This window comes from Hyperolius riggenbachi, chromosome 6 (assembly GCF_040937935.1).
Source record: "Hyperolius riggenbachi isolate aHypRig1 chromosome 6, aHypRig1.pri, whole genome shotgun sequence".
Lineage (NCBI taxonomy): Eukaryota > Metazoa > Chordata > Amphibia > Anura > Hyperoliidae > Hyperolius > Hyperolius riggenbachi.
Genome location: NC_090651.1, coordinates 34997906 through 35069994, shown reverse-complemented (window position 1 = coordinate 35069994; position 72089 = coordinate 34997906). Strand labels below are relative to the sequence as shown.

At 47.5% G+C, this 72089-nt stretch overlaps 1 protein-coding gene across 1 annotated transcript; it reads right to left on the bottom strand.

Moving 5' to 3' along the window:
- Positions 1-26443: 26443 nt before the first annotated feature.
- On the bottom strand, positions 26444-69894 carry LPAR3 (lysophosphatidic acid receptor 3). Its single transcript, XM_068242451.1, has 3 exons — positions 69689-69894; positions 42441-43195; positions 26444-26898 (listed from the first exon to the last, which is right to left on the bottom strand). The coding sequence occupies exons 2-3, from the start codon at positions 43192-43194 to the stop codon at positions 26552-26554; spliced, it is 1101 nt and encodes a 366-aa protein (XP_068098552.1). The 5' UTR covers position 43195; positions 69689-69894; the 3' UTR covers positions 26444-26551.
- Positions 69895-72089: the final 2195 nt, after the last annotated feature.

Genomic DNA, 72089 nt, shown 5'->3' with positions numbered 1-72089 from the left:
AAATTCCAGAATCAGTCACCACAAGACTGGACCCATCAGAACCAGAACCTACAAAACCATTCCCGTCAGTACTACAAGCCTCAGTGTGATACCCATCAGAACCGCGATTTCCAGAAAAAAGCCCCCCCCCCCCTTCCCCGAAACTCTCTGGGCGATACCCACCGCCTTCCAGGGACTGTCCAAAAATGCCAAAGCCTTTGCAATGCCCACCAGAACTGTCTTTACCGACACAAAACCCACTGTTGAGCCAGTCCAAGGTACCAGGACAAGTTTCCTCAGAGCTCTCCCAGAACACTTTGAATTTCCATAGAGATCCCAAAAGCTTAGAACGCCCTTTAGGCTCACATGGAGAACTATCAAGAACCCCTATGGAACCCAGGGCAATTCCAGTGTCAGGGTTACAAGGACAAATATCAAGATCAGGGCTTTCAGGGACCAGAACCATCTCTGGGCATGCAGGCAGACTGGCAACATCAGAACATGTCTCCACTAAGGAAGCATCTGAGCACGCCAACACCTTAGACACACTTGGGCATTCTGGCACACGGAGCACATCTGGGCACACCAGCACAAGAGAAACTTCTGGGCATGTCAAGGAACTGCGGACCTCAGAGTCAGTCAAGATAGGATCGAAACCAGGACTGGGCAAAAAAAATCCATCATGACTAGACTTCGCAACTACAGGACTCTCACAAAAGAATGCAGGATCAGACTTAGATGTCACTGATTCTAGCAAGATTATTAACAAATCATGTTCAGGGGCATTTACAAGACAGGACACATCTTCTGATGTATGCACTGAACTAGACAGGGTTTCCATAGCCTCTTCTGGACTGGACAGAGACTCATCTAACACACTGGTTTGGAGCTCATGAAGGGCTGCAAAACAAGTCAGTATTGCAGCAACCCCCACTGAACTAGGCAAAACTGAGGTGGACAGGAAGGGGACTCTGGAACTTCTGCCACACCGGCCAGAGAACCAGAATTTTCCAGGATACAGGGCTGGGTTTCAGGAACACTCATTAATTCGGACTGAAATTCTGAGATTTCTATTATCTTTTCCAGAGAGTCAGAATTATCCATGCTACAGGGCAATACTTCTAAACAGTGGTGCTCAGCAGAGCTCGAATATTCGAGTAGCTCGAATATTCGAGCTCTTTTTCAGCTATTCGAGCTCGGTATTCGAGCTCCGAATAGCTGTAGCTATTCGAATGGGCTATTCGCGTACACTCGAATAGCCCATTCACTATTCGAGCTATTCGAGCAAACGGCGCTATTCGAGCTCGGTACCGAGCTCGAATAGCGTCATAGCCCAGATTGATGTCCTTAGAGCCAATCAGAGGGCTCCCAGGCCCTCTGACGGCAGCCAATCACAGAGGGGGACCCTGGCCAGCCCCTACCCTATAAATAGCGGCCGCCATGTTACGTTTCTCCGTCCTTGCCTGAGACTTGCATAGAGAGAGAGTTGCTCCTTTGTGCTTTGGCTTAGCAAGAGCTTTATTGTGGTCATTTACCTAGCGTTTTTGCTCACATACACCTCCTATACACACCTATATTGTTGTTAGTTAGTTAGACATTGTATTTTAGTTAGTAGGCTTTTGTGTTACATAGAGACAGGCCAGCTGCTGCAGGCTTACAGCTTTAGGCCTCAGGGCCTGCCTGTGTGGGCAGCTGTCCTCCTGTCCTCTGTTTATTTCTCTCTATTCTATACCAGTATTTCTGCTGTCCTTTACTACTGATTGTATTAGTATTGTAGTTATATACTGTAACTGTACTAGGACACTCACTGTCACTCTTCATAGGCTACTAGCTGCTCCTGCGTGTGTGCACTCACTGTCTGTGTACACACTACACACACTCTATTTCCAAGTTCTGATAACTGATTGATTATTGTAATTGAATATTGTAATTAGTTAGTTGTACTCACTGTTACTACTTACTGTACTAGGAGTCTAGGACACTCAGTCACTGTTCATAGGCTACTAGCTCCTGCGTGTGTGCACTCACTGTCTGTGTACACACTACACACACTCTATTTCCTTCTGATAACTGATTGATTATTGTAATTAGTTAGTTGTACTTACTGTTACTACTTACTGTACTAGGAGTCTAGGACACTCAGTCACTGTTCATAGGCTACTAGCTCCTGCGTGTGTGCACTCACTGTCTGTGTACACACTACACACACTCTATTTCCTTCTGATAACTGATTGATTATTGTAATTAGTTAGTTGTACTTACTGACTGTTACTACTTACTTACTTACTGTACTAGGGACACTCACTCAGTCACTGTTCATAGGCTAGCTCCTGCGCGTGTTTGCGCGTGCGTGCACTTACTGTCTGTAGTGTACACACACTAAATTTACTTGTGATTACTGATTATTGTAACTGCTAGTTGTACTTCCTGACTGTTACTACTTACTTACTGTACTAGGGACACTCACTCAGTCACCTCACCCACCAACCCACTCCATTAAAGTACCCCACTTTTCACCCGCCCTTTTAAAAAACTTTTGTCTATACGCCCAAAACATCGAAGATGTCTGGAAGTGGCAGCCAGCGTGGTTTGGGCAAGGGGAAGGGCAGCAAGGGAATCAGGAGGAGAGGGAGCAGCATTGTGGCAAGCCGCGGGCGCGGGCGCGCCACCATGCACAGTTCCGCAGCAGCAGCAGCAGCGTCAGTGGCTAACATTCCTCCCATAGCCACTGGCCGTGGACGCCTTGGGCGCCGCCCAGCAGGAGCATCTGCAACTCACGCTGCAGAGACACAGCAGCAGCAGCGTGTAGAACCTGCTCCGATTTTCCTCCAGCCGGGTCGGAAACGTCCCATTGAGGAAAAGCATGCAGACACTGTGGTGCAACTCATGACGGAGGATGAGCAGCCCGCCATCAGCTCTGCATCTGAGGCCTCCACCCTCACCACCACCACCACCACCCCTGTTCGCAGCAGCCGCCCAGCAGGGTCTGGGGAGGAGGCCAGTTCACCGTCACTCGCCGACCTGTCATTCAGCAGTCAAGCCCCCCAAGCCCCACCCCCAACCACCACAGGGAGACAGGCAGCAGCGCTTCCATGCCGTAGGGGGATGTTTCTGTCACCAATCTGGCGCTTTTTCACCATGCCCACAGTGTACAGCAAGTACGCCACTTGCAACCACTGTCAGCGGAAGTTGAGCAGAGGTGCAGACCCCTTAAAGTTCTGCACCAGCTCGCTCATCAACCACCTTGCTGCGAAACATTTCCACCAGCATCAGGAGTTCCAGAGGCTGAAGGCATCTGGTGCTGGCAGTGGCACCACACCCATCACTGCACAGCCTTCAGCAGCAGCAGCAACAGCAGCCACCCGCCCTCCTGCTCCTCCAGCAGCACCAGCAGGAGTGCGGAAACGCACTGCTCCTCCCCCCTCTGCAACTCCTGCCGCCGACACTGAGGCCTGTTCTGGCAGCCAGTCCTCAGTGGCCTCCTCCGCTGTGTCTGCTGATTCCCGTGCCAGCAAAAGGCCACGCCAGAGCCTTTTGAGCGAGTCCTTCCAGGGGGTGGTTAGGGCTCTGCCTCCCAGCAGCCGTCGCGTGCGGCAGCTGAACGGCTTGCTGGCACGGGCCATGTGCTCCCAACTCCTGCCGTACACGCTCGTGCAGGAGGGGAGCGACATTCGTGCGCTGCTTGCTTGCGCAGCCCCAGACTGGCAGCTCCCCAGCAGACACTTTTTCTCCCGCAAGGCCATTCCTGCACTGCACCGCTTTGTGATGGCCAATGTGGAGCGAGGGCTGGAGCACGCGGTTGGTGAAAGGGTCCACGTCACCATGGACTCCTGGAGCAGCCGCTTCGGGACAGGCCGCTACCTGTCCTTCACTGTCCACTGGGTCAGCTTGGTGGAAGGGGTGAGGATGGGAGAGCAGCAGCGGGCACAGCAGCAGCAGCAACACAGTGGGTGGTGCCACCCCGCAGGGTCAGGGGAACTGCAGCAGGTTCCTCCGATCCTCTGCCATCCTCCGGCACACCTGGCCAAACCCCCTGCCTCAGCAGCAGCGTGAAGGCCCGCCACTGCCAAGCGCTGCTGCACTTGGTCAGCCTTGGGAAGACCAAGCTGACGGCAACCCATGTGTTGGCCAAACTCCAGGAGCAGGAGAGGATTTGGCTGACCCCCAGAGGCCTCAGAGTCGGAGAGGTGGTGGCCGACAATGGGGCCAATCTGGTTGCCGCAATAGACAGGGGAAACCTGACCCACATCCCTTGTCTTGCCCACGCGCTGAACCTGGTAGTGCAGAAGTTCTTGCGCACCTACCAGGGGATGGGCGAACTGCTGGAAACGGCAAGGAACGTTGTGCGTCACTTCCGGCGCTCGGCTGCAGCCTGTGCGAGCCTGGAAGACGTGCAAAAGGAGCTGGATCTGCCACGCCATCGGCTGATCCTTGACGTTCCGACTCGCTGGAACTCCACCCTGGCGATGTTGGAGCGTCTGGTTGAACAGAAGCGCGCTGTCAAACAGTACCTTGCCCTGGCCACTGTTTCCGCCGCTCAGAGAAGGGACAAGACCAGCAACATCCCGTCCATCGTCCCCGATGATGACTGGAGGCACATGCAGCAGGTGTGCTTAGTGCTGGCTCCCTTTCTGCAGGCCACTAACATGGTGAGCAGGGACCATGCTATGGTCTGCGAGTGGGTGCCCCTGGTTTGTCTGCTGAACAGGGCCCTCGATGCTTTGCTGGAACAGGGAGCGGCAGCCTTGGACCAGCAGGAGCGGCAAGCAGCTGCACAGTCCACCTCTGAGGGGGAGGAGGAGGAGGACTTGGTGGAGGTCCCTGACCTTGCTGCTGATGAGGGGGAGCAGCACAGTGCAGCTGAGTTGGTGCGGGGGTGGAGAGAGGATGAGGCTGACGAGGCAGAGGAGGAGGATGAGGACAGCAGCACTGCCGTCGATGTGCCAGCAGACGTGGCCCGCCTCTTCCCAATGGCAGCGCACATGCTGACGTGCCTGCGCAGAGACCCCAGGGTGATCCAGATGAAGCAGAGGGAGGACATCTGGATCAGATTGATGTTGGACCCACGCCTCAAGGGGAAGTTGTGCCAGTTCCTGCCGCCTGCAGGAGGAGACCCAGCGCAACAAATAAGGAGCTTGCAGCAGGCCCTTGTTGAGCGCTTGGAGGAAGCCTTCCCCCAGCCTTCCACCCCCACTGTCCAGCAGCCAGCACAGAGGCAGCAGCAGGTGCCTGCATCCAGCAGCAAGCGCCCCACAGACCTGCTGTCTCTCAGCCACGAGCTCTACAGGACTGTAGAGGCTCCGGCAGCAGTGACTAGAGAGGAGGTGCATGCAGCAGCATCCTCCACCGGTCACAGCCAGCGCCTGACCCGCATGGTGGCTGACTACATGGGGTCCTACAGCGGGCTTGACAGCGATGCCCCTGTTGATCCCATGGAGTATTGGGTCAAGCGCCTGGAGATCTGGAGCGAGCTGGCGCAGTACGCCCTGGAAGTGCTGTCCTGCCCCCCTTCCAGCGTGCTGTCCGAGCGCTGCTTCAGTGCAGCTGGTGGCGTGGTCACCGAGAAACGCTCACGTCTGTCTCACAAGTCTGTGGACAGACTGACGTTTCTCAAGATGAACCAGGCGTGGGTGGAAGGCGAGTTCCTGGCCCCTGTTGTCGGCGAGAGGGGGACATGAACTGGCTAAGAACCATCGTTAATGTGCCTTACCACCCTTTACCACCTCCTGGCTCCTGCTCACTAAGCCAGCCTGGTTCACTTTGACTATTACGTCGCCTGCAGCCACACATTTTACACCTACAGTGGGCTGCTGTGTGCTGCTGCTGCTGTCTGTCTGTGTTTCCCACCGCCAGGGTACACAGATTTACCTTCTGCTGCCACTCTGCCACCAGCTATTACGTCAAAAAATAGCTATATATCTGTGTAATTTCTTTTACAAACAAAACCAAAAAACCATTAAAAAAAAAAGGTTTAATTTTTCTGAGGTGCCCGGGTTGAAAACTGTGTTGTCCCAGTTGTGTATTGGACACAATGTGGGCTGCACGACCGCTGTCTGGGACCTCCTGTTGTGTTTATTTACGGCCTGGTATCACCGCTAGGTACCAGGGCTATTATGTCACGCTGTCTACCTGCTGCCACACTCACACTACTCCTCCATTACTCCTGCTGCTGCTGTCTGTCTGTGTTTCCCACCGCCAGGGTACACAGATTTACCTTCTGCTGCCACTCTGCCACCAGCTATTACGTCAAAAAATAGCTATATATCTGTGTAATTGGTTGTAAAACCAAAACTACAAAACCATTACAAAAAAAGGTTTAATTTTTCTGAGGTGCCCGGGTTGAAAACTGTGTTGTCCCAGTTGTGTATTGGACACAATGTGGGCTGCACGACCGCTGTCTGGGACCTCCTGTTGTGTTTATTTACGGCCTGGTATCACCGCTAGGTACCAGGGCTATTATGTCACGCTGTCTACCTGCTGCCACACTCACACTACTCCTCCATTACTCCTGCTGCTGCTGTCTGTCTGTGTTTCCCACTGCCAGGGTACACAGAATTACCTTCTGCTGCCACACTGCCACCAGCTATTACGTCAAACAATAGCTGCTCACATAATTACTCCTCCATTCCTCCTCCTGCTGCTGCTGCTGTCTGTCTGTGTTTCCCACCGCCAGGGTACACAGATTTACCTTCTGCTGCCACTCTGCCACCAGCTATTACGTCAAAAAATAGCTATATATCTGTGTAATTGGTTGTAAAACCAAAACTACAAAACCATTACAAAAAAAGGTTTAATTTTTCTGAGGTGCCCGGGTTGAAAACTGTGTTGTCCCAGTTGTGTATTGGACACAATGTGGGCTGCACGACCGCTGTCTGGGACCTCCTGTTGTGTTTATTTACGGCCTGGTATCACCGCTAGGTACCAGGGCTATTATGTCACGCTGTCTACCTGCTGCCACACTCACACTACTCCTCCATTACTCCTGCTGCTGCTGTCTGTCTGTGTTTCCCACCGCCAGGGTACACAGATTTACCTTCTGCTGCCACTCTGCCACCAGCTATTACGTCAAAAAATAGCTATATATCTGTGTAATTGGTTGTAAAACCAAAACTACAAAACCATTACAAAAAAAGGTTTAATTTTTCTGAGGTGCCCGGGTTGAAAACTGTGTTGTCCCAGTTCTGTATTGGACACAATGTGGGCTGCACGACCGCTGTCTGGGACCTCCTGTTGTGTTTATTTACAGCCCTGGTATCACCGCTAGGTACCAGGGCTATTATGTCACGCTGCCTGCCTCATTGACTGCATGCTGCCACACACTCATCCTCCTCCTCCTGCTGCTGAATTTACCTCCTGCTGTCTGTGTGTTTCCACTGCCAGGGAGCACATACAATGGCGCTTCCAACATGCGTGCGCCACCAGCTATTTGTTGTTACGCTCAAAAATAGCTGCATTTCTTTAAAAAAAAAAAATGAAAAGAGAAATAAGTGAAGAAGAAGAAGACGATATAGGAGAAGATGAAGAAGAAGAAGATGAAGAAGAAGAAGATGAAGAAGATGAAGAAGATGAAGATGAAGAAGATGAAGAAGATGAAGAAGAAGATGAAGAAGATGAAGAAGATGAAGAAGAAGAAGATGAAGAAGATGAAGAAGAAGAAGATGAAGAAGATGAAGAAGATGAAGATGAAGAAGATGAAGAAGAAGAAGATGAAGAAGAAGAAGAAGAAGAAGATGCAGAAGAAGAAGAAGAAGATGAAGATGAAGAAGAAGAAGAAGAAGAAGAAGAAGAAGAAGAAGAAGAAGAAGAAGAAGAAGAAGAAGATGAAGAAGATGAAGAAGAAGATGAAGAAGAAGAAGATGAAGAAGATGAAGATGAAGAAGATGAAGAAGAAGATGAAGAAGATGAAGATGAAGAAGATGAAGAAGATGAAGAAGATGAAGATGAAGAAGATGAAGAAGAAGAAGATGAAGAAGAAGAAGAAGACAATATAGAAGAAGAAGAAGAAGATATAGAAGAAGAAGAAGAAGATATAGAAGATAAAGAAGAAGAAGAAGAAGAAGAAGAAGTATATACAGTACTGAACAAAATTCTGGACACAACTTCTCTTTTCACCTTTTTTTTTTTAAAGGAACATCCCCACATAATCACTTGCTGTTGTTACTTGGAAAAAAATATGTTTCTTGCATCATTCACCCTCAAAACAAGTGTTGGGAAGCTATTTAAGGCCAATTCGAATAGTCAGCTCAAATAATGAGCTCGAATACCGACTCGAATAGTGAGCTCGAAGTCCGAGGTCGAATCGAATAGTAAAATTTATTCGACTCGAATATTCGACTGACCTCGAATAATTTACTATTCGAATTCGACCAAACTCTAATTTTAAAAAGGGGTATTTGAGCACCACTACTTCTAAAACATTCAGAGGACAGGGCTGAAGTTCCCTGGCTACTGTGATATCAGAGATGGACTCAACATCATTAGCAAAATCAGACGGTGTACAGGGCAAGGTATCTAAAACGCTTGCTGACAAGGACAATGCTTCAATGGCTTCTGCTTCACTAAGCAGGGATTCATCAAGTTTTACTAGAGCAGACTGTAATTCCAAAACAGCTGCTAAACAAGTGAATTTTACTGTAACACCCACTGAAGTAAGCAGAGCCTCTGAGTCTTCTGCTCGAGATCTTAAAGCATCTACAATACTGAGTGAAGCATAAGACTCTGTAATTTCAGCTTCACTGGACAGAATCACTGAACAGTCCATATTGCAGGGCAGAACCATGGAAGCCAAGGGCGTAGGGCCCGTGGTCGCAGCGGTCGCCTTGGCGACCGGGCCCGGCTCCTGAGGAGGCGGGGGAGGGGCCCGGGGGGCCCATCTCCGTTTGGAGGGCCATGCACCCGTGCGCGCTGGTAGGAGGGAGCCGCAGCCGCGGGGAGGGCAGCCCGACCTCTCCCTCCCTCCTCTCCCCGGGCCCCCCCCCCCTCAGATGCAGAGTGAGCGGCTCACGGAAGCGCTATAGGCAGAACTCACCTCCCTGTCTTCCACTCGCCGCTGATCTCCTCTCTGGCTGGCTCTGCATAGATGTTGTTACACACGCAGCTTCCGGCTAAACAGGAAGCTGCGTGTGTAACAGCATCTATGCAGAGCCAGCCAGAGAGGAGATCAGCGGCGATTGGAACCAGGGATGGAGGTGAGTTCTGCCTACAGCGCTTCCGTGAGCCGCTCACTTTGCATCTGAGGGGGGGGGGGGGGGGGCCCGGGGAGAGGAGGGAGGGAGAGGTCGGGCTGCCCTCCCCGCGGCTGCGGCCCCCCCCCTCCATTATGGGGACGGGGCAGCTACCTAATCTATCCTGGGGGGCAGCTACCTAACCTATCCTGGGGGGCACCTACCTAATCTAACCTATACTGGGGGGCACCTACCTAATCTATCCTGGGGGCAGCTACCTAATCTATCCTGGGGGGCACCTACCTAATCTAACCTAACCCGGGGGGGGGGGGGCAGCTACCTAATCTAACCTATACTGGGGGGCCCCTACCTAATCTATCCTGGGGGGCAGCTACCTAATCTATTCTGGGGGGCAGCTACCTAATCTAACCTATACTGGGGGGCACCTACCTAATCTATCCTGGGGGCAGCTACCTAATCTATCCTGGGGGGCAGCTACCTAATCTAACCTAATCCTGGGGGGCAGCTACCTAATCTATCCTGAGGGGCAGATACCTAATCTATCCTGGGGGGCACCTACCTATTCTAACCTAATCCTGGGGGGCAGCTATCTAATCTATCCTGGGGGGCAGCTACCTAATCTAACCTATACTGGGGGGCACCTACCTAATCTAACCTATACTGGGGGGCACCTACCTAATCTATCCTGGGGGGCAGCTACCTAATCTATCCTGGGGGGCAGCTACCTAATCTATCCTGGGGGGCAGCTACCTAATCTATCCTGGGGGGCAGCTACCTAATCTAACCTATACTGGGGGGCACCTACCTAATCTATCCTGGGGGGCAGCTACCTAATCTATCCTGGGGGGCAGCTACCTAATCTATCCTGGGGGGCAGCTACCTAATCTAACCTATACTGGGGGGCAGCTACCTAATCTATCCTGGGGGCAGCTACCTAATCTATCCTGGGGGGCAGCTACCTAATATATCCTGGGGGGCAGCTACCTAATCTATCCGGGGGGAAGCTACCTAATCTATCCTGGGGGGCAGCTACCTCATCTAACCTATACTGGGGGGCACCTACCTAATCTATCCTGGGGGCAGCTACCTAATCTATCCTGGGGGGCAGCTACCTAATCTAACCTATACTGGGGGGCAGCTACCTAATCTAACCTATACTAGGGGGCACCGACCTAATCTAATTTATACTGGGGGCACCTACCTATCTAACCTATACTGGGGGCACTTACTTATCTAACCTGTATTGGGGGCACCTAGCTAGCCTATACAGGTGGCAACTAAACTGGCTACCTATATTGGAGGCACCTACCTAACTAACCTATACTGGGGGCACCTACCTATCTAACCTACGCTGGGGGCAACTATTCTGGCTACCTATATTAGAGGCACCCACCTAGCTAACCTGTACTGGGGGCACTTATCTATCTAACTTATACCGGCGGCGCCTGCCTATCTCACCTATACCGGGGGCAACTATACTGGCTTACCTATGCCTGACTACCTATACTGGGGGTACCTATAGCTGGCTATAGGGATTTTGATATGTGTGTGCATTCGTCGGGTGTTGCCGGGGGAGGGGGGGCTGTTGTTGCCGGGGGGGGCCCACATCCAGATTCCGCATCGGGGCCCAGAGGTTTGTAGCTACGCCACTGATGGAAGCACCTGCTGGATAGCAAAATGATTCTGTGAGTTGAGTTTCATTGGAAAGAATTGAACAATTCATGGTACAGGGTGAATTCACAGGAATATTTTCTGAACAAGGCAATGATTCTGCGATTTTAGGTTCACATGATAGATGCTCAGAAAAATTTGTGGAACTAGAGCCAGGGCCGGCGCTACCATAGAGGCAAAGGAGGCAGCTGCCCCAGGGCCCCAGAGCTTGTAGGGGCCCCCAGTGGCTACAAGAGGAAAAAAATTCAAATTGACCTTATAGTTTTTGAGAAAATCGATTTTAAAGTTTCAAAGGAGAAAAAATACACATTTAAAAACCAGCCAACTTTAATGGTTAATAGCAAATCCACCTTAAATGCTAGAAACCCTAAATTTGCAGGATATGTTAAGGAGATCATTGGGAATAAGAGGACAAATTTTTTTTTCAAAAAGACCTTATAGTTTTTGAGAAAATCGATTTTTAATGTTTAGAAGGAAAAAAGTATACTTTTAAATGCAGTAAATGTCACTTTTAGTAGCAAACCTAACGGTAGTGTAATTTTACATGCATCAAACGAAAGCGCAATACATTTCCTGACAGGGTTTCCAGGGGTCCATACGCAGCCGCAGCGCTTTGGCCAGGGATCACTATACAGCCGCAATATGGCTGTATGAAGATCCCTGGCATTTTTTTCCTATTTTCCCATTTTTTTTTATGTTTAGAGTGTGGGAATTTTTTTTTTAATTATGTGGGGTCCCCCCTCCTGAAACTTTTTAACCCCTTGTCCCCCATGCAGGCTGGGGTAGCCAGAATGTGGAGCTCCGACCGATTGGGGCTTCAAACCCTGACTATACCAGCTGCAAAAAAGGTCCCTTAATGCCAATTTTTGCTCCGGGGTATCTGTTGGGGGGCCCCCAGGTTTATTTTGCCCTGGGGCCCCATTGTTGCTTAAACCGGCCCTGACTAGAGCAAGGTACAGAAACAAGAGGATCAGTACACAGGGCTTGTGAACCTGAACCATAGCTTTTCAACTGTGAGATTGGAAAATTCAGATGCCGGGGTTCTAAGGCTACCAAACATGATTGCTGAGACTCAGGAACTGATGTAGTGCATCTATTGGTGTCTGCTGGATCAGACAGGAATTGATCTTTATCAACACAGGTAAATTCTACAGAAGTGTTTGTTGAGGCAGGCCATAATTCTTTGATTTCTGTTTCACTGAACAAAGACTCATGAGTACTGGCTAGACTGGACTCAGAAGTCAGCAGGACCTCTGGATCCTCTGCTGAGAAATTTGTGCAGGGCAAGGTTAAGGAAGTATCAGTAGCTTCTGTCTTACTGGGAAGTAACACTGAGTTATCCATGGTACAGGGTGGAATTACAGGAACATTTACTGGACAAGGCAGGGATTCAGGAACTTCAACTTCACACAAAAGGAGCTCTGAATCACTCGCTGAATCAGCCAGAGGTGCTGAAGCAGGCGGGTCAGAAAGCCAAATTTGCGAATCTGGAGTCAAGTTCAATTGTGAAACTGGAAAACTCAGAGACAGAGGTTCTGAGGTCACCTGACTGGATTGCGGAGCCTGACAGTGTGCTTTCCCTGGTATCAACTGATTGAATCGCATACAAATCATCCAAAATCATTTCCCACACATCGATCAATGGAGCCACAAAGTCATACCCACACACACCAGTTTTTATTAGTTATAGGCAGACTTAATGCATGCATTCAATACTGCTTCACTTTTAGCACTGAAGAAATGACAGAATGAACTTGAATCACTGTTTAATTCACAGACCAGAGCTTCAATCTCCCATTTCTCAAATGGAGGATCCCATGCACACTTAACGACAGCTGAACATTCAGGCTGAACACAGTTCACAGGTGTGGTTGTGGCAGGAACATGTATTGGGTTATTTAGCAGGCGAATGGCAGATTTCTTATTCCTAAGAATCTCCAAAACCTGTAAAAAGTAATGAACTGTAGTATATGCAAATTTTCCTTGCTGCACAAACAAGTTGATTTGCTCAATACTCTGTAATATGTCTTCATAATCATATTCAGACAATTCATTTAAACAAGAATTTTTATTCTCCCTGGCTAGCAACGAAAGTTCATTAGTAGTTTCATAGGTCCATTTGACTCCCCTGAATGGTAACTGAATTTCATCATCTGCTAATGGCGGAGTCTCATTACAGATCTGCTGCGCAGTCGCTAAGGGCAACGCCTCTGCTGGTTGTGAACGTTTCCTGGAACGTTTGCACTTATTTTTATGTGAGACTTTAGACTTTGCTGCCTTAGGCGATTTATTCACAGATGAAGGAAAGTTATCAGTACAACTATTTGCTTGCTGATCATTTTTGCAAGCAGTTAAAGGAACAGCTGATTGACAAGCTGCCAGGAGCTCATTAAAAGAGTAAGGCAAATTAGTTTTGCGCAGCCAGTTATGGATCACAAACACTAAAAATTCCAGCGGTCTCTCTTTCAAATTGGTATGATCCAGGACATCATAAGCCCACTGAAACAATTTCCCCTTAAACAAGATATAAACTAGCTGGGGTGCCCACGTTGAAACAGGAGTAGCTTGAAGCTTGGAATTGGCCAGAAACCTGGTACATTCAGAAAAAAACTCATTTTCTGTTTCAGACTTAAGTTTCTCAAATTTCTTAAAGAAACAGGAACCATAATAAACAGTGACATATTTTCTGGAAGTCTCCTCCACAATGGGGATTTGTAATGGGGCTATCATAATGTTACGCTTGGTGGTATATTCTCCACAGTCAGCACGACATGCATAACCTGACGTGAAGGAGGTACACACGCTAGCACAAGGAACCAGGATATCCCCAGTTTAGTGGAGGAGAGGACTGATTCCAACAGGAGATGTGGTGCACAGAGCTGGCATAGATCCGAACAGCCACAAACAATCCTTTCACTATAGTGGCTCAGCGCAAGGTAGCGCTGAGCGCATAAACCAGAACTCAGAAGATCAGGACAGGTAACAGAATGAACGCTTGCTTAACTAGTCACTGCTTAAGTGACACAGCAAGCGTCCAAAACAAGACAGCTTGGAATGAGGCAGCCAATGCAATTGCAGCGGTGGCGTGCCTCACAAGGACAGGACAGAATAGTCGGGAAATAGAGTCAAAGGAGGCAGACTTAATACACACAAATATACAATAGGTATGACTTCCTAGCGTATTATGATTACAGCTATCAATGAACTACAAACGACTAACTGACATATGTATATATCGGCGATAAACTGATATATGACATAAGCAAGGAACACTAACTAAGAACTGGAGCAGGGCAAGGAACAAGACTAGGAAGGAATCGCTACTTCTACGCAGAAGTGAACGCAATCCACGCAAGGTAACAGGAACAGGACTGAACTAGATAAGCACGGGTGATCACGATACGCGCAACCTACCAAAACGTGCTGGAAACTGACTGACTGAACACAGGATATAAACAGTTCGAGTACGTATATATCAGCGACACTGATGTATTAACGTAACACGAACACAAGGAAAATAACAAACACGCTAGTATGCGTATATATTGGCGATGAACCGATATAGGATGCAAGACTAGCAAAGTAACAATTACTGATAAACAGAACAGAACTAAAAGGACTCACTGACCCCTGCGCAGGAGTCAGTGCAGTCCACACGGACTAGGAACGGGGGGCCGAGACAGAGTAACAGACTGATCTGAAACTATGATGGCCCGAGGAGCCCTGCAGAAAGCAGATCTTTATACTGAGGTCATCCAATGGGAGCAGACATGCAGATTCCCACACAGGTGAATGGTAATCATTCAATCCTGAGCTGGCCAGAACTGCAGAGCCACTGCAGATGGAATCAGCAACTAGTTTGAGTGCAACCCAAACTATGCAAGCAAATGCATGTAATGACATCAAAAACTGCTTGTCTTCAATAAAACTGCAGCCAGCAGTACATGCTGCAGATGTGATCATAACACATGTTCGGAAATGAAGAAAAATCTTTCAGAATTGCTAAAAAAAGAGGAAAATACCGCATGAGGTATTTTACCTACAAAAGAATATTTAGCTACCAGAATTGAGGTCAATGTAAGCAACTATTTGGTTTGAAACTGCCTCGTTTGTATTTTTGCATAACAAGATACATTTACTAATGGATTACGCAAAATCAATTCTATTGTGAAATCGTGATTAGATGTAATCTTATATGCTAATTTTTTTGGGGGGAAATTTTGCATAAGTGAAATTAGCACATGACGATCATTACATTTATCCAACAATCTCCTGCTTAACTGATTCGTTATTTTGAAGCTGAGTTTACAGTGGTCAGTTGCATAACGCATGCATTATAATGAGTGTGAACTGCAGTGGAGACTGGCCATAGACTTTAAAGAAAATCTGTAACTAAAAAAAGTTCCCCTGGGGGGTACTCACCTGTCCTCCTCCATCCCATGGCGGCAGCGATAAAGCTCCCCGAACAGCAGGGATGTAAATATTTACCTTCCCGGCGTAGGTGCAGTATCGGCTCTCCACTCGGAGATAGGCGGAAATAGCCGATCGCTGTTGGTCTGCTCTACTGCGCAGGCGCAAGACTCCTGCGCCTGCGTAGTAGAGCGGACCCGACATAGATCAGCTATTTCCGCCTATTTCCGAGCGGAGAGCCGCAACGGCGCCCCCGCTGGAGCCAGAAAAGGTAAATATTGCACAACCTAACAAATTGTTGGCTGTGCGTTCCGGGGGCTGCAGCGAGACCGCCATGGGACACAAGAGGATAGGGGAAGCCTCAATATACTCCAGAGGCTTCCCCCTACCTAGGTGAGTACCCCCCAGAGGAACTTTTTTCATTACAGAGTCTCTTTAATGCAAAACCTGCATGCAGTGAGTTAGAATAACCCAATCCGTTACTGCGAACAGACCCATTGAATTATATAGTCAGTGAGTTGACCACTGACCACTGTGAACAGGGCCTACATTTTGTAACAGACTGCCACAAGGTTTAACTGGACTAGGCACGGAATAAAATTAACATTAAGTGACTGTTCTAAAGTTAGAAATCTTTTTCATGTTCCTCCATGGGTCTCTGTAATCCTCCTCAGACTGCCTTGTGATTGACGCCGTGAAATGGGCAGGTACGTGCCTGATTGGGAGCTTTGGCCAATGGAATGGGCGGGTTTTGGCTGGCAGAGATTGTCTTTTGTTGCTGACACAGCTGCAAGGAGTGGAAAAGCCCTGCCTAGCCCAGGATTTCAGGAGATTTATCTCCTCTTCAAGCAAAACAAATGGAAACTATAGAGAAGAGACGTCCGAGAACTCTTAAAGGAAACCTAAACTGAAAAAAACAAGTTTAACTCACCTGGGGCTTCTACTAGCCCGCTCCAGTCCCCCGCAGCGACCCTCTTCTGGCCACTGACTGGAGAGTCGACGGGCCACTGCGCATGCGCGTCCGCACGCACCCTTGATCATTCTCCCGTCGCCCTTCTGTGCATACACAGTAATATCAGGAGGCACGCGGACCAGGGCCATACATCGAAAGGAAAGCAGGTCGCTGTGGGGAACTGGAGGATCATTCAGTGGCGTCGCTGGCACAGGGTGGCTGCCGAGGTCTGGTACAAGCCCCAGGCAAGTTAAATGGACTCCGAGGAGTAACAAATAATAAAATCGGACCTTACCTGGGGCTTTCTCCAGCCCACCGTAGGTCGGGAGGTCCCTCGGCGTCCTTCTGGCTCCTCTCCCGGTCCCTCTGCAGAAATCACAGCAGGCGACACCGGGGCCAAGTGCCGGGCTGACACTTCCTGAACGATGCGTCATCATGGTGGCCGGCGCGATAGTACTGCGTATGCGTGGTTTAGAGTTATAAAATCGTGCATGCGCAGTACTGTCACGCCAGCCGCCGTGATGACGCGTAGCGGCCGGTGTGATGACGACGAGCGTCATTGTCCAGGAAGTGTCAGCCCGACACTCGGCCCCCGTGCCGCTGGTCGTGATTTCTGCGGAGGGACCGGGAGAGGAGCCAGAAGGACGCCGGGGGACCTCCCGACCTACGTGGGCTGGAGAAAGCCCCAGGTAAGTTCCAATTTTGTTATTTGTTACTCCCCAGACTCCCTTTAAAGTTTTTTTTTGTTTGTTTTTAGTTTAGGTTCACCTTAAAGCGGACCTGCGAAATTCTTCTCTGCTTTAATAGATACACAACCTTTAAAGAAACACATTTCTGAGCTGATACAAATACTGAGAACTCTGAAAACCAGCAGGATTAGGACGAACAGTGGTATTTGCTTGTGGCCCAGTCATACACAAGTATGAAATGTGTGCTACATAAACACAGTGCCTACAGAATGTAACCTAGATTCATGTGCTTTTATGTTCTCGACACAATTTGGAGCCACCAATAGAGTTGGGCCGAACGGTTCGCCTGCGAACGGTTCCATGCGAAATTCCGTAGTTCGCGTTCGCGTCCCGCAGGCGAACGTTTGCGGAAGTTCGGTTCGCCCCATAATGCACCATGGAGGGTCAACTTTGACCCTCTACATCACAGTCAGCAGGCCCAGTGTAACCAATTAGGCTACACTAGCCCCTGGAGCCCCACCCCCTTATATAAGGCAGGCAGCAGCGGCCATTACGGTCACTCGTGTGCCTGCATTAGTGAGAGTAGGGCGAGCTGCTGCAGACTGTCTCTCATAGGAAAAGATTAGTTAGGCTTAGCTTGTTCCTGGCTGCATACCTGTTCTGTGAACCCACCACTGCATACCTGTTCATTGAACCCACCACTGCATACCTGTTCTGTGAACCCACCACTGCATACCTGTTCAGTGAACCTGCCAGGCTGCCACTGCATACCTGTTCTGTGAACCCACCACTGCATACCTGTTCAGTGAACCTGCCAGGCTGCCACTGCATACCTGTTCTGTGAACCCACCACTGCATACCTGTTCTGTGAACCCACCACTGCATACCTGTTCAGTGAACCCACCACTGCATACCTGTTGTGTTCAGTGAACCCGCCACTGCATACCTGTTCTGTTCAGTGGACCCGCCACTGTATACCTGTTCAGTGAACCCGCCACTGCATACCTGTTGTGTTCAGTAAACCTGCCACTGCATACCTGTTCTGTGAACCCACCACTGCATACCTGTTCTGTGAACCCACCACTGCATACCTGTTCAGTGAACCCACCACTGCATACCTGTTGTGTTCAGTGAACCCGCCACTGCATACCTGTTCTGTTCAGTGGACCCGCCACTGCATACCTGTTGTGTTCAGTGAACCTGCCACTGCATACCTGTTCTGTGAACCCGCCACTGCATACCTGTTCTGTGAACCCACCACTGCATACCTGTACTGTGAACCCACCACTGCATACCTGTTCAGTGAACCCACCACTGCATACCTGTTCAGTGAACCCACCACTGCATACCTGTTCAGTGAACCTGCCACTGCATACCTGTTCTGTGAACCCACCACTGCATACCTGTTCTGTGAACCCACCACTGCATACCTGTTCAGTGAACCCACCACTGCATACCTGTTGTGTTCAGTGAACCCGCCACTGCATACCTGTTCTGTTCAGTGGACCCGCCACTTTATACCTGTTCAGTGAACCCGCCACTGCATACCTGTTGTGTTCAGTGAACCTGCCACTGCATACCTGTTCTGTTCAGTGGACCCGCCACTGTATACCTGTTCAGTGAACCCGCCACTGCATACCTGTTGTGTTCAGTGAACCTGCCACTGCATACCTGTTCTGTGAACCCGCCACTGCATACCTGTTGTGTTCAGTGAACCCGCCACTGTATACCTGTTCTGTTCAGTGAACCCGCCACTGTATACCTGTTCAGTGAAGCCGCCACTGCATACCTGTTGTGTTCAGTGAACCCGCCACTGTATACCTGTTCTTTTCAGTGAACCTGCCACTGCATACCTGTTGTGTTCAGTGAACCCGCCACTGTATACCTGTACTGTTCAGTGAACCCGCCACTGTATACCTGTTCTGTTCAGTGAACCCGCCACTGCATACCTGTTGTGTTCAGTGAACCCGCCACTGTATATCTGTTCTGTTCAGTGAACCCGCCACTGTATACCTGTTCAGTGAACCCGCCACTGCATACCTGTTCTGTGAACCCGCCACTGCATACCTGTTGTGTTCAGTGAACCCGCCACTGTATACCTGTTCTGTTCAGTGAACCCGCCACTGTATACCTGTTCAGTGAACCCGCCACTGCCTACCTGTTGTGTTCAGTGAACCCGCCACTGTATACCTGTTCTGTTCAGTGAACCCGCCACTGCATACCTGTTGTGTTCAGTGAACCCGCCACTGTATACCTGTACTGTTCAGTGAACCCGCCACTGTATACCTGTTCTGTTCAGTGAACCCGCCACTGCATACCTGTTGTGTTCAGTGGACCCGCCACTGTATACCTGTTTAGTGAACCCGCCACTGCATACCTGTTGTGTTCAGTGAACCTGCCACTGCATACCTGTTCTGTGAACCCGCCACTGCATACCTGTTCTGTTCAGTGAACCCGCCACTGTATACCTGTTCTGTTCAGTGAACCCGCCACTGCATACCTGTTGTGTTCAGTGAACCCGCCACTGTATACCTGTACTGTTCAGTGAACCCGCCACTGTATACCTGTTCTGTTCAGTGAACCCACCGCATCAGTGCGCATACCTGTGCAGTTAAGTAAACCCACCTACCTACGTGAGTGCACGCAGTGTGATATACCACTCCGTGCATACCCGATATGGACAAAACAGGTAGAGGAAGAGGTAGTGCCAGAGCCAGAGGAAGGCCACCCGGCAGGTCTGCGTGAGGGCGTGTAAATGTAATTTCGTGTGGACCTGGCCCACAGTACAGTGCTCGGAAGAAGGCACGTCCCATCACCTCCCAAGATTGTCAGGACGTGGTTGAGTATTTAGCGACACAGAACACCTCATATTGCTCAGCTACTAGCTAGAAGATGCCAGGCCGCACTTATTTTTCGAGAAAGGCCATACCCCAACTGCACCATGAAGTTGAGAGGCAAGTGGTGTCATCTCTTGCGAAGACCGTTGGGTCAAGGGTCCACCTGACCACGGATGCCTGGTCTGCCAAGCACGGGCAGTGCCGCTACATTACGTACACAGCCCATTGGGTCAACCTGGTGGTGAACGATGGCAAGCAGGGCGCAGCGGACCAAATTGTGACACCTCCACGGCTTGCAGGCAGGCCTCCTGCCACCTCCTCTCCTCCTGCTACATGCTCTTTGCTGTCCTCCTTGGCTGAGTGGCAGTTCTCCTCTCCAGCTACACAGCCCCAGCTCCGCAGGGCCTATGCTACATGCCAGATACGACGGTGTCACACCATCTTAGACATGTCTTGTCTCAAAGCGGAGAGTCACACTGGAGCAGCTCTCCTGGCTGCTCTTAAGAAACAGGTGGGTGAGTGGCTGACCCCGCACCACCTGGAGATAGGCAACGTGGTGTGCGACAACGGCAGCAATCTGCTTGCCGCTTTGCATTTGGGGAAGCTGACACACATACCCTGCATGGCACATGTCATGAATCTAGTTGTTCAAAGATTTGTGGCAAAGTACCCTGGCTTAGCGGATGTCCTGAAGCAGGCCAGGAAGTTCTGTGGGCATTTGAGGCGGTCTTACACAGCCATGGCACGCTTTGCAGAAATTCAGCGGAAAAACAACATGCCGGTGAGACGCCTGATTTGCGATAGCCCGACTCGCTGGAATTCGACCCTGCTCATGTTCTCCCGCCTGCTAGAACAGAAGAAAGTCGTCACCCAGTACCTCTACAACTACAGTAGAATGAAACAGTCTGGGAAGATGGGGATGTTCTGGCCCGACAACTGGACACTGATGAAAAATGCATGCAGGCTCATGCGGCCGTTTGAGGAGGTGACCAACCTGGTGAGCCGCAGTGAGGGCACCATCAGCGACTTAATTCCCTACGCTTACTTCTTGGAGCGTGCTGTGCGTAGAGTGGCGGATAAAGCTGCGAATGAGCGTGACGAGGAACCGTTACAGCAGGAACAGGCATGGGACCAATTTTCATCAGACCCAGCTGTTTCCTCAACACCTGCGGCAGCACAGAGGGAGGAGGAGGAGGAAGAAGAGAAGTCGTGTGCAGAAGACGAGTCAGACTCATAGGATGATGAGCAAGGTGTTTCTTTGGGGGAGGAGGAGGAGGAGGGGACGGCGGCAGGAGAACAACCGCAGCAGGCGTCGCAGGGGGCTTGTGCTGCTCAACCTTCCCGTGGTATTGTTCGCGGCTGGGGGGAGGAGGTTGACTTACGTGACGTCACTGAGGAAGAGCAAGAGGAGATGGAGGGTACTGGATCCGACTTTGTGCAGATGTCGTCTTTTATGCTGTCCTGCCTGTTGAGGGACCCCCGTATAAAAAACCTCAAGGGGAATGAGCTGTACTGGGTGGCCACACTACTAGACCCTCGGTACAGGCACAAAGTGGCGGACCTGTTACCAACTCACCTGAAGGTGGAAAGGATGCAGCACATGCAGAACAAGCTGTCAACTATGCTTTACAATGCCTTTAAGGGTGATGTGACAGCACAACGCCAGCAAGGTACCACTGCCACTAATCCTCCTCCCGTGTCCACGCAGTCAGAGACAGGACGCTCCAGCGATCTCATGGTGATGTCGGACATGCGGACGTTCTTTAGTCCAACGCCTCGCCGTAGCCCTTCCGGATCCACCCTCCACCAACGCCTGGAACGGCAGGTAGCCGACTACCTGGCCTTAAGTGTGAATGTAGACACTGCTGTGAACAGCGATGAGGAACCCTTGAACTACTGGGTGCGCAGGCTTGACCTGTGGCCAGAGCTGTCCCAATTTGCCATCCAACTTCTCTCCTGCCCTGCCGCAAGCGTCCTGTCAGAAAGAACCTTCAGCGCAGCTGGAGGCATTGTCACTGAGAAGAGAAGTCGCCTAAGTCACAAAAGTGTTAAGTACCTTACCTTTATCAAAATGAATGAGGCATTGATCCCGGAGGGCTGCTGCCCGCCCCAAGACTAAGTCAGTCCCCGCACACACAGCATCTCTGCCTGCACGCCGTGTGACTGGCTACCTGGCCTGCCCCAAGAAGACTAAGTCGCTCCCAGTCCCTCCACACAGCATGTCTGCCTGCAGGCCGCTTGACTACCTTGTAAGCACTATTTTCCGCGCAAAGAGTTATAAGAGTTCCATGAGCTGCCCAGAAGTAAAAAGTCCTCAGAGAGACTCCACACAAGCATAAATTCCAAACTTCAGCGCTGCATAGTCTCTTAATTTAGGAGTCCATCACCAACACCACTCACAGTGCAAGCTTACCAGCTTCTAATAAGACCCAGATTATAAGGTCTGCACGTTCAATATTCCCCACGATCAAAGGCTTCCTTGTTGCCACTTTTCAGATATCATTCCTCGGATGGTATTCCCAGTATAAGAAAATATAATATAGACAAGATCTAAGTGCACTAAGTGCACTAAGTGCGAAACGGTTGGCAGATGGGAGAGTGGCATCCTGCTGACATTATTTTATATGCTTTATCAACTGAGGGTCCCTGTAATAAGGGCCCTTATGTGAGTATTTGTATACTTTGTATTTTATTATTAAAGTGCCGGCTTTTAAATTAAAACAGAGTGCACTTAGATCTTGTCTATATTATATTTTCTTATACTGGGAATACCATCCGAGGAATGATATCTGAAAAGTGGCAACAAGGAAGCCTTTGATCGTGGGGAATATTGAACGTGCAGACCTTATAATCTGGGTCTTATTAGAAGCTGGTAAGCTTGCACTGTGAGTGGTGTTGGTGATGGACTCCTAAATTAAGAGACTATGCAGCGCTGAAGTTTGGAATTTACGCTTGACTACCTTCTCCGCCACCACCAACAGGGTCTGGGACTCCAGGCGGATTGCTGAATTTTTTAGGCCGCTGCTATCAGCGGCCGCTGTAATAATTTTTCTGGTGCGTGTACATGACTGCCTAATTTTTCTGGCTGCACTGCGGGCAGCTGCAACAACAAAAGAAAAGCCATGTACATGCGCCCCATTCCCCTTCGTGATCATTACCTTGCCGTGGTGAAGGGGCTTGCGTATCACAATGAAGCAATGACCGGCGCCTAGATGAGTGTCTCGGGGGGCACACAAAAGATAATAAGGTCGTTGCTTCATTGTGGTCAGACCAAATTTGATCAGCTGGACAGTCACTGTTCTGTCATTCAGCTACATCAGCCAGGCGACCATATGGGCTGTAAAGCCACCAAAACCTGCACTCTCGCCATGGTGCGCACCAGTACAGCACGGCTGTCACTACACAAACAGCTGTTTGCGATGCGTTACACGGTGAGTTTGGTGTGTCAGTGTGAAGCAGTACCTTAATTACACTACCTGATTGATGTATACACATGCAAGATGTTTTAAAGCACTTTAGGCCTGTCATTTAGCATTCAATGTGATTTCTGCCCTTAAAACGCTGCTTTGCGTCAAATCCAGATTTTTCCCGGGGACTTTTGGCGTGTATCCCACTCCGCCATGCCCCCCTCCAGGTGTTAGACCCCTTGAAACATCTTTTCCATCACTTTTGTGGCCAGCATAAATTTTTTTTTTCAAAGTTCGCATCCCCATTGAAGTCTATTGCGGTTCGCGAACTTTAACGCGAACCGAACCTTCCGCGGAAGTTCGCGAACCCGGTTCGCGAACCTAAAATCGGAGGTTCGGCCCAACTCTAGCCACCAACCATAAACTGTCATGATTATGGCCACTCACATGAGGCCCCTTCATTTATTCTTCACAGGGGCCCACTGTTGGCTTTGTCCGCCACTAGTGCTACCATTCGGGCAACCTGGACAACTGCCCCTGGGCCCTGAGCCAGCTGCAGCCCCCCTCTCACCCCCACCCCCAGGTCTGTCAGGTTAATTTTTCCTTAGGGGCCCCATTGTAGCTAGAACTGGCCCTGCATTCAGTTATATTAAATGGGACGGCACTGTGTTGTGCACAGAATTGCTTGCATGGTAGAGATAAGATAACAAGTGTGGACATCATGATCCATCCACTCATTACACATGTGGACATCATATTTCATGAACCCATAAAAAGTGCGGTCGTGACCCGTCCACTCAAAGCTAGTCTGGACATCATGAACCATCCATCTGAAACAAGTGTGGCCATCAAGGTCCATCTACCCCATAACAAGTGTGGCCACAACACCTGATCTAGAGTCTGGACCTCTGTTTGGAGGGAAGTTGTGTAAGTAGTTTGGGGCCACCTAAAGTTCTCGAGTGGTTGCAGAGGCTGATCTGCTTATATCTATGCCTCTGCCACTTAACAGCATTCTTTTTTAATGTATCCAATCCGGGTTTACAAGATCCCTAAAGCTGGCTATAAACTACTCGATGTGGCCAAAAAATAGATCCTTCTCAGATCAGAATCTGAAGACAGAGGGATCTTCCTGATTGAATCCCTCCACACACTGCACATAGATTTCTAATAGATTTCAGCAATAAATTCATTAAATATCTATCAAACTGCAGTCTTGTACTATTCAATGCAGTGCAGCACTATGGGCTATCAATCTGCCGACACTCCAGACCCACCCCCAATCGAGAGATATCTTCAGTACGGGGCGATTGACCTATTTGACCGATTTCAGCATAAAATCGGTTAAATGATAAGTCGGGCAAGCAGGTTGGCCCATTGGTTTCTAGTAGGTTCAATCAAATCATCGAATCAGCCGGAAATCAACGGGAAAAATTGATGTGTATGGCCACCTTAACACCCTCTGAGGCTCTCAAACCCAGGAGGACTTTACAAAATTATAAATGTGGGAAAGAGGTGCCGTGGTGTAGATAAAACTATTAAAAGCAGATTATACGCTAAGAGGATAAAAAAGGAGGACGGGAAGACAACGGGAGCCCAATCTCGTGTATTAGTCGATGTAAAAGATAATTGTATATACTCACAAAGCCGGGTTGAGCCTGAGGCAACTAATCCAAACCGCATGTGGGGAAGTACCGTCCCTACTCAGCCTTGTGATGTTGCTTTGGTGGTCGCAGCTCCTTGAAAGAGTCCACCACCTGCCAAGGTGGTGGAATCCCCTGATCCCAGGGGAGAATAGCACGAAACAAGACGATAGGAGGCGCCCTAGAGGGTACTTGTAAGATTGTTTGTATACCAATGGATCAGAATATATACAGTATGTATACTGGTAGTCAAAAACGAGCAGCTTATACCAATTATTTGTAGGATAATAAGGAATGATCCTACCTTAATAAGTAGTCACTCTCAGTAAGTAGGACAAGATTCTTTAATAGGGCACTTTAAAGGGCGCCTCCTATCGTCTTGTTTCATTAAAAACAGATTAAACTAAGAAAACGGGGTGGCTTACCTCAGTAACGAGATCTTTGTGTAAACAAAGAAATTTTATTAGCGAGGAGAACTCCAGCGCATACCACTAAGGCTGCATCTGAAATTACCACCAGCTCAGTGTGCAGCACCTAAATAGATTTTCTGCACACGTCGCATTCAATTCAGATGCAAATCATATGCAAATCTGCTACTACTTATTATGCAAACAGGAAACTCAGGAGGAGGGGCTGGGAGCAGCTAACCTGATAGTTACATAGTTACAAAGTTAAGAAGAGGTGGGGGGAAAGGCTGCGCATCCCTAAACACGTTGCAATTGAATGGTTAATCGCACAGGCATACACCGCCTCTGTCAGACTGAAAAATGCATGCCCTGCATCCAAGACAAGTGCTAACATTTATTAAGCTAGGAGGAACTTTAGCTTCCAATATGGTTTGCATGCAAAGTATATTATACTAGACACTTGCGCCACGGTGAGGCAGACCTCCGGGCAAGTGACCTAACCTAAATTTAAAACCTTGGGAGCAGCTAAGCAAAAAAAAAATGTGTAACTTACATTTTGTTGAACAGCGAGGAGAACGCCAGCGCATACCACTAAGGCTGCAGGGCATGCATTTTTCAGTCTGACAGAGGTGGTGTATGCCTGTGCGATTAACCATTCAATTGCAACATGTGTTTAGGTATGCGCAGCCTTTCACCCCACCTTTTCTTAACTAAAGAAATTTTATTAGCACAGACAACACGTTTCACGGGTCTTAGCCCACTTCATCAGGCCACAAAGATTTTGTTACTGAGGTAAGCCACCTCATTTTCTTAGTTGTATCTGTTTTTAATAGTTTTATCTACACCAGGGCACCTCTTTCCCACATTTGTGCTTCCATACCCCCCAACAGTGATTGTTGGAGGGGTCTAGACAGACCACAAGTGGTCTCGACCACAGTGGACACCTGTCAGCTATCACCAAGGAGAGCCAACGCAACCTGGTCCATTATGGCCTCCCCAAGTGGAGTTGTCTCCACCTGCTTCCTGTGGTCGGTGGTCCCCTGTAACCCGCACATTCTATATACAGCTGTTTTTTGTTTACAAAACATTTTGCACTATTGCGCTCCCGTTTTGTCTCCTGTACTTACGGGTGCCAAGACACCTATTCACTCATTTACAAAATTATGACTATCGGGAAATAAAAACACAACATGTGATATTTCAGGTCAGGAGTCTATGCTGTATTATAACCACATCTACTACTTAAAGAAAAGGCCTTCAGAAATATTTCACTCTAACACATCATTTAATCTCCTCATTGTGGTTTATATATTTAAGAGTTTTTTTTTACACGGACTTAAAAAGAATTCTGTTTTTGTTTCAGTGTAATCAGTGTTAAGCGTTCCCTTTTTGGGGCCATTTCTCGTTTCCAGACGTCAGTTGGCTGCTAATTTCCTCTAGGTATTGACTGTTGGTCGTGTCGGTGCTTCGGGTACTGTGGACAGTAGACGGAAGCCGAGATGACCGCTGGATATTCTGGTAGAAGTTGCAGGACATCATCCTTTTAAAAGTCCTCCACATCTCCTCATCCTTGTAGGAGTAGATGATGGGGTTCATGATGGAGTTCATCAGGGCAAGAAGAAGGAACCACCTTTTCACCTGCTGGACTCCACACTGGGTACAGTTGAGGCCATCAAGCAGGAGGACAACCATTCCTGGAGTCCAACAAATCACAAACGCACCTGAAGAAACAAAGCCAGGAAATTACTATGGATAAAAAGAAGCCATAAACAGATCTCAATTTCCAGTTCCTCCCTGTGCTGCTGAGACATGAACTCTTTATGGTCAGCACTGCAGCTCAGCATATTCTTATCATTATGAGACTCTGCTGTAGCTGCAGTGCTGGCCACAAAAAGTCAATCTCCTTCAGAGGGAGGATGTAGGTAGGATCGGGTAATATATGCTTATAGAGAAAGACTGACTGTTGCCTCCTCCCAGATGCTCTCTGGCTACTTCATGTGAATGATGAAGACAGGATGGAGGGAAGAGTCTGGACAACTTTCCAGTAGAAACTACATTGTACTCTATAAAATAACTTCCAATATCTGTTGCCGAGTACATAAGTGCAATGCACAGTTATTTGTACATTTACCATTTATCTGTATGGGGAGGCTCAGTTAGGCAGTCATACAGTGCCAGGAAGCTACAATAATATCAGGCAGGGTCAGAGTATGGCTGATCAGTTGGGCAGTCAGTGACAGGAAGCTGCAGTGAGGTCAGACAGGGTCAGTGTATGGCTGATCAGTTGGGCAGTCAGTGACAGGAAGCTACAGGAAGCTACAGTGAGGTCAGGCAGCCAGGGTCAGAGTATGGCTGATCAGTTGGGCAGTCAGTGACAGAAAGCTGCAGTGAGGTCAGGCAGGGTCAGGGTATGGCTGATCAGTTGGGCAGTCAGTGACAGGAAGCTGCAGTGAGGTCAGGCAGGGTCAGAGTATGGCTGATCAGTTGGGCAGTCAGTGACAGAAAGCTGCAGTGAGGTCAGGCAGGGTCAGGGTATGGCTGATCAGTTGGGCAGTCAGTGACAGGAAGCTGCAGTGAGGTCAGGCAGGGTCAGAGTATGGCTGATCAGTTGGGCAGTCAGTGACAGAAAGCTGCAGTGAGGTCAGGCAGGGTCAGGGTATGGCTGATCAGTTGGGCTGTCAGTGACAGGAAGCTGCAGTGAGGTCAGGCAGGGTGAGGGTATGGCTGATCAGTTAGGCAGTCAGTGACAGGAAGCTGCAGTGAGGTCAGGCAGGGTGAGGGTATGGCTGATCAGTTGGGCAGTAAGTGACAGGAAGCTGCAGTGAGGTCAGGCAGGGTCAGGGTATGGCTGATCAGTTGGGCTGTCAGTGACAGGAAGCTGCAGTGAGGTCAGGCAGGGTCAGAGTATGGCTGATCAGTTGGGCAGTCAGTGACAGGAAGCTGCAGTGAGGTCAGGCAGGGTCAGAGTATGGCTGATCAGTTGGGCAGTCAGTGACAGAAAGCTGCAGTGAGGTCAGGCAGGGTCAGGGTATGGCTGATCAGTTGGGCAGTAAGTGACAGGAAGCTGCAGTGAGGTCAGGCAGGGTCAGGGTATGGCTGATCAGTTGGGCTGTCAGTGACAGGAAGCTGCAGTGAGGTCAGGCAGGGTCAGAGTATGGCTGATCAGTTGGGCAGTCAGTGACAGGAAGCTGCAGTGAGGTCAGGCAGGGTCAGAGTATGGCTGATCAGTTGGGCAGTCAGTGACAGAAAGCTACAGTGAGGTCAGGCAGGGTCAGAGTATGGCTGATCAGTTGGGCAGTCAGTGACAGGAAGCTGCAGTGAGGTCAGGCAGGGTCAGAGTATGGCTGATCAGTTGGGCAGTCAGTGACAGGAAGCTACAGTGAGGTCAGGCATGGTCAGGGTATGGCTGATCAGTTGAGCAGTCAGTGACAGGAAGCTACAGTGAGGTCAGGCAGGGTCAGGGTATGGCTGATCAGTTGGGCAGTCAGTGACAGGAAGCTACGGTGAGGTCAGGCAGGGTCAGAGTATGGCTGATCAGTTGGGCAGTCAGTGACAGGAAGCTGCAGTGAGGTCAGGCAGGGTGAGGGTATGGCTGATCAGTTAGGCAGTCAGTGACAGGAAGCTGTAGTGAGGTCAGGCAGGGTCAGGGTATGGCTGATCAGTTGTGCAGTCAGTGACAGGAAGCTGCAGTGAGGTCAGGCAGGGTGAGGGTATGGCTGATCAGTTGGGCAGTAAGTGACAGGAAGCTGCAGTGAGGTCAGGCATGGTCAGGGTATGGCTGATCAGTTGAGCAGTCAGTGACAGGAAGCTACAGTGAGGTCAGGCAGGGTCAGGGTATGGCTGATCAGTTGGGCAGTCAGTGACAGGAAGCTACGGTGAGGTCAGGCAGGGTCAGAGTATGGCTGATCAGTTGGGCAGTCAGTGACAGGAAGCTGCAGTGAGGTCAGGCAGGGTGAGGGTATGGCTGATCAGTTAGGCAGTCAGTGACAGGAAGCTGTAGTGAGGTCAGGCAGGGTCAGGGTATGGCTGATCAGTTGGGCAGTCAGTGACAGGAAGCTGCAGTGAGGTCAGGCAGGGTCAGGGTATGGCTGATCAGTTGGGCAGTCAGTGACAGGAAGCTACAGTGAGGTCAGGCAGGGTCAGAGTATGGCTGATCAGTTGGGCAGTCAGTGACAGGAAGCGGCAGTGAGGTCTGGAAGGGGCAGGGTATGGCTGATCAGTTGTACAGTCAGTGACAGGAAGCTGTAGTGAGGTCAGGCAGGGTCAGAGTATGGCTGATCAGTTGGGCAGTCAGTGACAGGAAGCTGCAGTGAGGTCAGGCAGGGTCAGAGTATGGCTGATCAGTTGGGCAGTCAGTGACAGGAAGCTGCAGTGAGGTCAGGCAGGGTCAGAGTATGGCTGATCAGTTGGGCAGTCAGTGACAGGAAGCTGCAGTGAGGTCAGGCGGGGTCGGAGTATGGCTGATCAGTTGGGCAGTCAGTGACAGGAAGCTGCAGTGAGGTCAGGCAGGGTGAGGGTATGGCTGATCAGTTAGGCAGTCAGTGACAGGAAGCTGTAGTGAGGTCAGGCAGGGTCAGGGTATGGCTGATCAGTTGTGCAGTCAGTGACAGGAAGCTGCAGTGAGGTCAGGCAGGGTCAGAGTATGGCTGATCAGTTGGGCAGTCAGTGACAGGAAGCTGCAGTGAGGTCAGGCAGGGTCAGAGTATGGCTGATCAGTTGGGCAGTCAGTGACAGGAAGCTGCAGTGAGGTCAGGCAGGGTCAGAGTATGGCTGATCAGTTGTGCAGTCAGTGACAGGAAGCTGTAGTGAGGTCAGGCAGGGTCAGGGTATGGTTGATCAGTTGGGCAGTCAGTGACAGGAAGCTACAGTAAGGTCAGGCAGGGTCAGAGAATGGCTGATCAGTTAGGCAGTCTGTGACAGGAAGCTGCAGTGAGGTCAGGCAGGGTCAGGGTATGGCTGATCAGTTGGGCAGTCAGTGACAGGAAGCTATAGTGAGGTCAGGCAGGGTCAGAGTATGGCTGATCAGTTGTGCAGTCAGTGACAGGAAGCTGTAGTGAGGTCAGGCAGGGTCAGGGTATGGTTGATCAGTTGGGCAGTCAGTGACAGGAAGCTACAGTAAGGTCAGGCAGGGTCAGAGAATGGCTGATCAGTTGGGCAGTCAGTGACAGGAAGCTGCAGTGAGGTCAGGCAGGGTCAGGGTATGGCTGATCAGTTGGGCAGTCAGTGACAGGAAGCTGTAGTGAGGTCAGGCAGGGTCAGGGTATGGCTGATCAGTTGTGCAGTCAGTGACAGGAAGCTGCAGTGAGGTCAGGCAGGGTCAGAGTATGGCTGATCAGTTGGGCAGTCAGTGACAGGAAGCTGCAGTGAGGTCAGGCAGGGTCAGAGTATGGCTGATCAGTTGGGCAGTCAGTGACAGGAAGCTGCAGTGAGGTCAGGTAGGGTCAGAGTATGGCTGATCAGTTGGGCAGTCAGTGACAGGAAGCTGCAGTGAGGTCAGGCAGGGTCAGAGTATGGCTGATCAGTTGGGCAGTCAGTGACAGGAAGCTACAGTGAGGTCAGGCAGGGTCAGAGTATGGCTGATCAGTTGGGCAGTCAGTGACAGGAAGCTGTAGTGAGGTCAGGCAGGGTCAGAGAATGGCTGATCAGTTGGGCAGTCAGTGACAGGAAGCTGCAGTGAGGTCAGGCAGGGTCAGGGTATGGCTGATCAGTTGGGCAGTCAGTGACAGGAAGCTATAGTGAGGTCAGGCAGGGTCAGAGTACGGCTGATCAGTTGGGCAGTCAGTGACAGGAAGCTGCAGTGAGGTCAGGCAGGGTCAGAGTATGGCTGATCAGTTGGGCAGTCAGTGACAGGAAGCTACAGTGAGGTCAGGCAGGGTCAGGGTACGGCTGATCAGTTGGGCAGTCAGTGACAGGAAGCTACAGTGAGGTCAGGCAGGGTCAGGGTATGGCTGATCAGTTGGGCAGTAAGTGACAGGAAGCTACAGTGAGGTCAGGCAGGGTCAGAGTACGGCTGATCAGTTGGGCAGTCAGTGACAGGAAGCTGCAGTGAGGTCAGGCAGGGTCAGAGTACGGCTGATCAGTTGGGCAGTCAGTGACAGGAAGCTGCAGTGAGGTCAGGCAGGGTCAGAGTACGGCTGATCAGTTGGGCAGTCAGTGACAGGAAGCTGCAGTGAGGTCAGGCAGGGTCGGAGTACGGCTGATCAGTTGGGCAGCCAGTGACCGGAAGCCACAGAGAGGTCTGGCAGGGTCAGAGTATGGCTAATCAGTTGGGCAGTCAGTGACAGAAAGCTGCAGTGAGGTCATGCAGGGTCAGAGTACAGCTGATCAGTTGGGCAGTCAGTGACAGGATGCTGCAGTGAGGTCAGGCAGGGTCAGAGTACGGTTGATCAGTTGGGCAGTCAGTGACAGGAAGCTGCAGTGAGGTCAGGCAGGGTCAGGGTATGGCTGATCAGTTGGACAGTCAGTGACAGGAACTTGGAAGCTGCAGTGAGGTCAGATAATGTGAATCTTGGAGATTATTGAATTTTTTAACGTGTCTGAAGCTTGTTTTATTTTTACACCTGTGGAATTACAGAAACCATTGACCAACAGAAAAAAAAACACTACAAAGATGAACTATATAGTATCTAGTATGGTAACTGTATAGTATCTAGTATGGTAACTTATAGTATCTATATCACATGAACTACTAATACATATATTTTTGGTTTTTAGCTTTTTTGTCTTTGGGGGTTGTCTTTCATCTACCCGTGTAGGTGAAAATTTTGCACAAATGCAGATTTTATAGCTATTTTTATGGCTACTTCTACCTTGTTCCATTGGGGAAAAAATGCTGTTTGGATTGTGGTATTGCTAAAACTGAACCCAAAGAGGAACACTGGTCATGTGCCCCACCAGCTACGGTGCCCACATTGTGCCCCCCCCTCCACCCCCTCATCCTTCAAGAAACAGATCTTGGAGCTGCCACCGAACTCAGGCAGAGCAGGATTCTCCACCAGGCAACCTAGACAGGTGCTTGGGGCCTACCAGTTCTGGTAGGAGTTGCAGGACATCATCCTTTTAAAAGTCCTCCACATCTCCTCATCCTTGTAGGAGTAGATGATGGCGGGCGGAGGATTACAACTCACCTTCTGAGTTCCGCGTTCCAAGCGGTGGAACTCTGCATCCTTGTCGTCACAGGTCTCCGCCTTTAATGCTACCGACTGTGCTTCCTGATTGGCGGAAGCACAGTGGGCGGCATTGAAGGCGGAGACCTGTGACGACGAGGACGCTACGTTCCAGCACTTGGAACGCAGAAGTCAGAAGGTGAGTTGTAATCGTCCGCCCGCCCGCCACGCCTGCTGAGCCTTCTTGCCGCCGCTATTCTGGAGGGGGACAGAGCAGAAGGAGGGGACCCAGGTGAGGGAGGGGGAGTTCTGGCCCCCCTCCACGCCACTGTCCCCGCTGCCCCTCCTTCTAGGTACGCCACTGCCTCTTGGGATTTCTCACAAGAAATACGGTCTAAAAACTGAATACCATTGCCAGGACCCTAAGGAAGAGCCATGTAATTTTCTGACAGGCACAGACCATCAAAAACATCTTCCCATTCAAACAGAAAGGTCATATTTAATAACATTACATTTCAAATAACTCTGCAGCAATTACGTAGCTTTCAGATCCGGTGTTCCACCTTTTAACCATTTTGCCCAGAAAGGAAGAGGTTAATGACCGGCTCTGTAATTGGCCGGTCGCTATTAGGCGCCCTTTTATGTTCGGAGAGGCAGTCACGGCACGCAGAGAGGATTATCATTGATCTGTTTAATCGAGGCAGCTCTGCTTTCATCTGCGGAGGTGTTTCAAAGAGCGCTTGTGAAAAAGGGAGTTTTTCCAGTTTCATGTCTTTTGTATAATGATGATGATGATGGGGGAAGGCTGGAGAGAGCGACTTGCAGGTCCCAACATGAGGAGAGCGAGGCGCAGGATGTGATCAAACATAAACACCCAGCCCACGACTGCTCCCGGCCTACATAAACTCTCCTGACTCCTCACTGACGAGGCCTACACAGGAAATCCACCCATCCAGACCTGAGACCCAGCAAGTTCCTCAAAATAAAGGAAGGATTGAAATTCATCCCAATCAGTAGCTGATCCACGCTTTCCCACAGGAAATTTTTACCTTTTCTCAAATAGATCATCAGGGGGTCTGTATGGCTGATATTGTGGTGAAACCCCTCCCACTGCATGATGTCATTACCAGGGTCGGATTTACCATAATGCACTGTAGGCACGTGCCTACAGGCGCCTGATAATGGAAAGGCAGCTCATTCCCCTCCCTGAGCGCCTCCCTCCCCCTTCCCTATGCAGAGTCCTGATAAGAGTGTAGATAAAAGGTTACTCACCCTGCTCTTGGCATCCCACTGACTAGATCTCCCTTTATTTAGGGGCACCTCTAGCTACTTCATTCTGAGGGTACCTCTGGCTACAGGGACACTCACCTACCTGAAGCTACCTATGACGGGCAAGGGAAGTAAGGGAGAAGTGCCCGCTGCACCAGCCAGCACACTTGCAGTGGGGTTCGGTGGGGGTTTGTAGGTTTATGGAGGGCGGAGTCTAGGGCGCCAGGAAATCTGTGCCTATAGGCTCCTGTGATGTAAATCTGGGCCTGGTCATGACCACGATTCTGACAGTTTCCTGTCTGTGAACCTCATTGCATTGTTGGAGATAACAACTTTTTCCAGCTGCCAAGCAAGCAATACCTCCCTCTGTGCATTGAGCTCTCAGTAACGAACATTCCGTACAGATCCCCTGGCAGAACTAAAGATGTTACCACCAGTGAAACATTTCAGAGTGAAAATCAGGGAGATGAAAGATTTTACAACACTGACTAAATAATCTATAAATGAATATTTTAAAAAAAAAAATAATAAAAAAAATAAGCTATTTTATTCATTATGTTGTTTTCTCTACAATTCTTCCTTAAACAAACCCAAAAAGGTTTCTTATAAACTGAGTGGAGCAAAGGAAACAATCGTGTGAGCAGGAATATTTTAGCCAATTATTTTATCATACACTATCGAGGATGACACAAACTACCACCTTATATACAGCTTACTGACTCCCACATACCTCCTGGCCCTTACTCAATCCACTTTTTCTCCTAGGACATCATTGTTCATCTTCTATTTAAAAGAACTTTTCAGCACTCTGCCATAGTCCATTCAAAGTAACCCAAGGTGTGAGGCCTATGGAGGCTGCCATATTTACTTCCTTTTAAACAATAACAGTTGCCCGGCAGTCCTGCTGATCTTTCTGGCCAGGAGGGTCCAAATCACACTCCAGAAACAAGCAAGAAGCAGGTAATCTTATCAGAACTGTCAATAAAGGTGCATACACACGTCGGATTTTTGAAAACAACCGGTCGTTTGGACGTCAAATCGGCGTGTGTACGGTAGATGGTTCACCTGATGAGACTGTATTTGAACAATCCAATCGTTCAAATACTGTCTGATCAGGTGAACGACCGACCGTACACATGCCCGATTTGACGTCCAAACGACCGGATGTTCAAACGACCAATCGACCGCCCGTTTGCAAAAATCCGATGTGTGTATGCACCTTAAGGGCTATGGCTAAGAGCATTAGGGGCAGAGGATCAGCAGGACAGCCAGGAAACTGGTATTGCTTAAAGTGTACCAGAGAAGAACAGTAGTCAATGTTTTATACAAAGCTGGTGCTTCCTCCAGCCCCATCCGCATGGATCGCACCCATGCCGCTGTCCTCAGCCTTCTCCAGCTCCGGGTCCCGTAACTTTGGCCAGACGCAGCCAGTCTGAGCATGCGCAGTGCGCGCCCTTCGTCTCTCTCTGGCGGAGAATGGTACTTCGCCTGCGCATGCTCAGACTGGCCGCGACTGGCCAAAGTTGCGGGACCCGGTACTGGAGCTGGAGAAGGCTGAGGATGGCAGCGTGGGAGCGATCCGTGCGGATAGGGCTGGAGGAAGCCACAGCTATGTATAAAACTTTGACTGTTGTCATGTTATGTCAGCCTCCATATCTTTCACGCCTCAGTATCAGTGCAGACAATTTTGAAAAACGGAACACCCTGCTCCTGCACAAACTCCCTGCCCCCCTGAGGAAGCCGGAAGCTGGCGAAACTGTCGGGAGCGCTCTCCCTCTTGCATGGGACGCCATGCCGCCCCGACCACCGCAGCCACGGCATCCATTGGGCTTCCATCACCTGCCACGCACTCTGCTCAGCGTAACTAACTGGGCACTGATGTGTTTTGGACCCGTGGCAAGTAGTTCCACCACCGCCTGCACACAACTGAGGACTTATCGCCCGCACCATACAGCGACTGCGGAGATTTCTTTCCTTCTGTCCTATCCACCAGTGTTGAACACGGAGCACCAAGCAAGGATTAATATCCGGTGAGAGCATACAGACTTTGTAGCAAAGTTTAAGACCACACAGTTTGTTTGATGCGGCGATGGCCGCTCGTTTCAATGGCATGTACTGTTGATACTAATACTGCTTTGATTGCATGAAGATTACTAACGGCATGTGGATCATTCGACAAGCTCTATGTGCTGGAATATGCCTTGCTGTGGAGGTGTACCATTATTGGATAATTAAGGATTCAATGCTACTGGAACTTTACTTGTGCAGCTTGTTTCACTTTACAAGAGTTTCCCTGCTTCCATTGTGCACTGGTACACGGCCATTGTGTGTGTGTGTGTGTGTGTGAGTGTGTGTGTGTGTGTATGCGTGTGTGTGTGTGTGTATGCGTGTGTGTGTGTGTGTGCGTGTGTGTGTGTGTGTGTGTGGTGTGTGTGGTGTGTGTGGTGTGTGTGTGTGTGTGTGTGTGTGTGTGAGATGTGTGTGTGATGTGTGTGTGATGTGTGTGTGTGTGATGTGTGTGTGATGTGTGTGTGTGTGTGTGTGTGTGTGTGTGTGTGTGTGTGTGTGTGTGTGTGTGTGTGTTGTGATACTCGTTAGTTGTGACGACGGGGTGGCCATCCCATGCTGTTTTTAAAGCACTCTTTTTATATAATTGTTATTCATATTCAATAAAACTTTATACTTTCATAGCTATGCGATTTATGAATTTACTATGATATACTGTAGTTTTTTGATATCCTTGAGGCTAGACACGTATGTACCATTGTTTGATTACCACTTTCAGACAGAAATTTTATTCCTGCCCCCTATGCTAACTACTATTTCCCCTCCGAGTTGTGGGTGGGGGGACAGAATTTGGGCATTTTTTTTTTTTGCTAACTTGTGCGGCCCCTGGCTGAATCTCTGGGCGCCCAAATCCGCCATGCGGTGCTGGTGCAGAAACAATCGTCACAGAGCTGCGCTGAAATCAACTACCTCGCTCTGCTACTGGTGTAACAATAGCCCCCATGACCCCTACGATCGTGCGGGGCCAGGGGCTGTGGTTGCCCACTCCTCCTCCCACCTGCATGCAGAGATGCTCAGGGAGTGGTGAGATATTTACCTGCTCCAGGGCTGCGGGTCTCCTTCCTGCTTCATAGTCTGCTGCCATTCGCCGGCTCCCGATCACATGACTGATGCGAGTCATATGATGGAGAGCCAGAGGATTGCAGCACAGAGTGTGCAGCTGCGAAGCATGGAGGAGACCTGCAGCGCTGGATGCAGGTAAGTATCGGTGTGTGTGTGTGTGTGTGTGTGTGTGTGCGCGCGCGCGCGCGTGCGTGCGTGCGTGCGTGCGTGTGTGTGTGTGTGTGTGTAGTACAGGGAGAGGAAGGATAGTAAGTTGGGGTCCCCATGCCCCTGGGCCCCTCTGTGGCTGCAGGAGTTGCTTGCCCAGCAGGTACGCCTTTCATTACTAACAATTCTCCCTCTGCAGATCTTACAGGGTGTGCTTCTCAATTATGCATCATCTGCACTTTCCTTGTTTACACACACACCGATCATCAGCCGAAACATGAACGCTACTGGCCTAGTAGTGATGAGGGAGTCTCCTGTGTGCCTCTGATGCACTGAGGCCTCTGCTGGTGTCTTGTGGTTTCTGGTACCATATTATAGCAGTAGCAGATCTAGGGATCGTCAACAAAGTGCAAATGATTTAAAGATTTATGGTAATTATACAAATGCATGCAGGGGGGAAGAAGAGGATTAGGTGAACACTGCACGGGGGACAGCGCAACATGTAGCTAGGGGTAAGAGGAGGATGCAGGGGACATCAGGAGACACAGGGGACATCAGGAGAACATACGGTTACACGGGACACAAGAGTGTAGGGGATAGAGGCGGACACTAAAGGCACAATGGAGACACAGCACAGGGGCACACAGGAGGTGGATCCAGCAGAGGAAGAGGCAGCACAGTGGGGAAGACAGGAGGACACACAACACAGGAACTTGTGTGTTCATAAAAGTATAGGACATCCCCTGACAATAAGCCCTAGCGCAACATTTGGAGCAAAAAATGAATATGACACTGTCTTATTTTCAGGGAAACACGGTAGATAGCCAAAGGCCCCCTCCCTCCATCCCTTCCATATAAGGAAGGCATTGGTGTCAGTGGGGGTATGTAGTGAGAGTCTGGCTCACTAAGTCCAACACTCGCACACCTGCAGACTGGCAGATCGTCAGCAACCTGAAAAGAGGAGAGCAGCGCATAGCAACCGTGCTACACATTTCAAATCCAGGAAATGAGCAGTGACCTCACTTCCGCTGTGAGGGCCCATAACTTCTTCTCTTCTCTTATTCTGATACAGTGAGGTAAACATGAAGGTAGCAACATCATTCTTTTCCATTGAGATGTGTTGCTAAACTATGGATGCTACTTTCCTGCCTCCAGACCAAGCATCCAGGGCCGGTTTAAGCAACAATGGGGCCCCAGGGCAAAATAAACCTGGGTCCCCCCCCCCCCCCCAACAGATACCCCGGAGCAAAAATTGGCATTAAGGGACCTTTTTTGCAGCTGGTATAGTCAGGGTTTGAAGCCCCAATCGGTCGGAGCTCCACATTCTGGCTACCCCAGCCTGCATGGGGGACAAGGGGTTAAAAAGTTTCAGGAGGGGGGACCCCACATAATTTAAAAAAAAAAATTCCCACACTCTGAACATAAAAAAAAATTGAGAAAATAGGAAAAAAATGCCAGGGATCTTCATACAGCCATATTGCGGCTGTATAGCGATCCCTGGCCAAAGCGCTGCGGCTGCGTATGGACTCCCTGAAAACCCCGTCAGGAAATCTATTGCTCATTCTTTTGATACATGTAAAATTACACTACCGTTAGGTTTGCTACTAAAAGTGACATTTACCGCATTTAAAAGTATACTTATTTCCTTCGAAACTTTAAAATAGATTTTCTCAAAAACTATAAGGTCTTTTTGAAAAATAGTTTTTTACTCTTATTCCCAATGATCTCCTTAACATATCCTGCAAATTTAGGGTTTCTAGAATTTAAGGTGGATTTGCTATTAACCATTAAAGTCGGCTGGTTTTTAAATGTGTATTTTTTTCCTTTGAAACTTTAAAATCGATTTTCTCAAGAACTATAAGGTCGATTTGAAAAAATGTTTTCCTCTTGTAGCCACTAGGGGGCCCCTACAAGCTCTGGGGCCCTGGGGCAGCTGCCTCCTTTGCCTTTATGGTAGCGCCGGCCCTGCAAACATCTCACTGTTAAATTACACTGTATTATATATTAGGCTCTTTTCTAGTCCTAATGATGTTGTTCTTCATCCTGTGTACAGGTGCCTGCATAATTCTGTTTCATAATCCTCTGTTCACTGACTGACTACAAAATGTAACACATGGATTATGAAGATGTCTTGCAACTTTCCTGCCACACCCTGACCAGCCTACGATGCTCTGTACTGCTTTAATTTGTATATTTAAGAACTGTATACCCGCTGCTAATTAGAAAGCGCTATCTACTACAAGAACACACAGTTTACTTAGTCATTACCTGGGAGCAGAAGGACAGTATTTTTTCTATACATTGATATTTGTGAAACAGATCTTCCCTTCATTAAAGAACTTCCATTGTGGAATATGGTATCATAATGATATAAATGAACAACTCAGTGGTGAATGTGTAGAGCCAGGGCCGGTTCTCTCATGAAGCAAGGTGAAACACTTGCATCAGACGCAGAAATTACAGGGGCGGCATGTTTGTAATGTGTGTTTACACTTACAGAATGCTGTCATAGTAGGAGGCGAAGTGAAAGTAGAGAGACTGAGGTGAAGAGGTAGTCATTGGGGGAAAGCAGCTTGCTGTGCTGTGTGAGGAGTCTGACAGTGAGGGAGAAGGAGGGGGAGGGGAGAGCAGCAGTGTTGAATTTGACTTGCACAGCAGAAGGGAGGAGGTGGCACTGCTGTCCTGACTGTGGAGGAATAGAGGATGGTGACTGGCTGAGGGTGAGCAGTTGTTTTGTGACAGACTCGCAGCCAGCCTGTGTGTTATTGTGTTGAGCTGCAGCATATCATGTCTCAAGTTATTTCATATGCTTTCTAGCTGACTGAAGTAGAATAAATTGTCGGGTGCTGTGCAATCATTCCAAATCGGGTGGGGGCTCTGTAAAGCGCATCCGCACAAGTTTGCCTCAGGCAGCAAAAGTTCTACAACCGGCCCTTCATAGAGCACCTATAACAGAGGAGGGAATAGTAATTTTATGCTAAGGCTGCTTACAGACCAAGACGTTACAGGCGCACGTTAGTGCGCCTGTAACGCTCCCCCAACGCACAGCAATGTAACACAAGTGGGCAGTTCACACAGCCCACGTTGCGTTACATGTATTGCTGCACGTTCGGTGCAAAGTGCAGCATGCTACGGCGTTGGAGCGGCTATAGCCGCGTTAGACTGTTTGCACATGCGCAGTGGGGGGCGGAGAGGAGGCGGGGAGAGCCAGCTACAGTAGCCGCGCACATGGCTACTTAATATTCACTGCACTGGCGGCAGCTGATTGGCCGGCGGGACCACGTGATGCGGAGTGTCTCGCTCCGCATCACGTGGTCCCGCTGGCCAATCAGCGCCACTCTGGGAGACATTATAGGAATCGAGACGCCGAACGCGGCTCACTCTACCGTCGGCTCTTGCAGCACCATACGTTGTGTTAGGTGCACGTTATGCGACCTTAACGTGGCACCTAACACAACGTCTTGGTGTGCAAGAAGCCTAAAGGAAACCTGAACTGACTTTAAAAAAAGAGCTTCACTTACCTGGGGCTTATGCCAACTCCCTGCAGCTGCCCTGTGCCCGTGCAAAATTGGAACGATCCTCCACTCACCCCACTGCTGCTAAGTTTCGTTATCGCCGACTTGCAAGTCAGTGTTCACTGCGCATACGCGGCCCTGGCCACGCATGACCTCCCATCGCCGTGATCGTCCTGCGCAGGTGCACTACGAGGCTTTCATGTACTGTGCCTGCACAGGATGCTCCCAGCAACGGGAGCGCACGTGACGACGCCGTGGCCATCAACTTGCAAGTCGGCAGTAATAATACTTAGCCGCGGTCAGGTCAGTTCAGGTTTCCTTTAAGTCAGAGACACATTGGGCGGCAGAACTAATTATTTGCTGATATACACACTGCTCTGTATTGCTCTTTCCAGAATATATATGCAATATTACAGCATTCCCACTCTGTTCTCCTATCACCCAGTAGAGAGTTACAAACATTTGCCACATAAGGGGCTTGATTCACTAAACTGTCCATGATAACTCAAATATCACACCTTATCAAAGTTATCACACCTTATCAAAGTTAACACGCCTTATCAGAGTAGCATAGCGCGACAAACCCACAGGGGCTCAGGACAGAACGAGTGCCATTGCCAATTAGCAGGCATAAGTTTGTAGCGATCGCTATGCTACTCTGATAAGGCGTGTTCACTTTGATAAGGTGTGATATTTGAGTTATCACGGTTTAGTGAATCAAGCCCAATAAGTGACATTTTTGTAAAACCCAATTCAGGTTCTCTTGTTCACATATGTTCCTCCAGCCTTAGTAAATGAGTCCCAATACATATACGATTAGCATTAGGGAGTAGGCATAGGTATAAGGGTGCCTTCATTTCCACTGAGACCCCCACATTTATAAATAAGCCCCTAGGATTACTAAAGTCTTCTAGAACAGTTTTTCTCAACTCAATCCTCAGGTAACCAAACATTGCATGTTTTGAGGAAATCCACAGAGGTCGTTAAAGGACAACTATCAAAGAAACTGTCCTTCTGTAAACCCCACATACCTATAGAGCTTTTAGCCAGCAACAATAGAAAGCTTTTCAGAAGTCTCTTATCACAGCCTGTGTGAAGGAAATGTGTGTAATGCCAAGTACACATGATGCAATTTACCGATCCAATCGATTATTTCCAAAAGATCTGATTTCCAATCGATTTCCTGATCAATTTTGTATAGAAGTGATCGGAAAATTGATCAGAAAACTAATTGGAAATCAGATCTGACCTTTCGGAAATAATCAAATCGACCAACAATCTGATGTGAAATTGCATCGTCAGTACCAGGCATAACAGGTCCCTGCCTCAGAAGTCGGCGTCGAAGGCAGGAATGTACCATCCGTGTAGATAGGTGCCACTTCCCTGCCATTATTCACAGAGGAAGGATTTACTGTTAGTTTCTGCCCTGTCTGCTTTCTCACATATCATATGAGAACAGCTGACAGAAATTTGTCAGCTACAGAAAAAGGCTCTAAAGAGAAAGGGTCTTACTTTATTCCTGTACTTGGATGGTTACACACACTGTTCAGAATGGCTATAATCTCGGTTTACTTTAGAACTGTGTAAAGCAGAGACACAGGATCAGGCACACACTATAACATACTATTTTGATGCTATAACTCTGCTTTCAATTGTTCTGAAGACATTCCAGTCACAGGATTACAGTCAGTGAGGACTGTCTCTGTATGATGGATGTGCTGGACACAGTCTTCCATAGTAATGCCCACAGTGAAAACTGTTCTCTGTAAATGTCATATTTTCTTCACATAAGTTATGAAAAGGGGAAAAAAGCATTTGTTTTGTTATTTGCTAGTAATTACTGGTAATATATGTGGCATTTAGAATATTAGTTAACTTTGATAGTTGTCATTTAATGATTTCTACTGAGACACTAATTACCCCACCTGTGAATGTTTGTGGTTTTCTGCAAAACATTCACTGTTGGGCATACTTGAGGATTGAGTTGGGAAACTCTGTTCCAGAATACAAAAATTAGTTCAGTTGAAACTGTTGTTTAGATATACCTTGAGTGGGATTGAATAAAAAGCTTCACCAGCAATTAGAACTCTGCCTTACCTAATACAGTCATGACTGTCTTCATCAACTTTATTGGGGTCCGTCTCCGACTTATAGAACCTGTGGTGTGTGAAGACAAGACATTGGTCTTCCTCTGGACATACATATAGATCCTCAGGTAGACCACCACCATGATGAAGAACACTACCAAGTTCGAGACAGTCCAGAAAGTCAGATAACTCCGGCTGTAAATGGGTGCCAGAGAGGAGCACGTGCTAATGTCACAAATACAGTTCCACCCCAGCGTGGGCACAGCTCCCATAAAAATGGCTATACCCCAGATGAGCAAAATGAGGCATGTAACTCTTCTTTTGGTAAGGTTGGTGTGGATTCTCATTCGCACAATGGAAATGTGTCTTTCAACAGCAATGACCAACAGATTGGCCAATGATGCCGTCATGCTTGTGTCCAAGAGTCCCTGTCGCAGGAACCATCGATGGACAGTAAGAGTTTTTGAAACTGGTCCAGTGTGGAACATCAAAAAAACATAGGCAATCCCAGAGAACAAGTCTGCAGCAGCCAGGTTGGCCAGTAAGTAGTAGAACGGATAGTGAAACCTTTTGTTGATGACCACAGCAGCGATGACCAAGAGGTTAGAAACAAATATGAACAGACAGCAGCACGCACCAAAACAGAACAGCATGATCAACTTGGTCCCTGTCCAATCATCTTCAGTCTGAGACTTACTCTGGTTGTAGAAAAAGTCCATTCGTTTGTCATAATGGCAGGCGTTCATCCTGAAAGGACCGCACATCCTGTAGATGGAAAGAGGAGATCATATTGTTACAGTACTCGAAAGGAACGAATAGCTTTTCATACATTTTCTTCATTGTATTTAGTAGTGAATAGTTTGTCAGAAAACTACAGAGAACATTAGACCATTAACATCACTCACTGTGCTTCAGTAGGGACGAAATCTTATGTCCATACCAGTTTTTAGGACCAGTTTTGGTAGAGAAGCTAATATGGGCATGTTTATTGGATGGACCCAGAGGAAACCTTCACAAACATGGTTAAAACATACAAATTCCATGCATGTGTCTATTGCAGGAATTCAGAAGGACCTTGAGCTTCAAGACAAGAGTGGTTCCCTTTTATCCACTGTGCCAACATTCTATTATGCAAAAACATTGTGAAGGACTTCACCGAAGTCTCATGCTGTTTATATTAGTTATTTCCACCTATCTTGCTGGTTCTGGTGAGGACATGGTTGTAGTGTTTACCAAACACAGGAATTGTTTTACACTGTAACAATATCAACCACTTCTCATCCAAGAACTTCTAAAGCTCTTGAGAAAAGCATTAAGGTAGTTATACATCTAGCGATAATGGGCAGATGTGACCAAGAGACAAATCTCTCTCTGATAGAATCTGATTAGAGAGGGATCTGTCAGCTGCCGATACATTGCAGGCCAATTCCCAATCGATTTCATGCCGAAGCAGATCAGGAATCGACCTTGTGCTGCTGTATCCACCGCCCAGCCCGATGCTGTCCCCCCCCAATGTCAAATGTGCCCCCCTTGATGCACTATCTACCACGCTACAGCAACCACGTGGGCTGTGTGCATGGACGGAAGACGGAGCCCGGAGCCAGTGGTGGACTCGGACAGGTAAAGTATACTGCACCAGGCACCAGTGAGGCACATTTGACATTAGGGGGGACAGCGTCGGGGGTTTCATTGTTCGGCGCTCATCCCGATATCGCTTACCGTTACTGTTGCACTCCTGATCAACCACAACGGCCCAACATCTTGCAGCATGTCCATTCGATACATGCAACCAATTTCGGCCCTAAACCTAAATACATTTGTAAATGGGAGGACGATTTGAATAATACTTTTGAGTTGGAAGACTTACATATCTTATGAAAACACATACCCAAAAGTCCAGTCTGCACTAACGTGGTAGGAACACATTGCAAACTCATGTTTCGGTACTATATAACTCCAGACAGGCTGGCCAAGTTTGGTAATAACATGCCAGACCTCTGTTTTTGGGGATGGAGGCAAAAAGGCACCTTTCTACAGACCTGGTGGTCATGTTCCATGGACCGTAAACTTTGGCACAGAACTTACCAAATCTTCCACACAATAGTAGGCAACCAAGTCCCTAAAACTCCTGACATAGCCCTTCTTTGCGGAAAGGCTCATGCAAATATCCAACATAATGCACAACCAACCGCAAAACATGACCAACCGCACACGTATGTACACACGTGCCAACCAACTCACTTAAATACTATGCGTGCAAGCTAAACGACAAACTGCACAACATGTCCGCATTCAAAAACAACAAAGTTATTTAAAAGACTTGTACACACGTTCCAACCTGCATGGTACATGTGTATGAGCCTTCAGCCTGATCAGATTTTGCAGGTACAATATAGGCTAATAACCCACGTCTTTGCTGAAGTCAAATTAGCAATAGCCAGGGCTTGGAAATCGCTAAGCCTTAGCCTCGATAGTTGACACGGTGAAGACAACCTTGGTTATTCTGTGTTGTATGACAAGTTAAAAGCCATCATAGACAATAAAACTGACAATTTAGAAAAGATGTGGTGTCCCCTATATACCCAATACTTCCACTGTCTCCCTACCCCTCCCACATGAGCATATAAGTGCCCAAACCAGAAGTTTCAATGACTAGGGTTCCCTAACCTCAAATGATGCACATGGATACCCCTGCCCCCTACCCACTCCTACACCCCCTAACCCATTTTGTGGCCTCTCACTGCTAAGCTAAAGAGTAATATATCTAGGTCCTGGAGAAATCTCTGAATCTCCAAATGTAATGTTACCTACATTACACTGGATTGTCACAGTCTTAAAGTGTACCTAAGATCACTTAAAAGTAAAAATCCATACATATCTGGTGCTTCCTCCAGCTACTTTTGGCCTGATCTCTCCCTCGCCGCCATCCTCCACCTTCTGGATCCTCCCGGTAACATTGGCCTGTTGGGCAGGCGCAGTGCAGCAGCGCATGTGCAGTAAGCCTGGACTCCCGAAGTTACCGGGAGCCATAGCGGGGGATCCGGGAGGCAGTGGACGGTGGCAAGGGAGCAGACAAGCCAAAGGGGGCAGGGGGAAGCCCCAAGTATGTACGAATTTTTACTTTCAAGTGATCTACAGGGCCGGATTTCTGCAAAGGCCACAAAGGTCACGGCCTAGGGCGGAAAAAAATCAGAAGGATAAAAGGGCGGCAGGACCTGAGAGAGATAAGAGGCTGCATGTCAAAATAAATCATTTCTCCTGCTCCAAAGCGCCCCGGCTTTGCTGCACACACACAGTCAGAATTCCAGAGCTCCTTGTATTTTCCTTACTTTGTGGTGTGCGATGAGACAGTGCTAGCTCCTGAACATACAAGCTGCAGTTTATTGCCAGGGAAAAACAAAAATTTGCTTTCCTAAAATTATTTCCTAAAGTTATTGCCAGGGGTGAGAGAAACATGGATCACAATGTAGACAATTTCTGATACAGTAAAAGTAAACATTTTAACAGAATTATTTCCACTTTACATCTCAAGCTGGGCTAAACAATGTATTGCTGGTCAGACTCTGTTAATGACTTGAGCCATTCCTTCTCCTCTCTCCCCCTGGATTGTAAATCTTAAACAGATAAGGTTTGTTTTTCCTTAGAGAGATTTATGGCAGCCCCTTCTATGCTAAATCTTAACCCCTTGCTGGCTCATTTTAAAGGCAGCAGTAGTCTAGTATGAGATAGACAACTTCTCTATAATTATCATTACAAATGTACTGTTGTATACTTTTGTATTGTTACATTCTGTTTTGTATACCAAAAGTAATAACATACACTAAAAATTAAAAAAAATATATATTTGTACCGTGTTGGCAAACAGTAAAAAAAAAACACCTGTGAAAGAATCAGTACAATAAATACTATAAAATAAATGCAACAGATCTGTGATTACAGAAGAGCAGAGAGGGAGATGAATGCCGCTCTGCTACTTCATGCCTGGTACACACCATGCAATTTGCCATCAGATAGATGGGTTCAAATTGATTATTTCTGACAGGTCTAATCTGATTTCTGATCATTTTTCTAATCGACTTTGTATAAGTGATCGGAAAATCGATTCAACCCATCTATCTGGTGCGTACCAGGCATTAGGGACTCACTGCTCTAACAGGAAAAACAATCATTCATCATTTTTCAGAGAGAAAACATTCATAGGTATCCTGCAAACAAGTGATCGTTAAGGCTCATACACACATCAGACTATAGTCTTTGGAAAAAGAAAGATCACAGTCCAATCTTACCACCCTTCATGTAGTATGAGAGCCATACCTTCACAGTCTATTCTGAGCTGAACTCCCCATCAGAAAACAATCTTTGCAAGATGCTGCACACACAGATGCTGTACAGACACAAAAGATCAGTATCTGCAAAAGATCTGTTCCTGCCACAGATCCGTTCCTGCAAATTGCATTCATAGTTTATGAGATTTGCAGATCATCATACACACCTTGTTTAACTGACATTCATCTGCAGATCAGACAATCATCTGCAGATCTGAAAATCCATCCTGGTGGATCGGATCTGCAGATGAATGTCTGTTAAACAAGGTGTGTATCTGCAGATCTCATAGACTATGAATGCAATTCGCAGGAACGGATCTTCAGCAGGAACAGATCTTTTGCAGATACTGATCTTTTGAATGTGTACAGCATCTTTGTGTGCAGCATCTTGCAAAGATTTCTGTCTGATGGGGAGTTCAGCTCCATAGAATAGACTGTGTAGGTATGGCTCTCATACTACATGGAAGGGGGTAAAATTGGTCTGTGATCTTTCATTTTCCTAAAGGCTCATACACACATCAGACCACAGTCTTTGGAAAATGAAAGATCACAGACCAATTTTACCCCCTTCCATGGAGTCCGAGAGCCATACCTACACAGTCTATTCTATGGAGCTGAACTCCCCATCAGATAAAAATCTTTGCAAGATGCTGAACACGTTCAAAAGATCAATATCTGCAAAAGATCTGTTCCTGCAAAAGATCCGTTCCAGCAAAATGCATTCATAGTCTATGATATCTGCAGATCCTCATACACACCTTGTTTAACAGACAATTATCTGCAGATCAGACAATCATCTGCAGATCTGAAGATCCATCCTGGTGGATCTGATCTGTAGATGAATGTTTGTTAAACAAGGTGTGTATGAGGATCTGCAGATATCATAGAGTATGAATGCATTTTGCAGAAACGGATCTTTTGCAGGAACAGATCTTTTGCAGATACTGATCTGTTGAATGTGTACAGCATCTTTGTGTGCAGCATCTTGCAAAGATTTCTATCTGATGGGGAGTTCAGCTCCATAGAATAGACTGTGTAGGTATGGCTCTCATACTACATGGAAGGGGGTAAGATTTCTGTCTGATGTGGAGTGCAGCTCCATAGAATAGACTTTGTAGGTATGGCTCTCATACTACATGAAGGGTGGTAAGATTGTCTGTGATCTTTCATTTTCCAAAGACTATGGTCTGATGTGTGTATGCACCCTGAGTGTGTGTGTGTGTGTGGGGGGGGGGGGTTGGTGGTACCGGGCCTAGGGCACTGAGAAGTCCAAATCCGGCCCTGGTGATCTAATATTCTCTTTAACTGTGACCCAAATTACTTTTCTCTCTTTTACTTTTTCTATGTTGCAGTCACTTACAGTAGGTAGTAGAAATCTGACAGAAGCGACAGGTTTTGGACTAGTCCATCTCTTCATAGGGGATTTTCAGGGATTTTTTTTATTTTCAAAAGCAAAAAACTGTGTAGCGAGCAGCGAGGCTGGCCAGCATCATTGTTTAAATCCTTTTTATAAAGAATAAAAGCCTTGCTAAGAATCCCCTATGAAGAGATGGACTAGCCCAAAACCTGTCCCTTCTGTCAGATTTCTACTACCTACTGTAAGTGACAGCAACATAGGAGAAAAGTAATGTATGGCTCATTTTACTCTGGAAAAAATGTACTTCTTAATTGTCTATGGTTGCACATATTTTACATTTTACAATTTTTCGCCATAGTGCCCCGTTAACTACTTTGGCCTCCTGGACGTACTAGCTACGCCCAGGAGGCCATGTGTGCGTGCACGCGCACTCCCGGCCCACGGTTCGCTAGCCAGGCAATCAGTGAATCGGGCTATGGTGCCGATCACTGATTGCTCTCCCCCCGAGAAAAACCGTCAGCTTCGCACGGAAGCTGAGTTTTTTTTGTTCCTATTTCCCCCGACGTCACTCTATGCTTAGAGTGACGTCATTGGAAATAAACTCATCGCTGCCATCTTGTGGCCAAAAAGCTAACTGCATGAAAATGCAAAAAAAAATAAAAAAAATAGACCAATATGTACAAAAAATAATTAATTTGCATCCCACCCTCCCAAAAATACCCACATAAAATGTTTAATAATAAAAAAAAAACATTACAATTAAAAAAAACAAAAACCACAGAAATATTTACCTAAGGGTCTAAACTTTTTAAATATCTATGTAAACATGAAATATTTCTATTTTTTTTTTTATTATAAGCTTGTAAATAGTGATGGATGCAAAACGGAAAAAATGCACTTTTATTTACAAGTAAAATATTGTCGCCATACATTGTGATAGGGACATAATTTAAACGGTGTAATAACCGGGAGAAATGGGCACATACAATACGTGAGTTTTAATTGAGGAGGCATGTATTATTTTAAAACTATAATGGCCGAAAACTGAGAAATAATGCATTTTTTCCTTTTTTCCCTATTCTTCCTGTTAAAATGCATTTACAGTAAAGTGGCTCTTAGCAAAATGTACCCCCCAAAGAAAGCCTAATTGGTGGCGGAAAAAACGAGGCATAGATCAGTTCATTGTGATAAGTAGTGGTAAAGTTATAGGCTAATGAATGGGAGGTGAACATTGTTTGGATGCTTAAAGTGAAAACGACTGAAGGCTGAAGTGGTTAAAGGACATCCGAGGTGAAAATAAACAAATGAGATAAACAATTCTATCTAGACTATCCTCCTTCTAAAAATGACTTTTTGGTTATCCCGCAGTTTTATTTTAAATTTAAATCACTTTTTAAGTTTATACCGTTTCATGGTCTTTTCTCAATGGCACATTCATTGACGTATGCCAGAGCTAAAATCTATGCGCTATTGATCATTTTTATCTCTTTCCTGCTATAAAAAGACGTTTAGCATTAGGAAAGTGTTTTATGGCTGCAATTCCTTATCAGTGAGGGCTACGCTATAGTCCGACCCGGTCCCGACCGAGACAGAAACTGTCACTTGATTTATAACACTTTTAGGCAGAGAAAGGAAAAAAGGAACACAGCATAGTTATTTGTGTGCTAGGCACTGTACATACACACGTCTATCTCATCATGTCACATGTCACCTCGGATGTCTTTTAAGGACAATGTTGAATCTTAGCTTGTTGTTCTTTGTCTATTTTCTGTTTCAAGTTCATAAGACCCATTTAGCATCTTCAGTATAAGAAGCTCAGAAGGTACCAAAGTACTTAATATGTATCTGAACTGTTTCACTGTTTAAACTGTCGCCCTGCTCATATGTAATAGGCCCTAGGTTCTCAATGTGTGGCCGCGTACCCCAGGGGGTACTTCTGATGGTTCCAGGGGGTCCCCGAGCTTGATATACTGTACTTAACCAAGAATAACAAATTTAGAGTTTTAGAAAAAGGTAAATCTTATTTAAACAACACCAAATGAGTGTTTTAGCTAATTAAAGCAATAGTAAATGCTTGGAAATGGTTTAGAACCAATTATCATAATCTACGATTAAATATATATTTGTCAAGGGGTACTTGTGATAATGTTTACTATGCTAGGGGGTACTTGGTGAGTACAGGGTTGTAAAAGGGGTACATACCAATAAAATGTTGGGAAACACTGTAATTGGCAGAGCCGGGACAAGGTCCTCCAGCACCCAAGGCTGAGACACCAAAGTGCGCCCCTCCATCCCTCCCACCCCAGCCGTCACACACTGATTGCTATTAGACTAAGAGGCGCCACAACACCCTAATCTCTAATGATCTGGCTTGCAGTTACTGCCATGTATCTCCTTTTCTTATTTCTCTCTGCTTCAAACACAATAGGGGAAAGATAGCTGAGTGAGGTGTGCGCCTCCTCCTACACTGTGCCCTGAGGCTGGAGCCTCTCTCGCCTCTGCCTCGGCCCAGGTAATCGCCCACAAACCGTATTACTGTTAGTTATATAATGTGTATATTCATTTTAGTCATTTCTTGAGATTGAAACAAAACGGTATCATTTTGAAAAGGTAGCATTTATCGCAGTGACTTTGCACCATCGCCTCTAGTTTAGCTTTCAGGGAAGCAGCAGCTACAGTAATGACATCTTATCCCTGCTGCAATAAAGGGTGTGGAGTGACACAGTTCCCACGATCTGCTCCGAGAGCCCAAACTGGGTGAGATGTCTCCGTGGCGACCGTTCCAGCATGAGGAAGAAGGTGTGTGGGGAAGGGTAAGGCAGAGTTCACACAAGGCCTGCAGGACATGCAGCCAAGCATCGGTCCCCCTCCTGTCCTTGGGATGGGAATGGCGTCAGTCTACTAAAGAAACATTGTTACGGAACCTCCACTCATACCGGCTCCGGACTACGTGTCCAAGTGATCTAACAACAAATACATCCTCACCCACAGCAGAGGTGATAGATGCACAGTCGATCAAGCAAAATCCTTTACTAATTGCCATTCAAAAAATAATGTAAACCACAAGTCAATCAATGTACAATAATGAAAAAAAACAATAGTTAAAAACTTTTTGCTCTCACTATCATACCTCCCAACTTTTTGAGTTAGGAAAGAGGGACACTTTAAAGAGAAACCGTAACCAAGAATTGAACTTCATCCCAATCGGTAGCTGATACCCCCTTTCCCATGAGAAATCTATTCCTTTTCTCAAACGGACCATCAGGGGGTTCTGTAGCTGATATTGTGGTGAAACCCCTCCCACAGTGTGATGTCAGGACCATGGTTCTGTCATCACACTGTGAGAGCCTTGTTGCATTGTGGGAAATAATAGCTGTTTACAGCTGTTTCCAACTGCCAAAAAAGCAAGCAGCTTCTCCGTCCACTGACATCACCTGCCAGCAGTAAAAATGTCACCATGTGATAAATGTCAGAATGTAAATCAGGGAGAGGATAGATTTTACAATGGGCAAACACTGACTAAATAATTTATACATAATTATTGTAAAAATTAAGCACTTTTTTTATTACATTATTTTCACTGGAGTTCCTCTTTAAGCTATACCCCCGCCACACCTCTAGACACACCCCTGCCACACCCCTAGTCACACACAACAGCCCCTACGAAATTGTCATGAGGCCCCTGTAATCCAAACTTCTCCTCACTGTACCCCACGAACACACCCATCCCCGACACCTATGCAGAATATCGCTGGTACCAGGGTAATGCTTACTTGCACCAGTCTCCTCTAGGCATCACAGCCATACACTCTCAGCTGCCATTCGCTGGCTCCCAATCACGTGACTTGCATTGGTCATGTGATTACGAGCCTGCCAATGGCAGCTGAGAGCGTATGGCTGTGATGCATGACCCTCAGTGCTATAGCAGGTAATCATTACTCCACTACCTGTGTTACTCTGCATGTGGGTAATGAGAGGGAGGAGGGGTGGGTGCCCCCCTGCCCCGGGCCCCCTAGCAGTTTCAGGGGCCACAGGGGCTATTGTTACGCCCCTGCACGCATATCACAAAGAATTCATAAGAAAAATATGTAATTTTATCATTCAAACCACGCTGGTCCTGTCTATTCATCATTAGTTTTATTTCATAATAACATTTAAAAGTAGGAAATATATTGATTTAGATGAGAATAAAATTTAGAGTCAATTTAAAACATAATTCAGGAGAAAAATACATATACTGTATTTACACAGATCTGTACATCATTCCCGAAAGAGGGACTAATGAAGAAGAAAGAGGGACAGAGCGGGATTGGGTTCCCAAAGAGGGACTGTCCCTCCAAAAGAGGGGTAGTTGGGATCTATGTGCAGGGCCGGATTTGTACTCTTTACCGCCCAAGGCCACAGTCACCAGCCACCCCCCTTTAGTATAGGTAGCGGGATGACCCCTCCCCCTTTCCTCTAGTATAGGTAGCTTGATGACTCCCCCCCTCCCCCCAGTATAGGTAGCCAGATGACTCCTCCCCACTTTCCCTCCAGTACAGGTAGCCAGATGATCCCTCCCCCTTCCCTCTAGTATATGTAGCCAGATGACTCCTCCCCCTTTCCCTCCAGTATAGGTAGCCAGATGACTCCCTTAATCCCCCCACCCCCCTCCTAAAGGTATGTAAAGGTGTCACTCATTTCTTCTCGTCTCCAGTGCAGAAGCTTCCTGTTCCTTTCCGTCTCCAATGCTGTCCAAGTCCATAGCCGCCGGCCACAATGCAAACATGCACAGAGAGCAAGGTGGCTGCTGCACAGGCAGCTAACAGCAGAGTACCATGGGTCAGGCGCTCGCCTGATCTCCTGCATTGCAGCATTTGCAAATGCTGCACCAGCTTAGCTTGCTGCTTTGGTGCCCTTACTCCCGTGGTGCCCTAAGCCAGGGCCTAGGAGGCCTTGGCCTAAATCCGGCCCTGTCTATGTGCTATTCCTCATGCAAAACAGGTGTGGCCATTAAAGATTAATCAGGAAATATACATAAATAACAATACATTCATGTCGATACTGTACAAAAAATATGATTATAGCTATTGTAAAGTACCCAATGCTGAGAATCACAATCAATCAATCAATCAATCAATCAATCAATCAATCCAGCATCTATGAAGAATGCATACTGGCAGGTGGTGGTGGCCTGGTGCAAAAAAACATGCACAATTGCTGTGCAGATTGCAAGAGCGATGCTGCATACAGACCTCAGTCAGAGCAATGGCCACCATAGTGAGTAGGGGTAGGGCGCCTAACATGTGTCGCTGTCTACTGACAGCTTTATGGCAGGTGCCTCCGATGAAGCTGTCAAAAGGCAGCAACACATGTTAGGTCATTCTCCCCTCCTGAATTTGGCACTCTGACTGAGCGCTGTTGGTGTATATAAATACTAAATAATAATAATAATAATATTTTGTATGCACTGTGCACCTTTTTCTACATTATTACAACACATGAAATCAGGGGTGGTTCTTCCATGAAGCAACGTGAATCATGTACTTCAGGGCGCAACAATTAGAGGGTGGCAAGAGGCGCCTCCCCTCCCCAAATGTCCCCTCCTCGCATTCTCCCCCTCCCTAAATGCGGGGCACTGCTTCACTAACTTGCTCTCAGCATTCGAGTGGTGGGATCTCCATCCGCCCATCCAGCATCCTGTATCCATGGCTACAGCGGTGCCTCATGTGACCTGTTATGTGCTGTCAGGTCACATGAGGCGGCGCTGTAGTCAGAGAAGAAGCAGAACTTCACGTGTGGCTGGTGATCCCATCACTAATCTGCTGAGAGCGTGTTAGTGATGCGGCGCAGGGGCAGTACATACCCGGCATCCTGAAGATCAGATGCTGCGGGCCAGCAGGGAGGAGGTGCTATGGGAGGAGGTGCAGCACATACCCGGCATCCTGTGGATCAGATGCTGCGTGCCAGCAGGAAGGAGATGCTATGGGAGGAGGTGCAGCACATACCCGGCATCCTGGGGATCAGATGCTGCGGGCCAGCAGGGAGGAAATGCTATGGGAGGAGGTGCAGCACATACCCGGCATCCTGGATATCAGATGCTGCGGGCCAGCAGGGAGGAGATGCTATGGGAGGAGGTGCAGCACCTACCCGGCATCCTGGGGATCAGATGCTGCGGGCCAGCAGGAAGGAGATGCTATGGGAGGAGGTGCAGCACATACCCGGCCTCCTGGGGATCAGATGCTGCGGGCCAGCAGGGAGGGGATGCTATGGGAGGAGGTGCAGCACATACCCGGCCTCCTGGGGATCAGATGCTGCGGGCCAGCAGGGAGGGGATGCTATGGGAGGAGGTGCAGCACATACCCGGCCTCCTGGGGATCAGATGCTGCGGGCCAGCAGGGAGGGGATGCTATGGGAGGAGGTGCAGCACATACCCGGCCTCCTGGGGATCAGATGCTGCAGGCCAGCAGGGAGGAGATGCTATGGGAGGAGGTGCAGCACATACCCGGCCTCCTGGGGATCAGATGCTGCGGGCCAGCAGGGAGGGGATGCTATGGGAGGAGGTGCAGCACATACCCGGCATCCTGAAGATCAGATGCTGCAGGCCAGCAGGGAGGAGATGCTATGGGAGGAGGTGCAGCACATACCCGGCATCCTGAAGATCAGATGCTGCAGGCCAGCAGGGAGGAGATGCTATGGGAGGAGGTGCAGCACATACCCGGCATCCTGGGGATCAGATGCTGTGGGCCAGCAGGGAGGAGATGCTATGGGAGGAGGTGCAGCACATACCCGGCATCCTGAAGATCAGATGCTGCAGGCCAGCAGGGAGGAGATGCTATGGGAGGAGGTGCAGCACATACCCGGCATCCTGGGGATCAGATGCTGCAGGCCAGCAGGGAGGAGATGCTATGGGAGGAGGTGCAGCACATACCCGGCATCCTGGGGATCAGATGCTGCAGGCCAGCAGGGAGGAGATGCTATGGGAGGAGGTGCACCACATACCCGGCATCCTGGGGATCAGATGCTGCGGGCCAGCAGGGAGGAGATGCTACGGGAGGAGGTGCAGCACATACCCGGCATCCTGGGGATCAGATGCTGCGGGCCAGCAGGGAGGAGATGCTACGGGAGGAGGTGCAGCACATACCCGGCATCCTGGGGATCAGATGCTGCGGACCAGCAGGGAGGAGATGCTATGGGAGGAGATGCAGCACATACCCGGGATCCTGGGGATCAGATGCTGCGGGCCAGCAGGGAGGAGATGCTATGGGAGGAGGTGCAGCACATACCCGGCATCCTGGGGATCAGATGCTGCGGACCAGCAGGGAGGAGATGCTATGGGAGGAGGTGCAGCACATACCCGGCATCCTGGGGATCAGATGCTGCGGGCCAGCAGGGAGGAGATGCTATTGGAGGAGGTGCAGCACATACCCGGCATCCTGGAGATCAGATGCTGCGGGCCAGCAGAGAGGAGATGCTATGGGAGGAGGTGCAGCACATACCCGGCATCCTGGGGATCAGATGCTGCGGGCCAGCAGGGAGGAGATGCTATGGGAGGAGGTGCAGCACATACCCGGCATCCTGGGGATCAGATGCTGCGGACCAGCAGGGAGGAGATGCTATGGGAGGAGGTGCAGCACATACCCGGCATCCTGGGGATCAGATGCTGCGGACCAGCAGGGAGGAGATGCTATGGGAGGAGGTGTAGCACATACCCGGCATCCTGGGGATCAGATGCTGCGGGCCAGCAGGGCGGAGACGCTATGGGAGGAGGTGCAGCACATACCCGGCATCCTGGGGATCAGATGCTGCAGGCCAGCAGGGCGGAGACGCTATGGGAGGAGGTGCTGCACATACCCGGCAGCCTGGGGATCAGATGCTGCGGACCAGCAGGGAAGAGATGCTGCCTTGGATGAAGCAGAGGGAGATAAGCGTAGTGCCAGTGCCTGCAATGCACAGCCCAGCTGGAGGGGGCGTGTCTTCACAATGTATTACTACTTCAGGTGGCAAAAAGTCTAGATCCAGCCCTGCAAGAATTTACTGTTACTTAGATACATTTTCTGATTGATAGTTTAGTGGCTACATCTGATGTGCAGGAGGAATAGCAGGAGGCACAAGGCTTTTAATTGTTATTAATTATGTGTTTTTTTTCATTATTGTGCATTTATTGACTTTTATATTGACTATTGCTTATTTACATTAATTTATGATGACATTTAAAGGATACCCGAGGTGACACGTGACATGATAAGATAGACATGTGTATGTACAGTGCCTAGCACACAAATAACTATGCTGTGTTCCTTTTTTTCATTCTCTGTCTGAAAGAGTTAAATATCAAGTATGTAAGTGGCTGACTCAGTCCTGACAGGAAGTGACTACAGTGTGACCCTCACTGATAAGAAATTCCCCTTTTTATCTCTTTCTTGCTCTCAGGATCCATTTTCAGCTAGGAAAGTGTTTTATAGTTGGAATTTCTTATCAGTGAGGGTCACACTGTAGTCACTTCCTGTCTGAGTCAGGACTGAGTCAGCCACTTACATACCTGATATTTAACTCTTTCAGGCAGAGAAAGAAAAAAAGAACACAGCATAGTTATTTGTGTGCTAGGCACTGTACATGTCTATCTCATCATGTCACGTGTCATCTCGGGTATCCTTTAAATCTGTTGTGGGTGGGTTTTATTTGTTCCCGGATTACTAGTTTCTGTTTTTTTTTCTTCCCGAGCCATAATATAATATTATTTGGTAGATGCTCCCCCTTTTCTGTGTATTTTTATAGTCCGGAATACATGTGTCCATGATAAGTGGGCAACGTTCAGCACTGCTGGGTGACCCATCACTGTCTGGCTGCTGGTGGGCCATGAAAAGATAGATCAACACTTTAAAAAGACACTTAAAACAGAGTGATAATGTCCTTTCGCCGGGCCCCAACAGTCAGGGATAAGTTACGCATCCGTACTGCTCGCAGACCACAGGTGCCAAGGGGTAGGAATGGTATGTTTCCTTGCATGGCATGCCACATGTGTGGTAATGTCATGCGTGGTAATACATTCCATCACCCCACTTCAGGGGCTACTTTTCATATCCGTGATAGATACACATGTGATTCCACTCACGTGGTGTATCTTATTAAGTGTCCCTGTAGTTACATCTATGTAGGTATGACTACACAAACCCTTAAAAGCCGTGTTTCATCACACAAAACTGCCATTAGGAATTACACGGCAGGACAAGCAGTGTCTGATCATTTTACCATGTGCCAGCATAGTGTAGCTCAATTTAAAGTGATGGCCATTGATGGGGTGCCCAGGTACTGGAGGGGAGGAGATCGTGTTAAGGAGCTACTCCGCAGGGAAGCCGGGTGGATCAAGAGACTGGGGGCTATGGATAGAGCAGGCTTAAATAGAGAAATTGATTTCTCTTTTTGTATTTGAATATATCTTTATAACACTTGTTCTACTGTTTACTATATTTAACATATGTGTGTTACTGTTCTCATACTTAATGTTGTTTTTACATGTTTTTATCTTTCAGATCATCCTGACCTGACAGTCTATGTGGCAGCGCTCCATTGCGGACAGTGGGTTGTGAGTATAGTGCGGAATAAGCGTATGTATGTTTATGTTTTGTGTAGCTATGGCTACGCTGACTTGCCGCACCGCCCACTGTCATGACGTTGGAGCCGCTCGGTGTCCCCATTGGACGCTTGCCGGCTACGATGATTGGACGCTGGTGTGTCATGTGATCATGACGTCACTTCCGCCCCCGCCTGACGTGTACCTGGCGGTATTGAGTGCATTGGCGGCGCGTCTGGGGTTATCTGAGCGGCGGTTTTCCGCCACCATGCCACAGGTGGGTATTTTTTGAATCTTGTTCACCTGATTGGTGGTTTTGGTGCATTAGATGTTTCCCATCAGGTCCGCCTTGACAGTCTGGTCAGGATTGGTCACTTTTGGTCTCATGGCACCCAATGGGCGGTGCATGTTTGTATATAAGTGTGATGTTATGCATTTTATGGTTGTATCTTCTTGTGCAACTTGACAAAGGCCTATGGAAGGCCGAAACAGCAGTCTGTCGTTGCTTGTGATGTATCATTAAAGTATTTGAGCTATAAACACACTGGAGTGGTGCCGGTCCTTGTTGGAGTTCATGATTGTGACCCCTTGGTACTTGGGTGGGACCGTGGCACACTTTTTTCATTTTTTATTTCTTCGGTGCTCCTGGAATCACCTTTGCACACTTAAAACAGAGTGGGAGGCTCCCAATGCATAAAAGATAGGCTGATAAGCTGTTGATCTTATAAACAGAGAGGTACTCTTAACTCTCTTGAAGAATTTGGACGTGTTTATTGAAACTATTTGAGCATTATGATAGAGGCACTCATGCTTGCTACACAGCCATAGCAGTTAAGGCACCTATTTTGTTCACTGACCCGAGGAAGCAGTCAAGCAACCACGAAACATGTTGTCAATTTTATGCGCTCAACGAAAAGACCTTTTTTTCAATAAACTGGTCCAAATTCTTCAAGATCAAGCTATAAGATCAACAGCTTATTTGTGTCTTGTCATACCTCTTTAGAGGTGATAGTTTTTTTTAGTTGTCCTAAAGAACATTTGGAGTGCGGCCACCCAGTTCCTATTACAGACCTGGAAAACCGAGCGGGAACGGTTAATTTCCCGCCTGCTTTGATGATGGTTGCACAGATTTGCCCCCCCCCCCCCCTGTGTGAGTATATACATCCTTAGCAATTTGCTCTTCTGAATCTTACACAATTCTGCACCATTGGGCTCCTGGTCTCCTTTTGTCTTTTAGCTGAGCCTGGGGTTGTTACAAGCGCAGGAACCATCGACATAAGCTAGCTAGCTATACACATGACAATTCGAGTAGCCAGATACATTTAAAGTGAACCCCGAGCAAACCTGGGGTCAGAAAACAGATACTTACAGAAAAAGTGAGACGCATCTTGATTATCCTATCATAAAAATAGTAAAATTTAAAATACGTGGGTATAAAAGTACATTTCATAAGCGTAAAACACAAGGTAATTACCTTTATCTCATGTTGCTGTCACTTATAGTGGGAAGCGAAAATCTGACAGATCAGTCCGGTTTTGGACTAGTCCATCTCCTCATGGGGGATTCTTGGTTATTTATTTTTAATAGCATTTACTGAATGGCAGTTGCTCAGTCCAGCTGCCAAAATAGTGTGCAAGTGAGAAGGGAGGCTAGCTGTGACATCTTTGCATACAGCCTCCCCACAGAGTGCTTTTGTAAACAATAAGGCTGCTTACACACAGGGACGTTACAGGCGCACGTTAGTGCAGCCTGTAACGCTCCCCAACGTACAGCAATGCAACACAAGTGGGCTGTTCACACTGCCCACATTGCGTTACATGTAACGCTGCACGTTCTTTCGAAAGTGCTGCATGCTACGGCGTTACAGCGGCTTAAGCCGCGTTAGACTGTTTGCACATGCGCAGTCATGTTGGGGAGGAGCGGAGAGCGGCCAGGCACATGGCTAATTAATATTCACTGCACGTTGTGACGTGCAGTGTTTACTTCCTGGTGCGGCCGCTCTGTGCGGCGATTGGCCGGCGGGACCACGTGATGCCGCATGCGTCCTAGAGTACGCATCACGGACGCCAGAGTGAGCTGCACAACGCGGCTCACTCTGACGTCCACTTCGAAGAGCACCAGGCCTTGCGTTAGGTGCACGTTATGCGACCTTAACATAGCACCTAACGCAACGTCTTAGTGTGCAAGTCGCCTTAAGGTAATACTGAGAATCCCCCATGAGGAGATCAACTAGCCAAAAATCTTTTAGAACTGCCAGCTTTATACTAGCTACTGGGAGTGAATGAAAGCAACGTAGGAAAAAGTCATTTTCAGTGCAATTTGCTCTGGGAGAAATATACATTTTATATGCCTGCACTTTCCATTTTACAATTTTTCGTGATAGTGGTCTTTTAAGTGATATTCCCGGAAAACGGAATGTGCCATTTAACTAACAGAAGCGTGAAAGCTTTCTTTCCTGCATAAAAATGATCTAATTGCTGAATGTTTAAAAGCCGTGTTTTTCTGGTATTTGTTTTATGCTGATGGGGATCTTTCTAGACATCGATAAAAGCTCTCAATGTTGCTAGATAATTCTTAATGGATTCATTACCCGAGGCGCCCTCTTTCCTTAAAGAAAAACTGTGACCAAGAATTGAACTTCATCCCAATCAGTAGCTGATACCCCCTTTTACATGAGAAATCTATTCCTTTTCACAAACTGACCATCAGGGGGCGCTGTATGGCTGATATTGTGATGAGACCCCACCCACAGGAAATTAGTGAGGACCATGGTCCTCCTGGCAGTTTTCTGTCTGTGAACCTCGTTGCATTATGGGAAATAGCTGTTTACAGCTGTTTCCAACTGCCAAAAAACAAGCAGCATCTCCTCCCAGTGACATCACCTGCCAGCAGTAAAAATATCACCATGTGATAAATGTCAGAATGTAAATCAGGGAGAGGAAAGATTTTACAATGGGCAAACCACTGACCAAATCATTTATACATAGTTATTGTAAAAATGAAGCACTTTTTTTTATTACATTATTTTCACTGGAGTTCCTCTTTAAAGGGCCATGTAACATATAAAGTACATATGTATACATACTGTACATATATTTGCCCCAGAGTAAATGCAATGGTATTTTTTTTTCCGTGTCGCTGTCACTAACAGAACGTATTATTAAAGAGGCCCTGTAGTGACATATAGTAGAATGCAGTAAAGAGGCCCTGTAGTGACATATAGTAGAATGCAGTAAAGAGGCCCTGTAGTGACACATAGTAGAATGCAGTAAAGAGGCCCTGTAGTGACATATAGTAGAATGCAGTAAAGAGGCCCTGTAGTGACACATAGTAGAATGCAGTAAAGAGGCCCTGTAGTGACATATAGTAGAATGCAGTAATTCATTCAGGATACCCACTTTTATGCTAATTATCCATGCTTTCAGGATCAGAAACTCTTCCCATATCTATATATTGCTGTATATTGGTATGTAGCCCAGCCCTCCCAGTGATGCTTAGCCTAGGCTATTTAGCTATACAAAATTCTCCTCCCAGAGCATTCTGGGAGACCAGGCATTATTTTCAGTGGCTTTGAAATTCTCAGATACAAACATTCCACAGAGCTGCACCTGACAGGACTAAAGATGTTGCGACCTGTGATAGATTTAAGTAAAGGGTGAAGAAAGATTTTACAGTGGGCAAACACTAAATAATTTATAAATGAATATTGTAAAATAAAATAATGTTATGTTATTTTCTCTCCACTTCCTCTTTAATCTGACTGATCTGAACCTCTTTTGGACCGTCCATCTCCTCACGGGGAATTCTCAAGGTTTTCTTTATTTTCAAAACCATTCCTTGGTCCACAGTGGCACAGTCCAACAAAATAGTGTACAGCAGAAATGGATTAGGATAAAATGGGGCTCTAGGCAAGATAGCAGTTTTTGCCCACCGCTGATGATCACCTGGCTTTTTTTTAGTAAGATTTGGTGGGGGCTAGCATCCTTCAGGCCCCTAGACTGACTCCAAGCCCTAGGCAATGGCCTAGGTTGCCATGTGGATGATCTGACTCTGGTGTACAGGCAAGAAGCCAGGCCAGCAGGTCCTTTTCATGTGGTGAAACTCTCAGTAAACAAACTTTCCGAAGAGGGAGATATGGCTTGCTTGACTGTTGAAAACAACCGTTATTTCCCACAATGCAATAAGGGTTACACAATAAACAATGGTTTATCATGGTCCTGACATCACCCTGTGGGAGGGGTTTACCACTATATCAGCCATACAGATGTCCCTGATGATCTATTGGAGAAAAGGAACAGATTTCTCATGGGAAAGGGGGTATCAGCTACTGATTGGGATGAAATTCAATCCTGGGTTAAAGGGATACTGTAGGGGGGTCGGGGGAAAATGAGTTGAAGTTACCCGGGGCTTCTAATGGTCCCCCGCAGACATCCTGTGCCCGCGCAGCCCCTCCCCAATGCTCCAGCCCCAACTCTGGTTCACTTCTGGAATTTCAGACTTTAAAGTCAGAAAACCACTGCGCCTGCATTGCCGTGTCCTCACTCCCGCTGATGGCACCAGGAGCGCACAGCGCAGGCCCAGTATGGTCTGTGGGGCTGCACCGTGCGCTCCTAGTGACATCAGGGGAAGCGAGGACACGGCAACGCAGGCACAGTGGTTTTCAGACTTTAAAGTCAGAAATTCCAGAAGTGAACCGGAGGCGGGGCCGGAGCATTGGGGAGGGGCTGCATGGGCACAGGATGTCTGCGGGGGACCAGTAGAAGCCCCGGGTAACTTCAACTCATTTTCCCCCGACCCCCTACAGTATCCCTTTAAAGTTATTCTTTAAGTGTTGCCTGGCAGCAGTAGAATCCCAGATCCAAGTCCCTGCCAAAATGTATCAGTATCGCTGTGTAGCGTTTGTTTACCGATCAGCCCACAACACTAAAACCACTAAGAGGTGAAATGAATAACAATGATTATCTCCTTGCACTGGCACCTGTCACAGAGTGGCAGATATTGTGGCAGCAAACATTCAGTTCTTGATGATGATGATGATATGAAAGAAGGAAAAATGGGCAAGCATAACGAGAGATGGATCGTGAAGACTGGATGACTGGGTCAGAGCATATCTACAATGGCCGGTCTTATGCTGGGAATACACCATACAAGCTCAACACACACCATGCAATCTTGGTTGTACAGATTTACCAAATCTATGTAGTACAAGGGCCAACAGATTGAAAATACCTTGAATGATTGATTGGATAAGCTCTTATACTACATGAAAGTGGTAAGATTGAACAACCAAGATTGTATGGTGTGTGTTGAGCCAGATGATTCGATAGATATTTTCCGACATATCCGATCTTATTTCTCATAGAAGTGAATGGAAATAGATAAGAAAAGATAAGGGAATCGAGTGGGAAATCGACCAGAAAATCTAATAAAAAAAATTTGATTGGACGGAAAATCGACTGAAAAAACGCATCGTGTATTCCCAGCATTATTCCTGGTAAGCAGTGGTTAGCAGATTGTTCGAGGACAGACAAGTGGTAAACTGGTGAGCAGGTCACAGGCACCCAAGCCCATTACGTCCATGAGAGAAATGTGTCAGAATCAGAATACGCAGTGCATGGATCAGGTGAGATGAATTGGGCACGGGGATCAGCAGGCATCTTATAGACGTCTGTGTTAAAGAACTGTAACCAAGGATTGAACCTTCATCCCAATCAGTAGCTGATCCCCCTCTTTCCCTCAAGAAATCTTTACCTTGTCTCAAACGGATCATCAGGGGGATCTGTATGGCTCATATTGTGGTGAAACCTCTCCCACAGTGTGATGTCAGGACCATGGTCCTGACAGTTTTCTGTCTGTGAACTCCATTGCATTGTTGTAAATAACTGCCTTTCCAACTGCCAAGCAAGCAATATCTCCCTCTGTGTATAGAGTTCTCAGTAACGAACATTCCATACTGATCACCTGGCACCTGACTAAAGATGTCACCACCAGTGATACATTTCAGAATGTAAGTCAGGGAGAGAAGAGATATTGCAATGGGCAAACACTGACTAAATAATCTATAAATGAATATTGTAAAAAATAAACAGTTTTATTCACAATGTTATTTTCACTGCAGTTCCCCTCTAAGTATTGGTAAACGGCACCCAATCGGTGAGTTGGGGGTCCCATGTGGCTAGTAGCCGATTGGCTACTACATAGGAATAAATGGTTGTGGTTGAGAGTCTATGATTGGCTACACCTGGTTGTTTGGGCGCTAGACTTAGGAGCTTGAAGGAGTTCTTTGGCATTCTAAAAAACAAACAAGCCGACACTTACCTGGGGCTTCTATCGGCCCCCTGCAGAGGTCATGTCCCATGCCGTCCTCCTCCGATGCTCAGTTCCCTGGTCTAATCACATGAGTAATTACACTGCGCCTGCGCAGTAAGCTCCCGATGACGCATGTGGGAGCGTGAAGTATTCTTCTATTTAGACGAATATTAGACCGGGACTGGCGGCGGGGAACGGAGCATCGGAGGAGGACGGCGTGGGACAGGGGGCCGATAGAAGACCGAGGTAAGTGTCAGCTTGTTTGTTTTTTTTGAATGCCACAGAACCCCTTTAAGGGGGGCTTAAAGCAGATCGGGGGGTTACGGGGAGAACTTAGGGGGAATGGGGGGTTAGTGTTAGGCATTAAGTGGGGGGGTTCTTTTTAGGCACTAGAAGGGAAGGGTTCAAGTGAGAATGAGTGCCAGGTAGTGCATGGAAAAGTAGTGGTAATTTAAATTAACAATATTTTATTAGTATCAGCACCACCTGGCGCCCAACTTGCGGTGCCGTAATACATACTCCACAGTACACACAGCTTCCTGTGTACGATGTTGTGTAGCTGCAGACCTGGGGAATATGGATCAGCCTATGCTGCGTAAGTATTAGTTCGTTGCCAAGTTCGCAGGTCGAGCCGAATGACAGGTCACCTTGCTGACGCTGAAATTCTGGGCAGTGTATTCCCACTCCGAGTCGTAGCTCAGAGTAACACGTAATCCAGGATCCGGCTATTACCGACACCTAAATTACATTTATATTCCAGCTGCACCCCAATAGCCGTAATAACATTACGTCTATGGTGGCGCTCAAAGCTATGCGGCTGTGAGCACACGCCGAAACCACCTGTCTCGCTCATACTGACTCCTATCCTACAAAGTGCACATGAGCCTCAGAAGATGACCATGTAACAATGGGAGAAGGTGGCTTTGTCTGATCAGACTTCCGTCTCCTAATTCCCCATATCTCCTCCTGATCAAGCATCTGTGGGATGTACTAGAAAAACAAGATTTATCTATGGAGACCTCACCTCTTACAGGACTGTAAAGCCTTGTACACATTGTACACAATAGTGTGAGGACTGTCACCTGCAGGATCAGGACTTGATCCCTTGGGCGACAGTTCAGGGATGGTTCGGTACAGATGCATCGCTAGCAAACATTCTGTCGCTATTGAGGGGACAGGAGGGCTGTTGACGTGCCACAATACAGAGCGGCATTGAGCAGTTGAGTTGAGTAGGAGAACCATTCTCTCAGCTGAGATGATCCGCAAGGCAGGTTGCTTGATGACACATCGAGGAGACACGTACAAGGCTCTTGGCAGAGGCTGCCCCGATCGGTGGTCTCGGCTGAGAACCATCTAGTATGTGTATAAGCCAGGCTTAAGGATCTGCTCTTGGTGCCAGATACCACAGGACACCTTCTGAGGTCCAAAGCCAGAAAAAAGGGTGCCACAGGCAAATTTGGGCTATTTTATTGGGCACCTCCCTCCATGCCCCCAAATTTCCTCACATGGCCACAAATCGCGGCTTTGCAGCGGGGGTATGGTTAACGCTTAGATGCCACCAGGGGGTAGGTTAAGGGTTAGGGCCACCACCAGAGAGAGTTAAGGGTTAGGGGCCACCAGGAAGGGTTAAAGGTTAGGCACAACCAGGAGTAGTTAAGGCTTAGGCATAGGTAGAGATAGGGTTAAGGGTTAGGTTAATAGAATATTGGTAATCTTACCGATATTCTACTACCCACAATCCCCTCTGCACTTTTTTTTTCCAGGCAACATTATTACTTGGATTCCTGAGGTCTTGTGGACTTCCTAACTCGATGGGTCAGAACTGCTTTTACAGTAGAAGAGAGTGAGATTTACACAATATTAGACAAATGGATTTAAAGTGAGCCCGAGGCAGTTAAAAAGTTAGATACTTACTTAGGTAGAGGGAAGCCTCTGGAAAGTCCAGAGCTTTCCCATCTCATCCTCGACCCCACTGTTGTCGTGCATGGAACCTCTGAACATATCTGACAAGAGCTTGTCGGAGGTGTTCTCATGCTGTGCCTGCAGAAGTACAGCCCCACCTGCGATCACAAACTGTCAGGCGTACTCACGAACTGTCAGGCGTACTAGTGAACTGCCAGGCATACTCACGAATTGTCAGGCGAACTCAGAAACTGTCAGGCATACTCACAAACTGTCAGGCATACTCACAAACTGTCAGGCGGACTCACAAGTTGTCAGGCGGACTCACAAGTTGTCAGGCGGACTCACAAACTGTCAGGCGAACTCACAAACTGTCAGACGTACTCACCAACTGTCAGGCGTACTAGTGAACTGCCAGGCATACTCACGAATTGTCAGGCGAACTCAGAAACTGTCAGGCATACTCACAAACTGTCAGGCGAACTGACAAACTGTCAGGCGGACTCACAAAATGTCAGGCGAACTCACAAACTGTCAGGTATACTCGCAAACTGTCAGGCGGACTCACAAACTGTCAGGCGAACTCACAAGCTGTCAGGCGGACTCACAAACTGTCAGGCGAACTCACAAACTGTTAGACGTACTCACCAACTGTCAGGCGTACTCGCAAACTGTCAGGCGTACTCACAAACTGTTAGGCTTAGTCGCAAACTGTCAGACATACTCACAAACTGTCAGGCATGCTCACAAACTGTCAGGCATGCTCACAAACTGTCAGGCATGCTCACAAACTGTCAGGCATACTCACAAACTGTCAGGCATACTCACAAACTGTCAGGCATACTCACAAATTGTCAAACGTACTTGCAAACTGTCATGCGCGTACTCACCAACTGTCAGGCATACTCACAAACTGTCATGCGTACTCACCAACTGTCAGGCATAGTCGCAAACTGTCAGGCGTACTCACAAACTGTCAGGCGTACTCACAAACTGTCAGGCATACTCACAAACTGTCAGGCATGCTCACAAACTGACACAAACTGTGTGTACGCCTGACAGTTTGTGTCAGTTTGTGAGCATGCCTGACAGTTTGCGAGCTAGTGTCCAATAATGATGAAGTTTCCCTCTACTGACTACAGGCATCTAATCATGTAAACAGAAGTTCCTGTTTGATTGGAATTCTCCTGATTCTGATTGGATGTTTGAAGTCATCACAGTGTAACCGCACTGCTCACCTCCCTTGGTAAACCACACCCCTCAGTGTGAAACAAGGGGCAGCAGCTGAAATATAAACTTTACCAGAAGTAACGTTTTGTATCATAATAACATTGGCAAGGTGCTGCTGTAAAACTACCAAAAAAATGCAGCACCATGTTATGCAATAAAACTGTAACAATATGGCCTTGTGTAAAAGACATTCCACAAAAATAATAGTTATTTTGGCTCAGACACAAGACTTTCTATAATACTGTGCTAGCTGTCTCCACCATTGTCCTAATCAAAACTCTCTTCCTTTTCCTCTCCCCCATGACTAAAGGTTTATAAGCATTTCTAATAGCAGTCAGTCAAAAAGAGGTCATACACGATATAGCCAAATTATTAAAGAGAAACTGCAACCAAGGAATGAACTTCATCCCAATCAGTAGCTGATACCCCCTTTCCCATGAGAAATCTATTCCTTTTCTCAAACGGATCACCAGGGGGCTCTGTATGGCTGATATTGTGGTGAAACCCCTCCCACAGTGTGATGTCATGACCATGGTCCTGACATCACATTGTGGGAGCCTTGTTGCATTGTGGGAAATAATAGCTGTTTCCAACTGCTAAAAGAGAAAGCAGCATCTCCTTCCACTGACATCACCTGCCAGCAGTAAAAATGTCACCATGTGATAAGTTTCAGAAGGTAAATCAGGGAGAGGAAAGTTTTTACAATGGGCAAGCACTGACTAAATTATTTATACATAATTATTGTAAAAATTCAGCACTTTTTATTATGTTATTTTCACTGGAGTTCCTCTTTAAATTATTTGATCAAGTTTCAAGTGAAACTTTTCTTTCGATCGACAAACCTCAATTGATTTTATAGCAACTCTAAATTTCAACAAACTGCTGATCAAACACAGTGGAAAATTCTGTATCTAGGATCTATATAAATCAATTATTTTTCGTAAAAGGAACCCGAGCTGTGAGACCTATGGAGGCTGCCATACTTATTTCCTTTTAAACAATACCAGTTGCCTGGCAGTGCTGCTGATCTTTCTGGTCAGTAGGGTCTGAATCACACACCTGAAACAAGCATGCAGCTAATCTTGTCAGATTTGTCATAGACATCTGATCCTCATGCTTGTTCAGGGTCTATGGCTAAAAGTATTAGAAGCAGAGGATCAGAAGGACAACTAGGCAATGTGCATTATTTAAAAGGAAGTAAACATGTCAGCCTCCATATCGCTCTCACCTCTGGTTCCCTTTAAAAAAATACAAACTGTGTTTGCCCAACCTTTAAACCTAGGCCTACAAAAATAAAAATCAGATTTTCTCTCCAGTCAGATCGCTTTAGATAAATTGAAAGTACAATTGAGATCTTTCTCTGATCTGTAGGACAAAAAAAAATCAGCACTTTTTGAAAAAAAAATGTTTATGACTTTATACAGTTCTTTTTATGTATTTGTAAAAGCTGCAGGGACTTCCTGTACAATGGACTTCCTTTCAACAAGATCATTATGGAAAATGCAGGTTTAAACAACACCTTTTGCCGGTGGACTGAAAAGCATGGTAAGCTTTTGAAACAACAGGCCATATGCAATTCATCATTTCTCCCAAGTTTTCTCCTACCTAGGAGATACTTTTTAATCATCTTTTTAAAAAAACTTTTCAGCACTTTGCAATTGAAAAAAAAACATCTAAAGTAGGTGAGAAAGTACTGTCAGAATCAGTCAGTATATTTTCTTGCTTCCTGCATTTTATTAACAAGATGTAAAAATATCAACTTGGAGAAGACTTATGCTGCGTACACACTGGCGACTACGGTCGCTTGAAACAGCTAATTAACGATCGTTCCGCCGACAATCGGGGAAAAAACTTTACCCAACGATCATTAACACAAACGACAAAAGAACGACATCGGGAAGATGGAAATATCCAACCTGACGGATCGTATCTACCGACAATCGTTACAAAACTATAGTGTGTACAGACATCGGCCGAGAACGATCGTTACAAGGGCCAATGCGCCTGCGTTGAATTCTGCCCAGCTTCAGTACTTCCTTTGTAGCGCGGCCGTAAAGATTGTTACATTGCTCATTTCAATTAAACTTTGTTTTCAAGTTAACAATCATATATTTGTATCTATTGTAACTCCATGTCAGTGTTTTGTTTTTTTTATTGTATATAAATATGTACGCAACATTTCCTTCTGATGGTTCTTTTCTGCGAGAACGATCGTTAAAATGTGTATGATGATCGCTGCATCCAATCGTTGCATTCCTATCGTTGCCGTATTGTTCGTCTTTCAATAATCGTTCCTAGCGAACGATCGTTATCGCAAGTGTGTACGTAGCATAAGAACAAAAAGTTCATCGCATATGAGCCAACCACTCAAGACTCCTCATCAAGGATGGAGATAATGCAAAAAAAAATGTCTTAAATTCGATATACCGGTACATACCCAGATACATTAGAGATAGCAATACAATCTGCTGTACCATAAGCACATGTTTTGAAAAGAGAAATGGAGATGCAAGAGTTGTTTTTCAGAAAAGCAGTGTGACCCGCAGTAGACAGAAAACAACGGGATACAACATGCGCCTCACCAAACTTGCTATCCCCCGAGTCAGACGCCTTGGAGGTCCCTGCAGGTGGCCTGGGCTGGTGGATGCGGCATGGTCTGGTCTGTGGAGAAGGGATGTGCAGACATGATGGTGGCTGATCTCCAGTCTGTGTGTGTGAGAGGCAGCAGATGACAGGACAGCAGAATGTGGATTGCTGCTGGTTACAACTTGCAGCTCAGTGTGAGTGTTTCTGTCCCACCCCAAGCAAGACACAGCATTGGTGCTCCCTCCCAGATTAACTCATCCTCCTCTCCACGCACATGACTTTGCCTAATTCCAAGCCCCATCTATAGGGAAGGGACATCAGCGCCACCACAGAGCATTCAAGCTCTTTCTGTTTCTACGTTTTTTTTTTAATCATAATGGAACTAAGTCTGAGTCCAGATGTGCGACAATTCAAACTTAATTCCAGGGACATTTTCTTTTTTAAAAATCTTATTTTGCATAGAATGTTCTCATTGTAGGGATTTCTATTCACATAAAGGCCCATAAGCAATTCACTTTTTCAACTGAGTTTTCCCCTAGGAGATCATTTTTCAGCTTCAATTTAGCAATTTGCAGTGGAAAAAGTATCATAAAGTAGGTGAAAAGGTACTATCAAAATTATTTTGAGTATTTGCTTGTTGGTGGTTTAAAATGTATTTGATTGACAATTTTTAAAATATCACCTAGGAGAAAACTCAGGAGAAAAAGTGAATTACTTATGGGCCAAAGTCCTTAAAGTGTACCAGAGCTCAAGTTATCGGAAGAACTGATACTTACTCGTTGCTTCCTCCTGACCGTGAGAGGACGGCGAGGGACTCTCCCGTGTTTATGCTGCAGGAGGAAGCAGGTAAGTATCGGTTCTTCTTTTATCGATAGCTCTGGTTTCCTCTGGTTACCACCGAGTCCCTCACTGTCCTCCGGCTATCAGTCCCGGTAATCTGGCTCAGCCACGCCAGTTGGGCTCTTCTGCAGATACACAGACTGGTGACCCCCAAGAATGTAAAGAATAGCAATAATAACTTAATGGAAATTCCAATATTCTCCTACTCTAAAATAAATTCCTGGGGCTTCCTCCAGCCCCCTTCAGACCCTTATGCTCCCTTTCCGTCCTCCCGGGCCGCCTCGATCCTCCACTAGGGTCCTCTGAAATTTCTCCAGTCGGGGCATACCGCGCATGCGTAGCTCTACTGTGCATGCACCCTCCCATCACAATCCAAGGCGCAGAACTCTACTGCCGACTGGAGCATGGTGGCGGCAAACCAGGGCCGGGCCGAGGCATAGGCTGGAGAGGCTCCAGCCTCAGGGCGCAGTGTAGGAGGGGGCGCACAATTCATTCAGCTGTCATTCCTAATTGAGTTTGAAGCATCCATCGTGTGGACTTCACTTTCTACTGAGTTTGAAGCAGAAAGAAATAAGAGAAGGGGATACATAGCAGTGACTGCATGCCAGATAACTAGATATTAAGGTGTTGGGGAGGTTGTGGGCCCTGTGGCACCTCTTAGTCTAATAGCAATCAGTGTGTAACGGCTGGGGTGGCAGGGATAGAGGGGCGCACTTTGGTGTCTCAGCCTTGGGTGCTGGAGGACCTTGTCCCGCCTCTGCGGCAAACGCACAGCCAAACTGCGCATGCAAAACTCTAGACAGGGCCCTGTATTTTAGAAAGGTCCATCAGATGGTATTTCACCTCGGGAAACAGAACGCTGTCATCTGTTGTCATCCTTGTACATCTCTAAGTTATACTGTATGTTGGTGTTTTGCATAGAAAGTAATAGTAATATGCAGAAGTAAGAGAAACAGCACTGAAATGCGGTTTATTCTGGTGTCCCCACTGTGTGACTCTGGGCAAGATTAGGGAGGGAATTTGTGTGTAGCTGCTGTGGCATGTGTGGTAGATAGCTGTGAAATCACAATACCGACAAGTTATTTTAGAATGTCAGCTACCACTGGAGGGAACACTCTAAAGCCTCTGTGCAGTGTGCAGACGCCTGACTAAAGTTGGCTGAGGAGGCTGATAACGATCGCCTCAGCCGATAATCAACCGTGTGCCAGCCCAACCAGCGACGTGCAAGCACTGGATGGTCGTAGTCAGCCAACTTCGCTACGCTGGAACTACGCGTAGTTTTATGCAATTACGCTTCACCAAACTACGCGTAAATTCGTAAGCAAAAAAGGACAACCCAGCATGCCCTGCAACTTCCTTTTTGCGGCAAGGTACCAAATAAGAGCCAGGTAAACTGGGGAATGATCATTTATAAAAAAGAAAAGTAGTAGTGACCAGATAAAAATAAAGATTTTTTGATGTTATGCCCGACAGTTCAATGTAAAACATGCATCGGGGCCCACAGCTCCTTAGCTACACCACTGTGGAAGAACTAGATGTCCCAGCATGTTCCTGCTA

Bases quoted from the DNA above. Each gene is read 5' to 3' on its own strand.
- LPAR3 (XM_068242451.1), bottom strand. From the start codon at position 43,194: ATGTGCGGTCCTTTCAGGATGAACGCCTGCCATTATGACAAACGAATG. The intron at 26,899-42,440 runs GTAAGGCAGAGT...TTGTTTCTTCAG, and splicing joins GACAGTCATGACTGTATTAG to GTGCGTTTGTGATTTGTTGG.